Consider the following 72,089-nt stretch of genomic DNA (forward strand, 5'->3'; position numbering starts at 1 on the left):
CAGATTTTACTGGGGCACGTGCCCCAGTATTGATCTGCAGTGCCCCAGTAAAAATTTCACCAGTAAAAAATGAATTTCGGAGTTTTAACTCCACATAGAATACACCAGTGTTGTGCATGAACGCATTCAAATGAACGAATAATCCTTCTCATTTCACCAGCGGGCGGCGCGCATATTTAAAATGCTCGACGAGCCCGGTGCAGTCTTTACGAATGAAGGCTGATTTATGGTTCCGCGTTAGACCAACGCGGAGCCTACGGCGTAGGATACGCGGCGTGCGGACCGTATGGTTCGCGTCGCCGCGTACCTTACGCTGTAGTCCGCGCCGTCGATTTAACGCGGAACCATAAATCAGCCTTGACCAGTGAAGAGAGAGACGTTGCAGACGCAGCGTCAGCGAGCCGTCAGATGATGATCCGCTTGTCATTATCTGCAGTACTCGAGTTGAAGGGGGATGAGGGGGGATGGCATCCCCCCTGAAATAAAAACAGTAAAAATCATCCCCCCTGTAAAACTGCCATCCCCCCTTTCCATCCCTTATGTCATTTCATCAATGAATGTGGTTTTACTGCTATTTCAACATTCAGAGTCATCACCAGAAAAATAACACCATAAAAATAACTTATTTGACAATTTTCACCTGTTTCAAGTAAATTTTCACTTGAAATAAGTAGAAAAATCTGCCAGTGGGACAAGATTTATCTTCTTATTACAAGCAAAAAAAATATTGTTCCCCTGGCAGATTTTTCTACTTATTTCAAATGAAAATCTACTTGAAACAGGTGAAAATTGTTGTTTTTTTCCAGTGATGAGTCCTGTTTTAAGTGTAATAAGATTTTTTACTGAAATGAGAAATTTTAACTAGAAATAGAACAAATCATATTCTTATTTTGAGTTTTTGCAGTGCTCCATTATTACTTATCCTGTGAAGGACAGAGTCATATTGATAAGTTCAGAAAACTGTTTTTTATTTTTGTGTTTTGATGTATTTGATGTAAGCCCAGTGGATATTTAAAGCTTACAGAAGGCTGCATTTAACTGCTGCTATGTCATTCCTGCAGGTGTTTTGGTCAGTGCTATTATTTGTAATATATTATATTATTTGTAATGAGCAAAAATTATCTGTCCCCATATGATAAAATCCACCATCCCCCCTGATTTTTTTTTACAACTCGAGTACTGATTATCTGCGGGAATTTTACACATCGTCTCCCAAAGAGTCTGACGGTAGGAAACTAACCTTTCTGTGAAGATTATGTCTGAGAAAACAAGTCTGAACGTCTGCCTCGTCAACTTCACATTGGAAACGTCATGTGGAATTAAAGCATCAGTCCAGTGGGAGAAAATATCTGCTAGTCCTTGACAATCAAAAAAGTTCCCAGAAAGACCAAGAGGTCTGATTTCCCAGTAACAGGTAGACAAATTGATAATGCACTACAATGTTGGAGATTTACAGCCTCTGAATAAAGTTGAAACGCCACTAGGACAATACATGATTGTATTCAGCAGGGTCTCCAACCCTGTCCTGCATGTTCTACATGTTTCCTGCATCATCACACCTGATTCTAATTAATGGTCCTAATTAGCTCGTCATCAAGGTCTTGACACTTCTGTTGATGATACAGTTACTTGTATCACGGTGTGCTGAAGCAGGGAAACATCTAAAACATGCAGGACAGGGTTGCCTCGAGGACCAGGGTTGGGAAACACTGATTTAAAGCACCATTTCAGCTTTTTTATTATAAATAAGTGCTAAAAAAATTTTTGCTCGTGCGCTCCGCGCACTCGCATGAATTCTCTGTGCCCCAGCTGTGCCCCAGTACAGTCTTAAGTCTAGTGACGCCCCTGTACCAACCTGATCTCACAAAAATCCGTGAAATGCCCACGACCTCTCACCACTATTTTCCGTGGCACCAGCACGGAAAGTGGTAAATTCTGTGTGAGCACCACAGATATTGTACCTATGCGTAGTCAATTGGGATCCGTTGTCGTGATATATACACGTGTTATTACATTATTATGGTAAATGGCTTACACTTATATAGCGCTTTCCAGCTGTACTCCTACAGCCCCAGAGCGCTTTACACTGTAGACATTCACCCACACACGCACACATTCACACACCGGTTGTCGGCGGAGCTGCCCCACAACGGCCCTGGCCTGACAACCGGGAGCAGCTAAGATTATTACATTAATATTATTTATATGGGGAACGTTTGACACGGGGAATTCCCTCTGGGCGTCCCCTCTACGTCATAGTGACGAGCGGGGACCCTGAACACGTGACGAGTGCCCCGATCGGTTGTTAGTATGTAGGGACCCGGATGTCTGGTCATTGGTTACTGTTGCTATGGACGTGGAAGTAAACGGTTAATATTTAAGATAGTTAAGCTTATAGTTAACGTAACAGGTCAGAAGTTGCCATACATTTTATTTTTGTTGGAAAATGCAATATTTTAAGATAATTTAGGCAGAAAATGCATTTTAATAATGTAATATGCATTTTAATAATGTAATAATGTTTCTAGCGAGAAATGTGTATTTTATTTACTCTATCTTGTTATTTTAAGATAGTTAAGCTTATAGTAACGTGACATGGTGTAAGAAGTTGACATACATTTTATTTTTCTTGGAAAATGCAATATTTTAAGATAGTTTCGGCATTAAATGCATTTTAATAATGTTTCTAGCAAGAGTATGCAAGAGCAAGAGAATGTGTATTTTATTTACATACGGTCCGAAATGCCATACTAAACAATATATTCTCAAAAAGTATACTTTAGTTCGGCAAACTTTTGAGTAAATATCAATAGTATGCATTAATTGGGACGTACTACTCAGAGCCACACGGCACTTCCTGCCGTTGGGAGGGGGAGTTGTTACCATGGTAACAACTCCAGTCACAGCAGCAGTAGCCGCACCGCTCTGCTTTTTCCCCTTTATCCTGGCCCAAACAAGATGACATTATATAATATTATTATATATGAATATTATAATATTAATACTATATAATAATATTATTATACTTAAAGGAGCTTGAGGCTGGATTGTGGCAGGATTTATGAAAAAAATCTGTATACATTTTAAGTTTTCTAGTAATAATGTCAGATGAAGCGTTCCAAACCAAAAAGAATGAGCCCTCTAGGGTATTTCTCCGTTGCCTTGAACAGGCTGTGTGCTGCAAAATGTGCTGCAATCCGGTCCCGAATTTCTCGCGCTGGGCTGCGGATGTGACGTCACATGACGCTGCATGCACGTTCTCCCCGTTCTCCCGTGCCGGCTTCACTGTTGGCTGCAGTAGCCCCGACGGCCGTCGTGGTGAAGGGTGGCGCTAGAGAGTCTCATTTCTTAAAAGGAGCCTCAAGCTCCTTTAATATTATACTTATGACATATACGTATCTGCGCAGCACTTAGCAACCAAACACATTGACATTGATTGATGACATTGACATTGATTGAGGGAGTACTCAGATGATTTATTTAAGCAAAAGAACATATTGGAAATTAGGATTTTATAATACATACTACATATATATTGTAATACTATCTACCTAAGTTAATGTACAAAACTACTATCCCAATGTAATTAAAGTATTCAAAGTGTTTCCTTATTTCTTTACATCCAGGGAAATAAATCACTTGTGCTTGATATCTGGTATGACGTAGTCATGTACTGCACATGTGGTGTTTTCACCAAAGTGTGTCTCTGAACTTTGCACAATCTGAAGTGAATTTAGTGTGATGTCCACTCTCTTGCCAGGAAGACTGGCAACTGTCTTCAATATTATCCGCATTTAAATATTCTTAGTCACCACAGAATGATGGATTCCTGACAGTTTGGAAATATAATTTTTCTCTTACTTCTCCAAGGTTAAAACTGTTGTATTTGCTCCTTTTGCTCCACTGTTTTTCTGGTCAGTTAATGTGAGTTTGTAGAGTCAAAAAAAAAATAAGAGCCTACGAGATGTTCTGTATTTGTTCATTGAAAACATTTGACCATTTATGTTTTGGTGTAGTGACCTTTGTGGATTAAAGAAATGACAGTAAACCTACACCTGAATAAATGTATGGAGAAAAACAGTAAATTATGAGAATAAAATAATCCACAAATGTATACAAAGACTTAGGTGTTACAGAAATATTGTTCTTAGGATTTCTATCAACTTAACTTGACCCCAATTAATATAATGTCATACATGATAACTGAAAGATTACCAATAATAATAAAATGTCAAAATAAAATGTTACAACAAAATTGCAAAAAAGAGATTGAATAAAGTTTTTGGAAAACTCCATAGTTTTCATAGAGTGACTGAGATTCTTTTGAGGGATCAAAGAAATAAGAAGAAAAAGGGGGCATAAAGTAGTTATTTTCCTGACCAATATCTAAATCTGTCTAAACTTAAATTTCCCTTCCTGTAAGTTATTTAGCTTTTGCTGGTTGTTCTAAATGTCAATCTTCTTGCAGGTGCCAGTAGGAGGAGGGTCTAAAATCAAAGCAGACCACCATGCTTGTGGTTTTTTTTTTTACTCAGGGCTGTGTAACAAGTATAGCCGTGTTCATTAGACCACTTCGACCGAGTCTACCTTTTCAGCCCTGGATATATCCTTGCTAGTCTGCAGCTATTGCTCCTAATCCGAAACAAGGTGCACAAACTCCTGCATCTGTTAGTTTAGTGAGTTGCTCTAAAATTGCATCAACTGCTGCTGTGACACCAAGCCAAGCTTTCAGCAACATATCCCTGGCAAACTCTCTAATCATCAGAAACCAATCAGAAAACATATTCTTTGCCTTATATTTGATCTCTTCCTCTGGCAAAGATGGTGATGACTGTCGTATGGTATTTTCTACTTGTTGTATTCTTCTCTCCACTTCCTTCAGCATCTCATTGGTGTAACCTTTGCCACCATTTCCAATCACCATCCTGTTTATGGTGTCAAGAATCGCTTTCACCTGGAACTGGTTTGTCCTGTATTCATCTCCTGATTCTTTGTTCCAGTATTTATTATCGATGATGTGGCAGCGGCCGCCGCATTTCTCCACCAGATCATTTACACTCTTATTCTGACTGATAAAATCCTCTATTTTCTTCTCTTCAGGGAGCTGTTCACCATGAGTGAAGACCACTACAGCATATTTCAGTGCTTCATCAGGGAAGCAACTGTGTATTTTATTAATAACATGCTGCTCCTGGTCTGTGAATCTTTCCCATTTAAGCACAATGAGGAAAGCATGAACCCCAGAAGCGCACTCTACGATACACTTAACTATCTGAGACTTCAGATCATCCTCAGGCATGTTTGTGTCAAAGAAACCAGGAGTGTCAATCAAAGAGACGTCATTACCATGAACAAGTTTGGTTTTGGTGTCACATGTTTTGGTTTCTGAGTTAAAACCATCATTTACTTTAAAGAGCGTCTCTCCAAATATTGTATTGGCCAAGCTGCTTTTCCCAGATCCAGTTTTTCCAAGCAGGACAATCTTCTTAGTAGCAGATCCTAGAAGAGAATCATGTTTGTAAATCAGTCATGTATTTGCATCTGTTTCCCCCATTACAGTATGAAAATATCATCCCCTAATATCACTCAGTGGAATAATTACTCAAACATATCAGAGCACGGTTCCATACATGTTTCACATAGTTTACAGAGAAATAAATAAAGATGACATTCAATATGAACATTTTATAAAAATAAATGAAAGATAAACATTAAACATGAATCATCAACATGTTTGTGTTAAATACGTTTCTCTGTATTACAAACAAGTTATTTTGTGCTAGTTTAGCCATTTCATTCAATATCTTTTATCCCTTTTATCTCGATATATAAGTACTTTTTGATTTCATTGATGACAGAGATGTTGAGTCATTTTAACCCTTTATGAGCTTAAGTTAGATCTACTAACACAGGACTGGGGGTCTTTATTTATAGAAAACAATATGGATTCTGCTTATGATACATTTTTAAGAATATTTAAAATATTATACGACAAGAACTGTCCACTAAAACGATATACCATAAGACATAATTACAGAGATAAACCGTGGATCACTAAAGGTCTACATAACGCAAGCAAAAATAAAAATACCTTGTATAGAGAATTCATTAAATGGAAAACTAAAGAAGCAGAAAGCAAATATAAAGAATATAAAAACAAGCTAACAAATATAATGAGGAAATGCAAGAAAGATTATTATAGTAAACTATTAGATAACAATAAAAATAATATCAAAGGAATATGGAATATATTAAATAGTATTATTAGGAATGACTCAGGATATGCAAATTATCCTCAATATTTTAATTATAAGGATATTAAAAATTATAATATGGAGGATGTCGTAAATAGTTTTAACAACTTCTTTGTAAATGCGGGACCTAACTTGGCGGCAAATATCCCTGTGTCAACAGAAGAAGAGAATGATAGTAGAATTAAAAGGAATCCATGCTCAATGTTTCTTACAGCAGTGGAGGAGAGCGGAATTATTGAAATAACTAATACATTTAGTAATAAAATGTCAACTGACTGTAATGATTATGATATGAAATTAGTAAAACAAATAATTGGAGGGATTTCTAAACCACTAACTTTCATCTGTAATTTATCGTTTCAAGCCGGTACTTTTCCAAATAATATGAAAATAGCAAAAGTCATACCAGTGTTTAAATCTGGGGACAAACACAGCTTCACAAATTACAGACCTGTATCTACTCCCACAATTCTCCAAAATCTTAGAAAAACTCTTCAATAGTAGATTAGATGCATTCATAGAAAAACATAGTCTACTCAGATATAGTCAATATGGATTCAGAGCAAATAGATCAACAGCAATGGCATTAATGGAATCAATCGAGGAAATCACTAATGCAATAGATGAATATAAGTATGTTGCAGGTATATTCATTGATCTTAAAAAAGCATTTGATACTATTAATCATGAAATATTAATTGATAAATTGGAGAGATACTGGATAAGGGGAATAGTATTACAATGGGTGAGAAGCTATCTGAGTAACAAGGAACAATTTGTGAGGCTGGATGAGTCTGTCATCATGCTTGAGCATTGCCTGTGGTGTCCCCCAGGGGTCAGTATTGGGTCCCAAACTATTCATCTTATATATAAATGATATGTGTGAGATGTCTGCACAATTAAAGATGGTACTATTTGCTGACGACACAAATATGTTTTGTTCTGGAAAGAACCTTCAGAGACTTTTGGATCTAGTGTCCTCTGAATTATCTAAGTTAAAAAGTTGGTTTGATACAAATAAATTGTCTTTAAATCTAGCTAAAACAAAATTCATGATATTCAGTAATTTCAAAATAGATAATCAAGTAAATATACAGGTAGATGGTGTACCTATAGAAAGAGTTTTTGAGAATACATTTCTTGGAGTAATAATTGATGATAACATTAATTGGAAACCTCATATAAAATATACACAAACTAAACTATCGAGAAGTATTTCTGTTATAAGCAAAGCTAAGCACTTGTTGGACTATGAAACACTCCGCTTGTTATACTGTTCCCTGGTTTTGCCATACCTAAATTATTGTTCAGAGCTGTGGGGGAATACATATAAATCTTCAATTCATGCAGTAACTATGCTTCAAAAAAGAGCTACAAGAATTATTCATAAGGCTGGATATCGAGATCATACTAATATACTTTTTTTGAATTAAAATCTTTTAAAATGTATTGATATTATTGCTTTAAAAACTACCCTTATAATGTTTAAAGCATGGAATAATCAACTCCCTGGAAATATCCAAGTGATGTTCTCAGAGAGGAAGGGGGTTTATAACTTAAGGAGGGAACTAAGTTTGAAAACTCCAAGTGCCTGAACAACTTTGAAATCATTCTGTATTTCAGTATGCGGAGTAAAACTATGGAACAGTATCAATGTGGAGATAAAGCCATGCTCAAGTGTGACTACATTTAAGAAAATATATAAAAAATCCCTTCTTTATGAGGTATAAGGATGAGAAATTACATTAACAATCTATATGGTCAGTATAGTATGTAGCAGTATGTATGTGTATGTGTGTACCGTTACGTAGGTATGCAAGTATGTCAGGATGTAAGTATGTTGTATATGTACAGTATATGTGTATGCGTAGGTGTATGTATGCATGTGTATATGTGTGCATATTATGTACATGTGTATGTATGTGTGTACTTAGGTATGTATATATATATATGTATGTTATTGTGTATGCAATACATATATGCACAAAAGGATGGGTGATATTATAATGATAATATAGAATATATTTATTTACATAAGAATTAATACTGGAAGTACAGCAATAGCTAAATATTTACATAATGTTAGAATACAATATTTTCTTTTCTCGTTAAAGTTATTCCACATTGGGATAAGATTTTGTAAAAGTCAAGTGCTGACGATGATAATATAAATTAAAGCTGCAAGCAGTGATGAATGGGCCCTCCACCCTTGTGCACGTTCAGGCTGCAGTGGAAGCTTGTATGACTTGTATGTAGATTCTTCAGGCCTGGACATTTAGTGGATGAAACCACCCACGACTCTCTGTATCAAACCATTCAAAAGTTATGGCAGAAAATAGGAACTATCAGATATCGACCAATCAGAAGAAGGGGCGGGGCTAATTTGCACCAATTATATTCAAGGACTCAAAACCGAGTACGATGACACCACCCACGAGTCTTTATGTCAAACCATCGTGCCAACATATCTCTATAGTCCTCATTGTCTGCATCAATAGATTCCATTGGTCCGTACTCAATACATTTTGACTGTGATGTCTCCCATTGACATGCAGCAGACATTTGATGTTTTTTGCAAGGCATTTTGTGATGTTTTTTAATTTTTAAGAGTGTTTTTGAAAATCCTGTGCTTTGCCTCGAATCTCATGCTCCACATATGTATTAGTAGTCCAATATTTCAGACACAAGATGGATAATGAGTCATATTGTGATGTTTCGGGACCAGGTTTCTATCAGAACCTTTCTTGGCTGGTCTTTTCACCGTATTCCTGGATATGGTCCAAAGAGTCTAAAAGAATATAACATAATGTGACAGGCCTGAAATGTAGCATTTAGTGGTGGCCCAGACGCTGGTTAAAAATCAAACCTTAGCCCACATTTCCAAACTGATTTTGCAATTAGATAGAGATCTTTCTTTTCAAAATAATTTTTGATAAATCTGTTCCAGTAGTCAAGGCAGAGACATGACATCTTCACTGATATTTGTGAAAATGATTTAAATCTCAGTGCCAGTAATCTGGACAGTTTAATAATAATAATTCTTTATTTCTAAAGTACTTTTCATATATAAAAATGTAGCACAAAGTGTTTTACATATTTAAAAATAATACAAACTAAAAAAACAGGAGAAAAAAAGAAGAAATCAGTGGTTCAACTACAGAGTTCCCTGTAATTTCAGTGTCAGAATTTGAGGAAGTGATCAGCTGAATTATAATATATAAAATCAGTCTGATTACAAATATTTCTAAAATATTACCTTTGTGACTGTTTGCAGCTGATGCAGACTTGCTTTCCATCTGTTGAACATCATGAGGCTCAATCTGGAAAAAAAATGTAATTTTTTTTCCAAGCTACATTTAATGAAATCATAAGTTATTATAGTCGGCTGCATATATGAAAAAAAACCATCATACCCCAAAAAAATTCTAACAAAAGGTTTTTCAGTGGATTATTGTAGTACTAGGTGTACTTAATGACATCCTAAAAGTCTACCAAAATCTGACCACCAGAAAGGTGTATTTTTCAAGATGGCGACCAAGGTGGCCAAGAAATCCCAGGTGAATAGGGTAAAATTTTTAATAAACAGATATCATCATGAAACTTCCCCAGTTAATTACTTACATGAAGACAAAAAAAAATTGCATTGGAAGTTTTTTGAAATTGTATGTGTAACTATGCAAATTAGGTGTATCCCATTGAATATGCGCCAATTCGCATAAAGGAACATATATCTTAACATTGGATAAAGCTAGGTTAAAAATTATTGTTTGACCTTATTCACCTATCAGATACAAATTTACACAGGAGATTTTGGAAAACTCTTATCACTCTGCAGGCGGAGCGCGGTGTGCTTCCGCTCTGCTTCGGCGTCCGGTGGGTTTACGCTACAACTATCATTGTAGCGCACTACAACTATCTAAGATCTGCATATTTCTACATCCAAGAAATGTGCCAACTCGAGACCAGACACCCTGATGTGTATGCCAAATTTTCCAGGGGCTTTCATGTGATCCGCCGCAGCAACCAGTTCTGGGCAGGCCTTAGCTCAGACCTTGTCATTGAGCAGACCTTGATGCGGTCCCTGAAGGGTACTGGAGGCTTGACCCACGGAAGTGGAATGACTGAGGAAATGCGAGCACTGTGGACTATGTCCATTCCCATCACATCTGAGTACAACAACTCCATGCAGGAGTTCAATGACCTCACCTACACAACCAGCAAGCAACACCGAGAATCAACAGAAGTAAGGATGAAAAGAGATTACGTAGATTTGGAAAAGATCAAGGAGAAACTTTCCTCTTGCACGCCATTCTCTCCTGACCCATCTCTGAGGAACATCGTTACTGGTGTTGTTGCCAAAGAGGATGTGAATGTGCATGACTTTGAGAATGTTTGGAACGAGATCCTTAAAAAAATGGTTGGAAAACATGTTTTCGGAATCTCGTTCAAACGGAAGGATCGCATAAAAACCCTTGCAGATGATTCCACCATCAAAAATGCCCAAGGCCGAAGCATTGATCCTGCTCTGTTGTTCCAACGATTTTTGATGATGTCGAAAACTGGGCAATTTTCACTGGAAGATGTAATGAGCTATGAGCTCTGCTCATTCCCTGCAGCCCTGTTTGAAGACAAAGACATCTTCCGTAAAGCCAACAAGCCCCAACTAGCACAGGCAGTCACTGAGTTCTCAAGCAAGGGATCAAACAAAACTGTCCTCGATACTGTCCCACCAACTGAGCATTATGTCCTTGACGGTGGTTCCCTGGTTCACCACCTGGCATGGAAAAGGGGTGACAGTTACGGTACCATTGCACAGTCATACGCAGACTTTACCACACGCCATTATGGTAAAGCAACTGTAGTTTTGGATGGTTATAGTGAACGTCCTTCCATCAATTCCATCATAATACTCATCTGAGACGTGGAGAAAACACCCACCCTATCGTTAGCTTTAATGCAAAGACTGAGTTTGTGGGAAGAAAGGAGGATTTCCTTTCTAGATCTTGCAATAAACAAGGATTTATCAATCTTATGACTGAGGAGCTGGAGAAGAAGGGCTGCAGTGTTATCAATGCATCAGGTGATGCAGATGTTGACATAGTCAAAACTGCAGTCATAGCATCAGAACATCAGACCACAACCTTGATAGGAGAGGATATAGACTTGCTTATTCTTCTGCTCTACTATGCTGAGACAAACAATAGAGACCTCTATTTTCGTTCAGATAAGTCCAAAGCTAGTAAAGTGTACAACATCAGAGAGATGAAACAAATCCTGGGTAGTGAGTTGTGTTCCCAGTTGCTCTTTATTCATGCTTTCACAGGATGTGATACAACTTCCCGCATCTTTAGTGTCGGGAAACAGTCAGCATTCCAGAAACTTGTGAAACGTGAATCAACCATCCAGTCCTGTGCAAATGTGTTTCTGCTCCCAAATCAGGCAAGGAATGTCATCGAGGACCATGGGAATGGCAGTGTTTTTTGGCGGCAAGAGTACTGATTCACTTGCTTCTTTGCGCTACAACCTTTTTAGCAAGAAAATTGTTTCTGCTAAGTTATTTGTTACTCCAGAACGTCTCCCTCCTACAGAGTCCTCGACTAAATACCACTGTCAAAGAGTTTATTTCCAGATCATGGTGTGGATGGAAAAGGAGAGTGACATGAACCCAGTGGATTGGGGGTGGAAACTGGAGGGCAATATCTTCCTGCCAGTTATGAACAATAAGACTGCTGCCCCAGAAAGCCTCCTGCAGATGGTCCACTGTAATTGCAAAACCGCCTGCCGAACACAACGGTGCAGTTGCAGAGCATATGGACTACCATGCATGCCTGCTTGTGGACCATGTCAAGTTGAAAACTGTGAGAATCTACAGAATCAGCCTTTATGGGAGGAGGGGTGTGACGACGAACTGTGAAAGGAAAAAACAAAACAAAAATAAAAAAACATACAAGATAAACAAGAAACAACTGCAGCGAACTTAAAAACATAAAAACAATGAAAAAATAAATAAAAAAATAAATAAATAAAAAGAAAAAAAAAAAAAACAACTATCGGGGTTAGCGGTACTGAGCCTTCACGTGACGACCCTGTTTTGACTAAGTACCACACTGTAGTAGTCAATGGATTTTTTAGACTACAGGTATAAAGAAAGCTCCTGAATACAGGATTAGAAATAGAAGTGAAACTGGAAATTTCATAACCGTTTTATTAAATGTTAAATGTGCATGGCTAATAATGTCACTATAATTTAAATATTCTAATTAGATGCTTTTATCAAAAAACATGGGGTTTGGCACCAAAAATGCTTGCCTCTGTTAAAGAATAAGGAGCAATGGTTATTTTATACGAATTGGCGCATATTCAATGAGATACGCCTAATTTGCATAGTTACACATACAATTTCAAAAAACTTCCAATGCAATTTTTTTTTGTCTTCATGTAAGTAATTAACTGGGGAAGTTTCATGATGATATCTGTTTGTTAAAAATCTTACCCTATTCACCTGGGATTTCTTGAAAAATACACCTTTCTGGTGGTCAGATTTTGGTAGACTTTTAGGATGTCATTAAGTACACCTAGCACTACAATAATCCACTGAAAAACCTTTTGTTAGAATTTTTTTGGGGTCAAGTCATAAATGCAGCCGACTATTAACTGTTTGAGCTAATGTTGAGTGTTGAGCTAATTAAGAGTATGATTCATGAAATAAGAGCTGAAGATGAAACAAGAAATGATCACAGAAAAAGAAAAATATCTTAGATTAAAAAGGTCTGAGTTATAGATAGGTTCTCAACAAAAGTATTGGTATCCTCAGAGCTCTGTGAGGAGATTTAATAGACAAGAGAAACTCCTGTTCTCACCTCAGTGTCAGCTGCACGCTCCTCCGTCTGGTCTGTGAGAAAACAGAACACACATACGATCAGCTATGAAGCTGCACAGCAAAATCGGGATTGTTAATTCAACTCCCAGTCTGTTAATTTTAACACTTCTTCTGAGTTTATATAATTCGCATTGCTTTGCTGCACGGCTTTGAGTTAAATGTACACGTTGCAAAGTGTTTATATTTTAACTCTAATAGTGTTAACATTTGGATAAACCTGGTGTTGTTTTGTGTTGTGTTATTCCCTTTCTGTGTTAATTTTAAACATGCAGTGTTATTTTATGATGCATTAAAGCGACACTACGTAACTTTTCCACCTTAATATCATATTTCCAGAGTCATTGTGACGGTACATCAACTTCCAACAGGTTTAATGAACCTCTGTCATGGTCTGAGGGGTCTGTATCACCTTCACTGGCACTATGTAACTTTGAGGAGCATGGTAGGAACCCTGCCACACTAAAAAACTAAAAATCTTTACGGCTTTGACTGCTTTACGGCATACGTCACTTCCCCCTCCTTCCCGATTCGCAGTCGAGACGAAAATGGGCGGGGCTTGGAGCGCAGCTCCGCAGAAGCTGGTAACCCGTTGCTGCGTTGTGGCTGCAGCAGCTCCACACAACAGACGGGGGGAAAAGATCGCTAATGGTTTAACTTTTCACCGGTTTCCTGCTCGGAGGCAGAACCACGCCTACGGCATACCCTACGCCGTAGGCTCTGCGTCGATTTAACGCAGGACCATAAATCAGCCTTAAACCACAAACACTCACACAGACCGGGTCGGATCAAAACACGGGTTTTATTCCCCACTTCGTCAGCTAAACGCAGTTGCTGGCCAGCTCTCTGCTGTGAAATTAACCCCAATCTTCAGATAAAACTAGTTTGTTGAGGAAAAAATATTAACTCTTATTTGTAGCTGCAGAGGAAAAAAATAATCTCACGAGGAAAACTAAAATATTGCTCACGCCTCGGAGTCTCTTCAACATTCAACATTATATAGCAGTCAAAAAAAAAGAAAAGCGAAGTAAGAGGGATACAAAACATGTACTGTATGTTGTACTATTACACAAATTTATTGAAACTCATGGCGAGTCAAACATTTACCAAAGCAGCTGCCAAACACTCCTAAACAAGGTAACCTAAGACGTGGGTTGTGCAGAACTGCGGCAGTAAATCCTTACTAAAGAGTGGAGCTCCGACGAGGAGCTCCATTCTTCAGTGGGGATTTCATATGGATCCAGACCGTTAATAATCATTATTTTCTCCATATACCGCTCCCTGGCTTCCTTCTTTAAGGTATCCCGGTAAATTCCAGTTCCTTAGGTGTTCCCGTAGTGTTCTTTCTGGTAAAGCACTACCGCTTTTGTCCAAAAGATGCTGCCATACTCAGAAAAGCTGAAAGTTACATTGTGCTGCTTTAAAGTGTATTTTTGACCCTATAATTGTGTTGTTAATCATGTTGTTTAACAGTACATTAATAGTGCATTCTGTGTTTACTACACTAACGTACATCACAAAATCTGAAAATTATTGTTGTCACTTCCAAGGCTACAGAAAGTTATCATGAGTTCAAATGTGTTGAACAGCAACAGTGATAAAGTAAAATCATACATGAATCTCTTTTTTTTCTTCTTAATTCAAAAAGAAATAAGTAACTTCCCAGCACTACATGATTTAGCACATTAAGATCAGGCACAAGTTAAACAATTACAAAGAAGATAATATATACAGTATTGACTCTCATCTCCACCATAAGTGTTTTTGAAAATCCTGTGCTTTCCCTCGAATCTCATGCTCCACATATGTATTAGTAGTCCAATATTTTAGATACAAGATGGATAATGAGTCATATTGTGATGTTTCGGGACCAGGTTTCTATCAGGACCTTTCTCGGCTGGTCTTTTCACCGTATTCCTGGATATGGTTTTGGTATCCCTGAGGGAGGTTGATGTTGAATGATCTAAAGGAGAGGAGTCTAAAAGAATATAACATAATGTGACAGGCCTGAAATGTAGCATTTAGTGGTGGCCCAGACGCTAGTTAAAAATCAAACCCGAGCCCACATTTCCAAACTGTTTTTGCAATTAGATAGAGATTTTTCTTTAAAAAAATCTGTTCCAATAGTCAAGGCAGAAACCCTGAACATTCATTGCAACTGACCTGGGTAGTTAATAAATATAATATGATCAGAATCAGGTTACAAAAAATAGCAGCACTTGTATAATATGGAGAAAGCAATACAGTAAGATTATAAAGCATTAAACACTACTTTTAAAAACACAGCTATTGTCAAGAGATTAAATATTATAATTATTGCCTTATGCCAGATGTTTTTTTTCATAGCCAATTCTAAAATGATGATTATATTCCAATGAATATCAAAGTAAGTCACTCCACACTTTTCATTGGTGTCTTAACCAATATTAATGATTTAGCTCAGGGATGTCAAAGTCAAATACACAGAGGGCCAAAAAAACAAATAGTCTATAAGCCGAGGGCCGGACTGGTTCGAAGTTTATTAAAACATATTGAAATGATTGCACATAGCTTATTGAACCAAGACCTAATATAGTGTATTATTTAATGATTAAATGAATAATCGGGAAAACAATTTCAGCAGGCACACAGACAAGAACAAACTGCCTTCAAAGAAAAATCACATGTCCTGTACATTAAATGAATAAAGAGCAAACATTTTCAACAGGCAAACAGCAAAAATGCAATTTTATTTCAAAAACAAAATATGTTCCTTATATCAAGATAAATGCATAAATGAAACGTGTAAAATGCATGCATTATAAACTGAAAATGCAATATTATGCTGCTCTATTATCCAACCAATTACTGCTTCAAATAGTAAAATGAGAAAATAAAGAATAAATCAAATCAGTTGCATTCTTTCTCATGGCTCTTATCTGCAATTTCCCCTGAGTCTATTAACTGAAAAATAAATATAAATAAATAAATAAAATATAATAAAATAAATAAAATGCAAAACTATATGGCACACAGACAGAACAATACTTCCTTCAAAGAAAATCACATGTCTTGTAGAAACAAATGTAAAAATTTAACTGAATTAAAAACAAAAAATGTTAATGCTCTGTGATGCTCACTTGTCTGAGGATGAGCCTGACACTTGGTGGTGTCTCATCTTTTGTACAAGTTCATCAATGTTTGGGGTAAGGCTCTGAGCTGAGGAAATACTCAGGATTGAGTGAAGGTGCTGATCAGTAAGACGGCTCCTGTGTGCTGTTTTGTTTAGCTTCATCAAAGAGAACAGTTGTTCGCACAGGTATGTGCTGCCAAACATAGAGAGCGTCCGAGCAGCTTGGATGCGCAGCTCGGCCATTCTGTCGGGGATGAAACGTGCAAACTCAGCAGCACCCACTCCCTCATACTTTTCCATCAGTGTGTCATTGCACTGAAGCTCAATCAACTCCATCTGTAGGTTTGGTGATGCGCTTTCCACGTCAACTGCAAAAGGATTGCCGAGCAGTTGAAACCTGCATTTTTGGGCTTCAAAGTCAGCAAATCGGCGTCGGAAGTCGGTGGCAAATATGCTGAGTTTGTCAGCAAACCGTGCACTCGGAAACACAGCATAGCTGGGAGGGAATATGTCAAAAATCATAAAGATTGTGCACTTGGTGACAAGTTTTTGATATTTGGCATGGTGTTAGGTATGGACATAAGGTTTTCAAAAACCACCGCAAACAAATTGGGATGGCCCCCTAGTGGCTGGTTTGCAGAAAATTCAAAATGGCTCCCGCTGAAAAGACCAAAGGTCATATCTCAGCTTCTCTTAGTCCTAGATTATTGTTTATTGTCACTTTCTCTACTTGTTTTGGTGCTAGCAATTCAATTCTGAGATAGATTTCCTATTACAAGGTCATGTTAAAGGTCAAATTTAATTTTCAAGGTCATTTTTTGCACAAAAAACTCCATATCTCTAGAATTAAGTCACATAGAAAGATTATATAGGGCTCTAGACCCCTATTTTCCCCCCCAATGAATGCAATTTTCTGTTTATTGGACAGGTCACTATCACTGTGTCAATCTCATTGGGTGAGTGCAGTGGCATTCATTCAGGCTTAAAGCTAGGGTCTACGATTTCACATATTGTATATTTTTATCAAAATCATTTATAAGGTTGTTATTGCCCAATAATGTTACCTATGAAATATGATTAGCAAAAAGAACCAAAAGAAAATATTTCTTCTATCTGCTGTAATCCTGCAAAGACCCGAACGGCGCCTATTGGTCAATCTGCTTGAATGTCAGTGATTGGACAGTCCTCACCTACTCCCTGCCTCCCAAAGTACGGCAACACGAAGGACATTTGAGAGAGAATTTTTGCCGAAGCGGCGCTTGTTTTTGGTCCTGCTGGCTCCCGTACCAGAGGGCGTGTGTCGGAGGCGGGAGCTTCATGTGAGGCAGAGCACGGGGAAGGGAGTTTGTGTGGGGAGTAGGTGTCTTTTTTTTTTTTTTAAACTCAAGATCATAGACCCTAGCTTTATGATGAACATAACCTCAGAACTAAGTCACAATGAAAGAATAGGATTTTATTAAAATAACACACACAAAAAACATCAGCTGTGCATATTTAAACTCACTTAAAATCTACAATGCCTGCCTCTATGGCCTTGTTTATTGGGCCCAGAGTATGAAATCAGAGCTACTTCACTCTTCATTATTAGTGTAGCCTCCCTCACACTTACAAAAGGTGGTACAGCGGAGTCCAGCTCTGTAGCATTTACAGTTTCCCTTACAGGAAACCACACAGCCACAGTGAAGGAGAAGTGCGCATCCCTTGCTGACATCTTCCAGATCTGTCCAATATGGCACCCACACTTTGGTTCTGGCATTCCATTCCCAACCCCAATCACATGGGTCTGGAATCTTAGGAGTTTTGGAGAGGGATTGCTTCCAGCTTGCCATGCTGGAATAAGGCGTGCTGGGTCGGGGGGATTGAATCCAGGGACTTGAGGCTATGGGTGAAAACAAGCTTCCTGGCTTTATTGACTGACTCTACACTGCAGTCCTTGCTATACATTAGAACAGTCCAGCGTTCGAGATGTCGCATATGCACTGATTCCAGTGTGACGCTGGTTGGGTCTTGGGTGATTTCAATGAGGGTGTTGGTGACTTAAGGAAAAGCTGTCCATGCATTCCATGTGTTTTTTTTTTGCCAACTCAAAACATTGCTGATACAACGTTACACCCGGTGAATGCGTGGAAGAAGGGCAGTGCTTGGCATTTTTGAGGTCCCAGCATTTCTGAGATGTGGTGAATTGGAATATCTTTATATGCTTTTCCTGATCCAAAGCCAATCCACAGTTCTGAGAGGCCCGGCTCCTTGAACAGGTTGATGGCCAGCACCACTACATCACTATCTACTGTCTTTAGGTAAGCCTTGGAGCATGGATTCAATGTGCTCAAATACATAAACAAACAAACAAAAAGGCTTGTAGGTTCGTTGGTTTGTTGCTCAGGACAAGGTCAGCCTTTGTTGTGAGAAGGTGGTAGTCTGACCCAGCTGTGATCTCTTGAAGGTTCTGACTAAGGTACTGAAACAGCTGGTCTTTATTTTGACTGTCCTTGAGGAACTTCTGCCATTGAGCTCCCTTTGGCAGAGGCATCTTAGCAGACACTCATGTTCGACACCCTGCAGTCCCACCCCGCTTGACACGAGTTTGAGATTTGAGACTTGCCTCTATATATTTATTCCAGACCGCATCCACTCTTGTCGTTCTGTCAGTCATCAGGCTGCGCAAGTAGGGTAGCAAGTGCATTTGAGTGTACTCTCCAAACACTCTGGCACGCTGGGTCTTGATGATATGTATTACTGCTGCCATATCAAGCAACTACAGAAGCCTCTTTGGCTGATGGAGAGGGGCCAGGACCAGGCATTCCTGGTAGGCATCCACGAATATCTGACTTGGTTCCTGACCGGAGCTTGCCTTGATCAGACAAGGATGGAGGCTCACGCTGATTCTCGTGCTCAAAGAATTCATCGATGTCTAGATCAGGACGGGCTTGTAGGGACAAGAAGACCTTGGTGATTAGAGCTGCATTTGCCTTGGCAGAGCCCAGCTTGCTTGCAGGCCACCTCAAACTCATCAATGGCCCGTAGGAAACTAGGTTTCAAGAACTCGATGATCTCCTTCTCCTCTTGCTGACCATAGAGGCCTTTTATCCACTATCTTCCTTTAGAAATTTGATGCTGTGCTTCTGACTTTGATCAAGTGCCATTAATGTGAACTTCTTTTCACCACGTTGTACGACAAACTTGCCCTCCATGAAAGCCTCATGTACTGATGGGTGGGTATCTGGTAGACGTGCCATCTTTCAAGAAGACTGGCATCCAGCGGGCATAGTTTGTATGTCCAAAGGCCAATAACCATGGCCACAGATCCTCACAAGCTTTCAGGGTTAGTGGCCAATTGCCCACTCGCTGACCCGGATGAGGCGGCAGTTGATCATCAGGTAGTCTCTCACTGTCAGCCAGTAAGAGATTGTTGGAGCATTACTCATAAGTCGATTCTCCCACATCTCCATGGTTTCATGAGGCCCATAGCCCTCTTGGCAGTATTCATCATATGCCTGTATTTTGAGTACATGTAGCCAGGCAAGAGTAAGCTGGTATGCATACCGTGTACGTTTGACATGCTTGCCACTTAGAAGAGATGCTGCAACACCAGTGTTGAAAATTTTGCGAGGGAAAACACCCGGTCCCAGCCAGACCCAGCCAACAGCTTACGCCCAGACTCTTGGGACATCATCTTGATGTGAAGGAAGCCCATGAAGCACACCATCTTTGATTCACCAACCTGATTAGGGAACTTCCACTTACATTTTCTCTGTTGGGCATACAGAGGACAGTCATCCGCTATGTCTGGAATCTGGCCAGGATTCACAAACTCTGTTGCCTTCATGACCACAAGCATTGAGGGTTTCTGCGCCCAATGCTTGACATCTTCATGGCTTTGGCCATGTGAGATGAACCCAGAGTAGATCACTGGTGTATCTTGAAGTGTTCCATCATTTTCTATCAGGACCTTGTGGACATGGTCTAGCCATGCTTTGTCAGGCACCCCTGCTCGGTTGTTTTAAGAAAAAGTTGGTCTGGGTGTTCCAACTAGAATTGATGAAAGCTTGATTTCCCCAGCATAGGAAGCTTGATAGTGGTGCCTTCAGAAGCTGAAGGCACCACTATCCCCCCCATGTTGTCACATGTCAGATGGTTAGTCAGGGATATAGCGGTGCCATGGAGCTCAAATCGACCACACTCGTCAATATTATAAACTCCACCAGTACTTGCTTTCGTTGTGGCTTTGTTCTGAAGTTGAGTTCATTTTAAGCCTGAACGATGGCCATAATGCTCACCCAATTAGATTATTGACACTACAGCGATAGTGACCTGTCCAATAAACAGAAAATGACATTTCTTGGGGTTGAAAATAGGGGTCTAGATCCCTATATAAGCTTTCTATGTGACCTAATTCTAGAGATATGGAGTTTTTATGTACAAAAAATGACCTTGAAAATTAAATTTGACCTTCAACATGACCTTGAAATAGGAAATCTATCTCAGAATTGAATTCCTATTACCAAAACAACTAGAGAAAGTGACAAGATACAACAATCTAGGACTAAGAGAAGCTGAGATATGACCTTTGGTCTTTTCAGCGGGAGCCATTTTGAATTTTCTGCAAACCGGCCACTAGGGGGCCGTCCTAATTTGTTTGCGGTGGTTTTTGAAAACCTTATGTCCATACCTAACACCATGCCAAATATCAAAAACTTGTCACCAAGTGCACGATTTTCATGAATTCCCTCCCAGCTATCAGTAGAGAGCTTCTCTTTCATGGTCTGGCAACTGGGAAAGTGGCTCAAGTTTTCTTTCCGCATCTGCATCGTGTTTAGTAAACCTCTAGCTGGTGTTGGTAAATCTCTAGGTAGTGTAAACTTTAGTGTGTCAGAGTCACTCCTGTAGTTTCTTGTGCTGGCCCCCCCTTCTCCTCCCTTTTCTCTTTTTTGTCCATGTTGCAGCATCCTTTGCCGGACACCGGACACCAGAACCTGCAGTGTGGGAGTGAGGGGGGCAGGGTAACGGCCCCTTTTGGGCGGGGGAGAAGGTTCGTCCCTCAAGACTCCTCTCCCTGGCCCTGCCCCTTTTCAACCCTTTCCCTGACCCTGCACCCCAACCTGGGACTTGATGATTGGGCCGGAGCTTCGGGAGCTGCGTGCTGGCCTGCGATCCCCACCCCTGGTCATCCCGTTGCTGCTTTCACCTGCCTGCTGTGCTGTTGCCGTCCCTGACCCACCAGTCTGGCCCTCGGCAGGAGGGTCCCCCCTTACGAGCCTGGTCCTGCTCAAGGTTTCTTCCCTCCTAAAGGGGAGTTTTCCTTGCCACTGTTTGGCTTAAGGTTTTTCTCCCACTAGGGGAGTTTTTACCTGCCATTGTTTATGTAATAACTGCTCGGGGGTCATGTTCTGGGTATGGGTCTCTGGAAAGCGTCTAGAGACAACTCTGTTGTATTAGACGCTATATAAATAAAATTGAATTGAATTGAATCTGCGTCTCCCACAGACTCAGCTTGGTTTTAAACATTTGCACTGTACGGTACATATCAGAGATGACACGCCCCCGTCCCAGCAGCTGCAGGTTCACCACATTCAGATGGCTCGTGATGTCGCACAGAAACGCCATTTCACATAGGAACGTTCATCTCGGAGCTCTGTTGTGTCTTTCCCTTTGCTTTCCATGAACAGACAGATCTCCTCACGCAGCTTGAAACACCTTTCCAGCACCTTTCCCTGGCTTAGCCATCGCACCTCTGTGTGATAGGGCAAGTCACCATAATCTGCATCTAACTCGACCAGAAATGCCTTGAACTTGCGGTGATTTAAACCTCTTGCTCTGATGAAGTTAACTGCCCACGTTATGGTGCTCATTACATGTTCCATTTTCAAGGCTTTGCCACACAAAGACTCCTGGTGTATTATGCAGTGATAAGCTGTCAGCTCACCTGTGACGTTTTCCTCCCGCATCCTCTCACGCATCCTTGCCACCAATCCACTCCTGTGCCCACACATCGCGGGTGCTCCGTCTGTTGTCAATCCCACGAGTTTTTCCCAAGGCAGGCCCATCTCATCTACACATCTGGATACCTCTTCATACAGATCTTGTCCTGTAGTTGTGCCATGCATAGGACTTAATGCCAAAAGCTCTTCGTTTATGCTCAGGCTGGAGTCCACTCCACGAATGAAAATTGACAGCTGGGCAATGTCAGATGTGTCGGAGCTCTCATCCACAGCAAGAGAATATGCGATGAAATCTTTTACCTTTCCCACAAGCTGTTCTTTTATATTGGTGGAAAGCTGGTCTATACGTTCAGCAACAGTGTTTCTGCTCAGGCTCACGTTTGAAAATAGTTGCCTTTTGTCTGGACACACTGCATCACAAACTTTAAGCATACAGTTTTTTATAAACTCTCCCTCTGTAAATGGCCGCGCGGATTTTGCGACCTCTTCTGCCACAATAAAACTCGCCTTGACTGCAGCTTCGCTTTGTGATTTTGCTTTTGTGAACAGAGCCTGCTGGGACTTAAGACCTCGTTTTAATTCTTCCACCTTCTGTAGCCTTTGTTCCGTGTCCATATTCTTGTCTTTGTCTGTGTGTTTCTTAGACGTTTCATGGAACCTTCTTAGATTGAATTCTTTCATTACGGCTACACTTTCTCCGCACAGAAGACACACAGGTTTGCCATGTACCTCAGTGAACATGTACTCTGCCTCCCACCTACCTTGAAACCCCCTGTTCTCAGCATCCACCTTCCATTTAGCCATTTTTTAGGGAGGAGGTAGCTGAAAGTTTAAATCTGCTCTGACTGCTAATGAATGATGAAGCCGCTTGCTGCAGTGATTTCGCGGGTTATCGATACATTGTTGCGCTGCAGTGATTTTGTTACATTGTTGCGCTGCAGTGAGTTCGCAGGTTACTGTTGCATTGTGGGAAATGTAGTATTGGTGCATGCACAACACCAGCGGGCAGCTACAGCCAGCGGGCCGGTTCTAATACTAATCAAATATCATCCCGGGGGCCATAGAGAATCCGGCCCGCGGGCTTGACTTTGACATATGCGATTTAGCTTATGAATAACAGAGAAATGTACCTACCTGCATGAGGAATTCTGTCACGTACTGTCAGGCATAAATCTGGACTGGCCTCTATCAGTTCAGAAAAGATGTCTTCCTCAACTACTGTGTTAGTTTCATCAAAAGCATCAAGTTCGGTAGCAGCAGGAAGTCCAAACTTGCATTTCACTGTAAGATAACCATGTAAACAGACGTAAAATCGATGCCCAAAATGAATCTGAAATACATAAATCCTTGTGTTTATTTGTTGTTAAGGAAATTAAGATGCCTACTCACCTTGAGCAATGAAATCCAAATATGTGAACCCTGACACTAATTGGATGTCATTCTTGGTATTCTGGTACTTCACCTTGAGCAACATTGTCACATCTTTAGACTGCACCTTGTAGAATAAGTGGAGAAATGGGGCAGTTAATGTAAACAGAATTGATCAGGGACAAGGGATTTATTTCTGAGACTGAGATGGACCCATTGTGCCCGCTGAGGGAAATTGATGCAATTATAGATGCTTGAGTCGTTTTCTGAGTTAATCACACCGCAGACAGGTGTCTTATCAACCATCCTGCCAAATTTCAAAGCTAGAAAATGTGGTTTAGTGGGTGAAATTAGGTTTTAAAACCATGATAAAATTAAGCAGTCCACTTGCTGAGCTGGCTTCATCAACTTTCGGCTGTCAATCAAACAACACAGAGGGGAAAAAAACAACAATATAAAATAACCACAAACAGGCCCAGACTGGCCATAGGGAGAACCGGGAGTATTCCCGATGCGTCGGTCTAGGATTGGCCTGCTGGCCTGTCGCCTGCGTCTCTCTCTCTTTTTTAAAGGCTGCTGGTTTCGCCGCAGCGCCGGCTATCTGACTTTTTTTCTAGAGTCTGGTCAGGCCAATCAGACGCCGCTCAGACCAGTAGCATGTGAGGAGGGCAAGATGATTGGTTTGTTTCGATTAATACCCGCCCCAACAGTCCGTATCACCAAACAGACAGCGTGTGGAGGAAAGTGTGTAAGTGTGTGTGTGCGTGTGTGCGTGCGTGCGTGCGTGCGTGCGTGCGTATGAAGTTCCATGCGAGTCATAATGCGTGCGCAGCTATCGACTGAGCGTGTCACTCGCGCGTGCTTTGACGCCTGTGCAGCAAAGCAACGGGTAACATGTAATGTAGTTTCCCCATTGATTTATAACAGTCACGCGTGTACGCGCACGTTCATGCGTAATGACTGCTGCACACGCGTGATCACAGTACGCGTAGTGACTACATGTAACATTTACACGTTTTTTGCGAACGCACGCATGAACGCACGCATGAAGATGATAGAACATTTTTGTGACACGTGCGTGTGTGCGTGCATTGTTACGTACGCAGACTACATCACGCGTAACAAGGAAGCTGCGTACTACACTAACAGCGTGTGCATGTCTGTCTGTCACTGTTAGAAGTTTTCTTTTACGCGATCACACACGTGCGTTCGCATTCCCTGACTGTTCGCAACCGGAAGTACATTTCCTCGGTGTGCAGCAGACGCATCACTTAAGCGTGTCGTGTAGTTTCTCTGTGTTCCATTTTCATCCAGTAGATGGTGCTATCGAGTCAATAATAGGCACAACTATCCTTAAATGAATAAAGAAAGAAAGTAAGACAGCTTCCTTTGTTGGGCCAGAGAAGCTTAGGTAGCGTGCAGTAGCACATGGCTACTTAATATGCAGAACGACATCATTCTGCATTTTAAGTAGCCATGTGCTACTGCACGCTACGCTATCTTGTATTTTATCATAATTGTGGCATTACAGCCGTAGTTATATGTCTCTGTGTAGGTATGTCTGTTTGTTTCTCTGTCGGTCTGTCAGTTTGTCTTTCTAGTTAGTTTGCTAACTTAGTTAGCTTGAGTTCGCTAAGTGTAGTTAGCTTTAGTTAGCACAGTCGCTAGTTGTAAAGAGTCCTGCAGAGGGTGGATTCGCCACTCGAGGAGATACTTTCCTCGCTGCATTGCCAGAGATGATATTCGCTGTGATGAAGATGAAAATATGTGTCCAGACAGAGAGGAATTAATGACTTACAGTACTGTGTATGTTGTATGTACAGTTCCAATATGTACTGCAGTATTGTTTACAGTTGTACACAGCTCTACAAAGGGAGTTTATGTTTGTTGTAAATAAGGGTGTATATTTTCTTTTGCACAATGCTGTGAACAAATTAGAACTGCAAAGAGCATATGCAGTAAAAATGTGAAACATACATATTCAGCGTCTTGTACTCAGTTACCTCACTAAATACAGTAATGTGTAACTTTACTGTACTTTTCAAATGGCTGTGTAAATAGTATATAGTGCTGTCTTGAGCATTTTCAGATAGTGTCATCAAGATCTGACTTTTTTGCATTGGAAACCATTTACAGAGTAAACTGTCATAATGAAAACATGACAAAGTTATTTGACGATCTTGTTCATAAACGATGGTGTCAGGACTTTACTTTACATCTTGATGACAGTGACACTGACACTTTCATTGACATGAATACTTGCTTTTGAGAAATGAACTATCCATTTTGAGAAAGTGACTCGCTTTTGCAGGTTATCAACTAGATTTTGCAGTTTGTACTAATTGTTTTGAGAAATGCATTAACTGCTGTGCAAATGTAAATAGTGATGTGAGAAATGCACCAAAGCGACTGAGAAAAACTGTAATAAGAGCGATACTCAAAACGGTCAACAGAGGGCGCCTAGAGTTTGTGAGGAAAATGGCTGAAATTAATTTTATTCTTGGAAAATTTTAAGATATTATATTTTATTATTTTATATTATATTGTATTTTAAGATAGTTTCGGCATTAAAATGCATTTTGATAACATTTTTAGCGAGATATATGTATTTTATCTTCATAATCTTGATTCAGTGAGTGTATATTATGTTTAGTTTGTCAGCTATTACGGAGATTTTTCCAGGCTTCCTGTGCTGAGCTGTTATGTTATTTGTATTATTTTATGTAACTGTTTGCTGATGTTCTTTCAATAAAAAACGTAGATTTTAAAGTGATGAATTGAATTTGGAAATCCGCAATTTTAAGCCTTGCGATTGGCTGTCCGGAGGACCAGCTGCCCGGAAGTATCTTCCTCACTGTCACCATCTATTTTAATGACATCTTTGACATTTCTCAACACAGAAACACTAAAGTGTAACCCAGCAGTACGATAGATTAATGCTAAGGCTATCAATTTGAAATATTTCTTCTTAGATTCTGAGAAATACATTATTCTTTTGTCAGTTTTTGACTCGATAGCACCATATACTGGATGAAAATGGAACACAGAGAAACTACACGACACGCTTAAGTGATGCGTCTGCTGCGCACGGAGGAAATGTACTTCCGGTTGCGAACAGTCAGGGAATGCGAACGCACGTGTGTGTGATCGCGTAAAAGAAAACTTCTAACAGTGACAGACAGACGTGTCGGGGGGGAGGATTCATTTTTCCAGGGGGCATTACATTTTTCCACGGGGGCAAACCTATTTAAACCTGTATTTTATCAGATTCCGGCTTAACAGCAGCTCCTTAGCAACTCCCAGTGTTCTCTCACTAACAAGAGGCAGTTCCTCTTTAAATATGTAGAAATAAAACAAAATAGAATAAATAAATAAAATCTAAATAAATCTAACTAAATACAGTGATGACTGTTGTGCTTTGTTCATTTATTGGAGTAAATGTACACAGAGGGCAGCTGCAGCGAGGCAAAGCTCTTCTTCTAGCTCCACTTCCTGCTTGCTGAGTTGCAAGCATGAATGTTTTTTCCCGTGTGACTGTTTGCTTCGGTGCAGGTTCCTAGAAGTGGCTGCGCGGCGCTGCCGCTGCTTTCTGCTCTCTCTCATCACTCGTCCTTTTTTGGTGTACAAAAAACACTTGTATACATTATTTTAATCGCCGCCTCCGTTTTCCGACACTCATTCATCCAAAGCTGTTTTTCTGTTTTTTTTCACACCTTTTTGCTCTCTCTCTCACTTGTTCTCACGCGTACACAAACGCCCCCGTCCCCCAATTCACTTGCACGTATGCTCCATTCACTGGACAAGCACACAGTAGGAAACCAGAACATCATAACATTGTCCCACACAGCCGCTAACAGCGGGGTTGCTACAATATAAAACTTGCAGACCACACTAATATTACCTTTCATATTAAGGTGGGGGGCCACAAGATACCATCCCGCCGGCCGCAATTGGCCCACGGGCCGCGAGTTTGAGACCCCTGGGCTACACAGTGTAAATATGTAGCCTATAAGCCCTGGCCATGTCTCCATGTTCCTGCATGGTTAAATAGAGCGGGCGACGCCACCACCAACTACACCGTTGACCAGTTTTAAGTTTGTCAAACACCATAATTAGACCTAAAAAAAAGTTAGCTAAGCCTCAGGTAACTGTAATGCATTTAAAAACATTTTAGCTTAACTTGGTATTTGACAAGATTCCAGTGCCGCTGGCCAACTTCGTTTTAGGTAACCACTTCTTGCTAGCAAAGAGGAATTTAATGAACAGCTGTCCTCATTTCCTCCATCCCCTCCTACTGATGTGTTTTCTTCGCCCTCCTCCAGCTCATGTCTTCATCTTTACAGTAACGTACCCAGTTACCACAATATTTCAACACTGCAGATACACATGAAACCATTTTACGCATCAAAGCCCACAAATAGATTGTAATAATGGGAAAACACAACCCCAAAAATAATTGTGTGTGTGTGCGCATGTGTGTGTGTGTGTGTGTGTGTGTGTGTGTGTGTGTGTGTGTGTGTGTGTGTGTGCGTGTGTGCATGTGTGGATGGGTTGGTGTGTGTCGCTGTATCCTGCTTCATTCTGTCAGGATGCATCAGCTTGTCTCATCTTGTTATTTGAGTTTCACCAATGTGATCTTTTCCATATCAAAATTCATCCTCTCTTTTTTTAATCTGTTTTGTACATTACAAACTTTTCCAGTGTTTTTTTTGCATCGCTACATTTTTCTGCATTCCTACATTTTCCTCAATAAATAAATAAAAAGATGATGACTGGAACGCTTACGTTTATCTTGGTTTCAGCTGCAGCCTCCATCTTTCCATCTGCAGGATGATCTGAGAAAAAAGAGGATTGAACAGTTCAATACATGAGAATTTGATACAACAAAGCATCCCAGATACTTCATATCTGCTTTTGTTCTTTCTCATATTTCTTAACATCAACCTCATCCCTCTTCAGTATATCTGCCCAGGTCTCATGACGACTCATCACCTGGGGCCTCATTTATAAAGCTTGCTTACGCACAAAACAGGGCTTGTGCAAGCCACCTTCTACGCAAAGGTTGGGATTTAAAAAGAAAAAACTAACCGAAAAATGTGCGTATCTCTACGCCAACCCTGACCCTCCCGTAGGAACAGTCTTAAGATATGGGGAACTGGCGACGCAGGCGGTGAGGTGGTGAAATGAAATCAGATTCATGTCATACTCTTAATAATGTCATCACAATATCAGACTTATAATATAATAGCGCTGATCGTGTCCCTCTGTGTTTGAAGCTCAGCATCAGTCAGGACTCTCTGGTGCTGCTGCTGCTGCTGCTACTGCTGCTGCTGCAGCCGCGGTGCAGGACACGCCGGGAACCTCCTTCACCCACCGCGACAACTGGAGAGTGACTGAGGACAGAACAAATGAGTGCCAGGCCACTCTACGGAGCCCCTAAAGGGACACAGATTTTTTTTATATATATAATGAGTTTTACGCGCACGTGAAACCTTTACGCGCGCGCGTAAGCCTAAATTATCGTTCCGCGTTAAAACGACGCAGAGCCTACGCCGTAGGGTACGCAGCGACGCGCACCTACGCCGTAGGCTCTGTGTTGGTGTAACGCGGAACCATAAATCAGCCTTAAAGGTTTCACACGCGCACGTAAACCTCATTATAAATATATAAAAAAAATCTGTGTCCCTTTAGGGGCTCCGTACCTCTTGGCCTCCACCTTCAAATCACATGACTTCTTTTTTTTTCTGCACCATCTGTCCGTGACACTCACGGCGTTTAGCGCAGCAATGATGTGCTGCCACTCACTTGCTTTATTTTATACTATTTATATACTTTTTCTACTTTTACTGTGACCACCAAATAATATCATTTTCCTGCCTCCACCTCATCCACAACATCTCCATCTCAGTCTCCGTGAAATTTAGTGGCACGGTGGCTTGACACGTCTCATTCATCCTGACGCGCAGCAGAAACAGGCTGCAGGAAAACGCTGCGCATGCTCAGCAGGCTCATTTATATGCAAATACAGTCATGAACTACTTTGCATTGCCCATTTATGGTATGAAGTGGGTGTGTATGAGGCGAATTCACCTGCGCAACCTTCCAGGTGGACTGTGATTTATAAAGCGAACATTGTGTGCAACTTTCAAATACTTTGTAAGCATGAAAATGTTCATTGAAATAGATAACACCATTAACAACAATTATTTTTTCTATTCTGCAAAACGCAGGTATGTTATGTTCAATGTCACTGCACATTATCAGTCCTGCCCTGTACTCTGTCCCACTGTTTGTAACCCAGTTAGTTGCATGGATGTCTAGCGATACAGACTCAACATGCAAAGCTCGTGCCAACATATCTCCATAGTCCTCATTGTCCACATTAATAGATTCCATTGGTCCATACTGAATACATTTTGACTGTGATGTCTCCCACTGACATGCAAAAGACATTTGATGTTTTTTGCAAGACATTTTGTGATGTTTTTGAAGTTTTTAAGAGTGTTTTTGAAAGTCCTGTGCTTTGCCTCGAATCTCATGCTCCACATATGTATTAGTAGTCCAATATTTCAGATACAAGATGGATAATGCGTCATATTGTGATGTTTCGGGACCAGGTTTCTATCAGGACCTTTCTTGGCTGGTCTTTTCACCGTATTCCTGGATATGGTTTTGGTATCCATGAGGGAGGTTGATGTTGAATGATCTAAAGGAGAGGAGTCTAAAAGAATATAACATAATGTGACAGGCCTGAAATGTAACATTTAGTGGTGGCCCAGACGCTAGTTAAAAATCAAACCTGAGCCCACATTTCCAAACTGTTTTTGCAATTAAATAGAGATCTTTCGTTTTCTTTTACTAAAAGCCTAACTAGGGACAGGAGATGGAAACTAGCAATAGCTATAATCTCTGTATGCAGAACATCAGTCACAATGGCTTGTTTGTAATAAGTGAATGTGATCACATGTAAACCTGCATTGTCCCTATTAAATAAAATAAATTAAATTAAAATCTTTCTTCTCCAAATAATTTTTGGTAAATCTGTTCCAATAGTCAAGGCAGAGACATGACATCATCACTGATATTTGTGAAAAGGAAAAACCCTGAACATTCATTGCAACTGACCTGGTTAGTTAATAAATATAATATAATCAGGTTACAAAAAATAGCAGCACTTGTGGAGAAAGCAATACAGTAAGATTATAAAGCATTAAAAACTACTCTCAAAAACACAGCTATTGTCAAGAGATTAAATATTATAATTATTGCCTTATGCCAGATGTTTTTTTTCAAAGCCAATTCTAAAATGATTTTTATGTTCCAATGAATATCAAAGTAAGTCACTCCACACTTTTCATTGGTGTCTTAACCAATATTAATGATTTAGCCTATGAATAACAGAGAAATGTACCTACCTGCATTAGGAATTCTGTCACGTACTGTCAGGCATAAATCTCGACTGTCCTCTATCAGTTCAGAAAAGATGTTTTCCTCAACTACTTTGTTAGTTTCATCAAAAGCATCAAGTTCGGTAGCAGCAGGAAGTCCAAACTTGCATTTCACTGTAAGATAACCATGTAAACAGACGTAAAATCGATGCCCAAAATGAATCTGAAATACATTAATCCTTGGTGTTTATTTGTCCAAATCAAATCAGGCTTCATTTATAAAGCACCTTTCATACATAAAATGCAACACAAAATGCAACACAAAGTGCTTTACATAAAACAAATAAACATAAGACGTAATGCCCTGCCCCCCTCCCCGCACACACAGAAGCCCCTTTCACACAGAGATTCCGCAATATTGGTGTAAAGAAGTCCTGCCAATACGCCGCCTTTGTTGGTTCACACAGAACCATACAACGCCGGCATAACGCCGCTCCCGTCTGTAAATTCACACAGCATGCCGGCGTTCCGCAATCAGAGGCGTGACGACAGCGTCAGCGCTGGCCCCGGCTGGCCCCGGCATGCCGGCTGTGTCATTCACACAGACCCCGTTTCGGCTCTGTGACTACCTCCGCTGCCGGCTTATTGGTGGGGCCACTTGGCCCCCCCATTCCGCCTCCGTGACTTTCACACAGAACAGCAAGGCGGCTTAAAGGCGCAACGTTCCCGCCTCGAACTGGCTGTGTGAAAGGGGCTAGAGACAGACACAAGCACACCACAATTCACCCAAGTTACACACACAGACACACATGCAGACACACGGTGTAGACATGGCATGTTGTTAAGGAAATATTAAGATGCCTACTCACCTTGAGCAATGAAATCCAAATATGTGAACCCTGACACTAATCGGATGTACTTCTTGGTATCCTGGTACTTCACCTTGAGCAACATTGTCACATCTTTAGACTGCACCTTGTAGAATAAGTGGAGAAATGGGGCAGTTAATGTAAACAGAATTGATCAGGGACAAGGGGTTCATTTCTGAGATGGACCCGTTGTGCCCGCTGAGGGAAATTGATGCAATTATAGATGCTTGAGTCGTTTTCTGAGTTAATCACACCACAGACAGGTGTCTTATCAACCATCCTGCCAAATTTCAAAGCTAGAAAATGTGGTTTAGTGGGTGAAATTAGGTTTTAAAACCATGATAAAATTAAGCAGTCCACTTGCTGAGCTGGCTTCGTCAACTTTCGGCTGTCAATCAAACAACACAAAGGGGAAAAAACAACAATAAATATTAAAGCTACAAGCAGCGATGAACGGGCCCTCGCACCCTTGTGCACGTTCAGGCGTGCTGCAGTGGAAGCTTGTATGACTTGCATGTAGATTCTTCGGGGGGGGGGGGGGCGTCAGCAGCACACAGCAGTCATGTGGAAGCAGCAGCGGGATGAACGTCTCTGGTTGCGACATGATACAGGTGTGTACCAATTTTCGTGCATGTACGTCAAACCGTATTGTGGGGCTTGAGGCACAAAGTTTTCTAGGGGGCGCTGTTGAGCCACTTTGCCACGCCCATTAATGCAAACCATAAAATATCACATTTTTCGCCAGGCCTGGCTTGCGTGCAAAATTTGGTGACTTTTGGGGCACGTTTAGGTGGGCAAAAAGGCCCTCCTTTCATTAGAAGAAAGAATAAAAATTAAAAAAAATTAAGGCTGCCAGCAGCGATGAACGTGCCCTCGCGCGTGCAATTTGCACCAATCAAGGTCAAGGACTCAAAATTAAGAATCAGAAGAAGGGGCGGGGCTAATTGAGGCCAATGAAGGTCAAGGACTCAATACCAAGTCCGATGACACTACCCACGACTCTCTATGGGGTGTGGCAGCCTAGTGGTTACAGAGGAGGGCTGACCACCTGAGCAAGGCCCTTAACCCTTACTGCTCCCCGGGCGCCGTGCCATTGCATGGCAGACCACTGCTACTAGTTCAACTAGAAAATGGGTTAAATGCAGAGAAAGAATTTCCCCATTGTGGGAGTAGTAAGGGAAGCTTTCTTTCTCTTTTCTTCTTTCTATGTCAAACCATTCAAAAGTTATAGCAGAAAATAGGGACAACCAATCGGAAGAATGGGCGGGACTAATTCAGACCAATGAAGGTCAAGGACTCAATACTAGGGGCGCTGTTGAGCCATTTTTGCCCCGCCCATAATGCAAATCATGAAATATCAAATTTATCACCAGGCCTGGCTTGCGTGCAAAATTTGGTGACTTTTGGGGAACTATCAAATATGGACCAATCAGATGAAAAAGGGGCGCGCTTTTTGGCGTCTAGCATCGCCACGGTAACGCTTTTGAAAGAGAAAAGTAATGCGCAAGGTCGCAGGATGGAGACGCACATTTTGATGTATAACACACCTGGGTGCACGTTAAGGTTCGGGCTCTGAAGCGGCTGAAGAAATAGCATAAATTTCGCCAAAATGACGATTAATTCAAAATGTTCAAAATGGCCGACTTCCTGTTTGGTTTCGGTCATGGCGCCAAGAGACTTTTCTTTAAGTTACGACATGATACAGGCGTGTACTGATTTTCGTGCATGTACGTCAAACCGTATTATGGGGCTTGAGGCACAAAGTTTTTTCTGTCTGAACCAATCAGATGAAGGGTGGGCGTGCTTTTTAGCGTCTATCGTCGCTAAGGTAACGCTTTTGAAAGAGAAAAGTAATGTGCGTTGTTGCAGGATGGAGACGCACATTTTGATTTATAACACACCTGGGTGCACGTTACGGTTCGGGCTCTGAAGCAGCTGAAGAAATGGCATAAATTGCGACAAAATGACACGATTAATTCAAAATGGCCGACTTCCTGTTTGGTTTCGGCCATGGTGCCAAGAGACTTTTCTTTAAGTTGTGACATGATACAGGTGTGTACCAATTTTTGTGCATGTACGTCAAACCGTATTGTGGGGCTTGAGGCACAAAGTTTTCTAGGGGGCGCTGTTGAGCCATTTTGCCACGCCCATTAATGCAAACCATTAAATATCACATTTTTCGCCAGGCCTGGTTTGCATGCAAAATTTGGTGACTTTTGGGGCACGTTTAGGGGGGCAAAAGGCCCTCATTTCATCGGAAGAAGGAAAGAAAGAAGAAAAATTCCTACAGATACAATAGTGCCTTCGCACTGTAAGTGCTCGGGCCCTAATAAGGGTTAGGATTACATAAATCTACGACTTCCTCCTAATCCTTTTGAACATGTTTGGTTGCCTGTGAGGATTGTTGATTTGCTTTTGTTTTGTATTTATAAATATTTGTTTTTACTTGTTTATATATATATTTTTTTTTTTTTAACCATGTTCAAATAAAGGATTCAGAATCAAAAGAATCAAAAACCCACCGTCCATGTTTTAGAAGTCAGAGTAAAAACGCCCTGAAACTGAGAGTCTTCTCCTGCTCTTCTCCGGTTGTAACTCGTCTGATCAAATCACTGCATCAAGATACAATAACAAGGACAAAAAAAGGTCATTAACTTCAGCTCGGACTTCTGGTTCCAAGAGGTCTGCACCCTGCTTCAAAGATGTCACATATCCAGTTAGAATTCTGTTTCTCGCAGATATGCATTTGTTAAATCAGGTCTTGAGGGGTGGAAACATTCTCAACACCCACTTTAGTATAAAAACACATCATGTTGCATAAAAGATAGTGTTTATTTCAGTCATTAGATTTTACTTACAGAAACTGATGGGGACCGCAGTGAAGTTAGTTTTCAGTGGGATATTCGACAGACATTCGCTCTGGGTAAACCTCTCATTCTCTTAGAGTCCAGCGAGCTGAGCGAGCGTCTCCGCGGCTCTGAGTGAGCTGCTCCAACATTTCAAATGCACACGTATTACGGACTTTACAGTAAACACAGGCACACAGAAAAGGGCTGAAGCTGTCCTGACTTGTGTTTTCCTGACTTCATGTTTTCAAAATGAAATGTGAGATATAAGCATAGATCTGTGTTTAAAGTTGATTAGGAGCTAACAAGATATATATATATATTAAATATCAAAATGTATAAAAAATTATGAAACAATTTTAAATATAAAATAAAGAGGCAGAGTAGTACTATGATCCAACACTGATTTTAAGTCAATTAACCAAATAACCTGGAAGCTATTGAGCTAAAATGCTAATATTTCCATATAAAAATTTATAAAACATGTGAAAAGATTTGAAATAAAAAATAAAAAGGCGTATCTCATGCAACCAGAGTAGTACTATGATCCAACACTGAGGGTGCTTTCACACCTGTGGCCCGTTTGTTTTGTTCCGATTCAGGGGCTAAATCGATAAAGTTGTTTCGTTTCTCGTTTGTGGAGTTTGTGTTCACAAGGCAACCGTCTGTAGCGGTTCAAAGCTGTTAACAAATGCCATACGTGAACCAACTGTTCTCTTGGTCAGAAATGAATGACGACATGCATTTAACACAACGACCGAGCAACACGGCGGTGAGGGGAGGGGTACACATTTAACGAACAGCCGGTTCTTTATCGCCGCAAACCTTTCAATCACTCGATTGAGAGCAAGGTGGGGTTTGAGGCCTCATCCATGCAGCCCGGAGATAGTTTTTAATCATTTCAGCCTGCTGAAACTTGATTTGATTTGATTTGTTTATTTGCACAACATGAAAACGGTACAAAAGTTAAAATGAATATAAAAGCATGAAAATATGTGCAGGTGAGAAAGGAAGCCCTAAATGGGCTTATTCAAAGTTCTCACCAAGATAATACATTACATTATAATAACAGCAAGTACAAAAACAGCGTTCAAATAAGATGGATATTTACAAACAATTTCTCGGTTGAATGAGTGTGTGTGCTTGCGTGTGAGCATGCACAAGTGTGTTTGTATGTGTGTGTGTGTGTGCGTGTGTATGTGCACGTGCAGAAGTGAGTCCACTTTAAGTGGAAGCACTTCTATACGCTTGATCCATAAGGCTGGTCTTCAATTTCTGTTTAAAATTACTAATAGACAGTGAAGATTTAGCAATAAGTATATGAGAGTTCCAGAGTGAGGCACCTCTGTCTTTCATGGAGAACTGACTGCTATTGGTACGACTGAATGAAGAATGGAGATCCTCAAATTTTCTAGTATTATAGTTATGAATTTGTGAATTGGTCTTAAAGAAATCTTTGAAAGTATTTGGAAGCATATTTGCAAGATATGTGCATTTGTAAATGAAAGCACATGATTGGAGTATGTTAATATCATAGATGGATAATAAATTTAATTTTTTAAACAAAGGGGCAGATGGGGCCAAATAGGAAGCAGAAGTAGCTATTCTTACAAATTTCTTTTGAGTAATGAGTAATTTGTGTAAATTTGATGAATATGTACTTGCCCAAACAATGTTGCCATAAATGAGATAACGATAAATTAAACTGTAATAAAGAGTAACGAGACAAGCCTGATGGACCAAACCTCTGATTCTTCTGGTGATACCAAGGGATCTAGAGATTTTGTTAGTTACAGAATGTATATGCTCTTTCCAGGACAAATTCTCATCCACAAAGACACCTAGAAATTTGGTGGATGAAACCTGATTGATTTCAATACCACCAATAGAAATCTTAGCTTTTTGCGGACAATATTTTTTGTTTTTACTTGCAAATACAATGAAATTAGATTTGTTAACATTTAACGACAACTTATTTGCAAGGAACCATTTTGAAAGCATTGCTATACCAGAATTAGCTTGCTCAATAAGTGAATCAAAATTTCTGTGAGTTAGTATCAAATTGGTATCATCAGCAAATAAGATTGGTGTAAAGGATGAAGATACAGTAGCCAGGTCATTTAGATAAATGAGAAATAAAAGGGGTCCTAGTATTGATCCCTGAGGGACTCCACATGACATCTTAACATTGGAAGAAAAACAACCGTTGGCATGCACATGTTGTTCACGGTTATGAACATAACTAGACAACCATTTCAAAGTAATATCATGGAAACCATAATGATGTAATTTGTCAAGTAATATAGTATAATCTACAGTATCAAAGGCTTTGGAAAGATCTATGAAAATGCCAAGAGCAAATTCTTTATTATTAATGGAAGTATAGATTCTTTCCACCAGTTGTAATAGGGCCATATCTGTGGAGTGATTTTTTCTAAAACCATATTGATGCTCGTATAAGATATTGTGTTTGTTTAGATGGTGCAACATTCTGTTATAAACCAGTTTTTCCAATATTTTTGAGAAACATGGTAAAATTGATATGGGGCGATAATTATTAAAAATTCTTGGATCTCCAGATTTGTGCAGGGGAATAACTTTGGCTATTTTTAAATCTTGTGGAACCTCCCCAAATTGCAGAGATAAATTGAAAATATGAGTAAGGGGTTTACTAATTGAGGAAGACACTGATTTAACCAATGAAGCACCAATATCATCGTGATACCTCTGTTTCGTTAGTATCTTCAAACTGTAAAATAGTAGGGAAATTGCCCTTAATGTAATCTAAATGATTACTACTTGGAACTCCCATATCCTTTGAGAGAGAAGAACCCACATTTGCAAAGAAACTGTTAAATTCATTTGCTATATCGGTAGGGTTATCATGTATCTTTTTACCATTCTTAAACTGAGATGGGAGAGGGGCAGTACACTTTTTTTTGTTGAGAAGTTCGTTGACAACCTTCCAGGTGGACCTAATGTCTGACGATTCTCTGAATTTATTTGAAAAGTACAGTTTCTTTGACATCCGCAATAGATGGATGTATTTATTTTTATATTTTTTATAGATTGCAGAATTCAGTGGAGTAGGATTAGTAAGAAACTTTTCATACAATTTGTTTTTTATCATAGAGGATCTTTTGAGACCTGTTGTAAACCAGGGCTTCCAAAGACCTTCACCAGTTTTCTTCCTGGGTTTAACCAGGGGAAAACAATGATTAAAGGCAGAATTAAAATAATTCATAAATGACTGATAAGCAAGTTGGACAGAAGAATGTTCATAAACATCGTCCCAGGTAATGTTGTCTACCAACCTCTGAAACTTCTCTGTATTTCTTTTGTTAAAGATTCTAAATTTAAAGTTGTAGTTATTTTCCACATGTTCTTTTAATTGGCAAAGAAATATGGAATACAGGAAAGTGATCCGATATATCTGTTATCAGAATACCTGAATGGGCAACATTATTCAAAGAATTTGTGAAGATATTGTCAATAAGAGTGGCAGAATAAGTGGTCACTCTTGTTGGTCTATAAATCACAGGAAAAAAACAGTTAGAGTACATGGTATTAAGGAATTCAGCAATTGCTGCATTTTTCTTAAATAAGTCAATGTTCCAGTCCACTAATAAGAAATATAATTTGTTTTCTTTATTGATTATGTCTAATGTTAATGCAATATTATCACAGAAAATGTTTATATCTGAATCCGGGGGTCGATAGACACATCCCACTATAATATTTTTGCCATCAAAAAGTGAACATGAAGGTATTTCGACAAAGAGAGACTCCATCTCAGCTGTTTGATGCTTGAAAGCAAGATCATCCCTAATAAAAAATTGAAACTTGTTGTCAATGTAAATTGACACACCACCTCCCACTCTCTCTGATCTGTAGGAGTGAACAGCGTTATATAATGACAAATCATACTGAGATTTAGTAGCTTCTGAGAGCCACGTTTCTGAGAGAGCAATGATAGAAAATTCATGATTCAGTGAGGATAGATAATTAACAAAATTGTCATACTTATCAAGGCTATTAAGGCTTTGTACATTTAGGTGAAAAGTAGAAAACATAGAGTGGGAGTTGATACTCTCTTTTAATTTATTAAATGTTTCAATATTATAATATTCACTTGTAATAGATCTGTTTGCATATTTAAGACAATTCAGATCAGGATCAATGTTGATGTTATATTTATTATTAATATCTACTTCAACAAGATTGAAAATCTTATCCTTATGAAAGTTACAAAGATCTTGAGTGTCATCCTCTGTTGTTAGAGCTACAGCTTCAGCAGAAGATGGCAGCTCAGATTCTGTGTTGTTTATACCTAGGGGGTCAGGAGGGATATTACCCAAGAGTGTATTAGCCATAACAATTGAAAGAAAAAGAAAACATTAACAGGTAAAATCACATTTATACACCATTGACTCAGTCAGCCTCACTTGCAGCAGAGGCCGATGTGCGGGAAGGGGGGTGAGAGATCAGCCGATCATATTTGAGATATGCAATGTTCCCTTTTTTGCGTTCTTCCAGGAGAAGGGGAAATAACTCTTTCCGTTTCAGGCGGACTTTTTCAGAAAAATCCTCATTAATGAAGATCTTTGAACCTTTAAGGTGTTTTGCTCTTTTCAAGATCTCCTCCTTGTCCTTGTATGGATTGCTCCCCCGCCTGATGTGGCCTCTAACAGTGTACGAGATCCCCATGACCAAAATCGAGAAGCTGGAGAGAACAGTCAGTTCTTACATCAAGAAGTGGCTTGGCCTCCCGCGTTGCCTCAGCAACATTGGCTTGTATGGACATGGTGCTCTGGAACTGCCCATCTCTAGCCTCACAGAGGAGTTTAAATGCACCAAGGTGAGGCTGAACATGACCTTGACTGAGTCTCAAGATGAAGTGATCCAAGCGGCTGCTCCCAGACTGGCAACTGGGAGGAAATGGATCCCATCGGAGGCTGTAGAGCAAGCTAAATCTGCTCTCAGGCATGGAGACATTGTGGGACAGGTGCAGCATGGAAGAGGTGGGTTTGGACTTGGGACAGGCCGACCCACATGGCACAAGGCAACTTCAACCCAGAGGAGAAAGCTGGTGGTTGCTCAGATTCGGCAACAAGAGGAGGCAAAGAGATGCGCGACAGCAGTGGCACAGTCCAAACAGGGACAGTGGACATGCTGGGAAAACCTGGAGCATCGTAAGCTCACATGGAAGGACCTTTGGGAAATGGAAGGAAGCCAAATTAGCTTCATCATCAAAGCCACCTACGATGTTCTTCCCACACCCAAGAATCTACACCAATGGTTTGGAGAAGATCCTTCTTGTGCACTCTGTCAAACCCCTGCAACACTGAGTCACATCCTCACCGGCTGCAAAACCAGTTTGTCCCAAGGCCGCTACACCTGGAGACACAACCAGGTCCTAAGACAACTGGCCATCATTCTGGAAGGAAGGAGGACCACCAACAATGCCCTCCCTCCCCCAATGCCTAGACGCTCAAACACCACCCCGTTTGTAAGAGCAGGACAACTCCCAGCAAAACCACCTGCAAGATTGGAGAAAACCCTGTTGGACTCGGCCCGGGACTGGAGGATGCAGGTTGACCTAGACCAGAAACTCATCTTCCCGCCTGAGATCATTACAACTAGCCTCAGGCCGGACCTGGTCTTGTGGTCAACCTCCCAGAAGGCTGTGTTCATTGTTGAGCTAACTGTACCATGGGAGGCAGCAGTTGGTGAAGCATATGAGCGCAAACGACTGAGGTATGCGGACATAGCAGCTGAGGCAGAGCAACACGGCTGGCGTGCCCGGGTGCTTCCGGTTGAGGTCGGGTGTAGAGGCTTCGTTGCCACGTCCACAACCAAGCTTCTGAAGGGAATGGGAGTGCGAGGGCAGGCCTTCCGACGAGCCGTCAAATTGCTGTCAGAGGCTGCCGAACGAAGCAGCAGATGGATATGGATCAAGAGAAAGGACCCCACCTGGGCTGCAAAATGTCCCTAGGGGTAAAAGCAGAGGGGGGCACACCTGGGACGCCAGGTGTTGCCGTTGAGCCCTCCTGAGGTGTCGTGGGCTTATCAACGAAACACCGGTGAAGGGGGGTGCCCACCTGAAGACCCCAATGAAGCGTTTACCCCCTTTACCCCTTTACCCTTACCCCCCCACCCACTCACTACCAAGTGCTGATTGATCTAAGGGATTGTACTATCTAGTCCTATGAGCTCAACTTAGCAACTTGGCAACTACAGCTCTGGGTCTCCCATCTGGCAGGAAGGTGCCAACTCTGTGTGCCCTTTCAACTTCAATCAGTTTAGAATCCAAATCAAGTTTATCAGACATCATCTTCTTTAATTTAATCTCGGTGTCTTGCCAAGATTCGGATTTAGAATCCTCGATACCATCCACCAGGATGTTGTTTCTCCTGGATTGATTTTCCAAATAGTCTCCTTTGGAGGAGAGCTTGTCTAAGTCTGCCTGTAGTTGGCCAAGCAGCAGAGTACTCGACTGAGCTGCTGCCTGGTTCAACACATTTGCAGCCTTTATACTCTCTGTCTCTGCTTGAGTGAACTCCAGACTATGGTCGTTTTCGAATTCAGACACTACCGCACTATATGCTACATACTGCAAAGTATGCACTGAATACTGCCTACTGAATGAAGGATTCAGTGCGCTGCTCCAGCAGACCGTTCACACAGCAGTGTGCTACAGTGTATCCCAGAATGCATCTCGCACCAAAACGTCAGCGAAAAATGAGATTTAAAAGCAGACTAGAGTGTTTCTCAATCCTGGTCCTCGTGGACCCCTGTCCTGCATGTTTTAGATGTTTCCCTGCACCAACACACCTGATTCTAATTAAAGGTCCTAATTAGCTGTCATCAAGGTCTGCACAACTGTGTTGATGACACACGTACTTTTATCACGGTGCGCTGAAGCAGGGAAACATCTAAAACATGCAGGAGGACCAGGATTGAGAAACACTGGACTAGAAGCTGTTGTAATTCCAGCTGTAGCGCTGTTAATATGCCACTTTATTACGTTTTAACTTCTTTTAACATTCAGGCGCAAAAGTAAGGCGTAGAAATTTGATCCGATGTTTCGGGGATCAAAAGAGCCGCCGGTCCGGCCGCATCAGCAGCTCACGGCCGGAGAACAGACGCGATCGCCGGGTCAACCCACGGCCTCGTCCCGGGGAGAAACCTGCAGGCCTGTGGAGAATTGTCACCGGCTGAAATAAATCATTTAGGAAATAAATGTTGGTTTAATAGATTAAATCTAACAGTTGTAGCTGTCACGTTAGTTTGTCTGAATATAAAGTGAAGCTTCGTGTTGTTACTAGATGGATATATATATACCACAGACAGATCAGAGGTGTATATCTTATAGCTCAATGGGTTGATTAGCGACTTGCGTACAGCGAACGGGGGTTCGATTCCAGTTGGGTTATATTTTGCAAATTTTCCCGATGCGGGACTAATAAAGGATTATCTTATCTTAAATGTTGAAATAGCAGTAAAACCACATTCATTGATGAAATGACATAAGGGATGGAAATGGATTTTAATAAATGTATTGAAATGAACATATCAGTCTATTGAATTTCATTTTATTTTATTATTAACAAGTTCTCCTCTCTGTCGAGTCGCTCGCTCTGCATCTATTTATTTCAGCTCCCGGACAAATTCTCTGTCAAAACACAGCAATGAAAAGTAGTTATTTCATGAAAAGACAACGAACTACCGATATATAACGTTGTCATAACACTTAGTTCACTTTTATTTACGGATAACTTAGCTAAGATAACTAACAAAAACCTAACATAGCCTACTATTAAAAACCCACAATTTTTAATCGTTGTCCTTACACTAAATTGAATTAAAAAGGTTATATATTAAAGTTACTTACATTTATATTCCTCCTTCTCCCTCTCCACGGTGTAACTAGTCCTTTCTGCCTTCACATCACATCACTGTCCGGTTGCAGCTGTTTTCTCAATAAAGCTTTGAGAAAAAAAAGAAAAAAATCGCTGCCCGGCCGAGGCCGCATTGCATTCTGGGATATTGTAAGCGAGGTAGGCTGTTTGAAGCATGCTGCGGATTTTTTTCCAGATCAGTACAACATCCGGGTATTTTTCGCACACTGCAGATTTCCTTCTGTTCACATACAGCATACTACTTACTACACTTTGGCCAAATCAGTGTATACTTGTAGTACAGTATGCCAATTCGAAAACGGCCTAAGTTTCAGCTCACATACTGTTTTCACCAGATCATCAACTCTTTTTGAGGTAGAGTCCATGATGAGACCTATAAAAGTTTTAAAGTTCTTTTCTTGGAGCTCCATCAGTTCTTTGAAAAACAGCTTTTGCTGTTCTAGCATATCATTAAGAACAGTGACGGTCACCACCTCATCCTCCTGATGGGCAGGGGTCTTTTTAGGACCCATAATTAATTATTTCAATCGATAGTAGTGTGAATTTAAATGACAAGGAAACCAAAATGAACTCACCAACGCAGATAGCAAAGTCTCACCAAACACACACGATGATTATTTGTGAAGACAGATCTACTGTAGGCTAAATACGAGCCACTCCGTCTTCAGGCTACTGCTCGAGGCACAGCCTTGTGTTTGATGTGGCTGGTGTAGCCTGCTGGTGCTGTGTGCTCCTGGCCTGGTGGCTGAGGCTGCCTGGTGGTGGTGGCTGCTACACAGACTGCTGGTGCCGCTGGTCGGAGCCGCTGGTGGTCGGGGCCGCCGCTGGTCGGAGCCGCCGCTGGTCGGGGCCGCCGCTGGTCGGAGCCGCCGGTGGTCGGGACCGCCGCTGGTCGGAACCGCCGGTGGTCGGAACCGCCGGTGGTCGGAACCGCCGGTGGTCGGGACCGCCGCTGGTCGGAGCCGCCGCTGGTCGGGACCGCCGCTGGTCGGAGCCGCTGGTGGTCGGGACCGCCGCTGGTCGGAACCGCCGGTGGTCGGAACCGCCGGTGGTCGGAACCGCCGGTGGTCGGAACGCCGGTGGTCGGAACCGCTGGTGGTGGCTGGGGCTGTCGCCGCTGGCGCAATGGAGAAAATCGCCCCCACGTGCGCTCACACGTGCGCTGCTGCTGCTGTGTGTTCTGACAGGAAGCAGGAAGCCAAACTCAGCATGACTTTCCTGCTTTAAGGCTACTTCTGATGCGACAACTGGCTAAAGGCTGATTTATGGTTCCACGTTACACCAACGCAGAGCTTACGGCGTAGGGTACGCGGCGACGCACACCGTACGCTGTACCCTACGCCGTAGGCTCTGCGTTGGTGTAACGCAGAACCATAAATCAGGCTTAAAAGTAAACAGACAACATGCGCGCACGTACCCGTGCATGACAGGCAGACACACAAGGGGAGAAGGGACTATTTCTTTCATTTTTATTTTAACAACTTTATCCTTATGAACGCAATTGTTATATAGTCCAACTTTCCTTATTTTATTCAGAACACTTTTTTTTTTCCTCTTCGGCCTGGGCCCCCACGCAGGAGTGGGCCCGGGGCGGCCGCCCCCTCTGCCCCCCTGCCTGCTCCACTAGTGCAGTAAGTCCTTACTAAAGAGTGGAGCTCCGACAAGGAGCTCCACTCTTTAGAAGGGATTTCATATGGTTCCAAACCGTTGATAGTCATTATTTTCTCCATATTCCGGTCCTTGGCTTCCTTGTTTAAGGTATCCCGGTAAATTCCAGTTCCTTTCCGGCATTTTAACATCTTTTTTTTGCGTACCGTCGGTTCATTTGGTGCTACTACACCGCTACTACACTGCTGTTTGTTTAGACTCACGAGGCATCCAACACGGCCGCCATGTCCCAGAATGCACCTTGGTGACCAAGCCCTATAGAAGAGAAGGTGGTGGAGGCTGCGCCGACTCTTCTCCTTGCGCCGTGGTCGCACATACACATGAATGGAGTTGTGTCGGTTGCTGTGTCGATTATGTTCTCATTCCAAATAAAAAAAACAAACCGCTTCAGGTCTCGAATGGAATCGGGCCGAGACCACCTCTCCTAGGAGATCTTAGCTCGGTGCAGCATACTTAATTCTCAAGTATGCTGCAGCTATCACCACAGGAGTTTTGCTGGGAGATCTGCTCTGTGTGCCTGAAATGATTGTTAAAGTTCTCAAAGTACTGAGAGAAAGAGAACCATTAGATATAGCAGCTCACGTTGCTGCTGGAGTTGCAGCAGGTCCTGCCACTGTTAGGCTACGTTCACACTGCAGTTCCCATGTGACCCAAATCCGATTTTTTGCTCATCTGTGACTCAGATCCGATTTGTTTATGACAGTGTGAACAGCACAAGTCACATGGAATCTGATCTTTTCAAATCAGATTCAGGTCGCTTCCATATGTGGTTCTAAATCGGATACAGGTCTGATGTTTTGCAATGCGACCTCAGTTTGAACAGCCAGGTCGGAATTAATGCGACTTTGACGTCACACGCAGAGCCCCGAGCCGCGGGGGAGACACGGGAGACGGCGGGGGTCCCTCCGGGCCGCCCCCGCCTCTCCTCCCCACCGCTCACCTCAGATCAGACGAGACAACCCGCTGATTTTAAGCATATTACTAAATAAAGAAGCTAAGGATTCAAATCAGCGAAGTGGTCGTGGTCGCATAACCTGCCCGTTTTACAACGAACTGGACCGTGTGTTAGGTGATAAACCCAGCTGTCAGCCGCTAGAGCTGCTTGATAGCTCTTTCGACACCGGAGAGCAGAGCTGACACTCCGGGAGCGGAGCTGCCTTTAGCCCAACATACAGCGTGCTGCGTGTGACGTCTTTGTTATTGTTCCTCTGCACACCTCGAGTCGGATTTAGGACACATTTTAAAAGATAATGTGAACAGCCACACAAAAAAATCGGATATGGGAAAAAAATCGGAATTGAGCATTAAGGCCTGCAGTGTGAACGTAGTCTTATAGGAGGTGCAGTGGTTACAGCAGTGGTTTTCAAATTTTTTCAGTCAGGCCCCCCTTGGGGAATTCGAAATATTTTCGAGCACCCACCCCCCTCCCGCCCCAACCTAACACGGTTCCCACCTAGATTGGTAGAATTAATTGTATATAATCATACAAACATGACTCTACTAATAATAAGACACAACTATAATTATATATTGTATTATTAATTGTACATGAACAAAATTGCTTGTATTGGCAAATGATTCGGTGACACTGTGAAATAATTAGAATAATATAATAATAATAATAATAATAATAATAATAATGTAACTTTATTTGTATAGCACTTTTCAATAAAAATACCAACCAACAATTATGATACTAACAATAATAACTAGTAATTGAAACTAGGCCTTCTTCCCTGAGTATCATAGTAATTTTTTTTAGAACTTATTTTATGAACATATATTAATAGACATGAACATGAAGTTGTACTGCAGGTTGCAAATAATCACATCACTATTCCATTCCTATTCCACACTCTATCAGTGACATGTGTGTGCTTGCTTTCCCTCGCAGATCTCGTGGACAGTTGTTGTGGACCCCTCTGCTTTTCCTCCTGCCGGCTTTGTCAAAAACTGCTCCATTTTGTCTGTTTCCAGGGGGGTACTGGCTAAACTGGGTATGTTAACCCAGGGTAAATGGTAAACCTGGGTTTTCCGTTCCAAAATGGTCAGGTTAAGTAAGTCACCGTGGTAACATAGGCTCTGAACATAACCTGGTAGGGGGTAGGTTTTATGCCGCTTTTGTTCAGATAACCCAGTTATGTTCGGGTATTTAACCGCAAGTTCAGGAGGGCTGCTGCGTAACTTGTTACACATAGAAGCCCAAATTGTCCGTGCAATTCACCGTCAGAGGGTTATAAGACCACGATATGACATTTTGGCTTTCCCCGATGAGTATTTGCGAGAGCAGTTTTTCAGCAGAATCCCTGATTTATTTGAGTAACCTTCTCCATCCATACACTATAAACCCTAATAAGTTCACAGAACTCAAAGTTTTTTTGTAACTGATTATCCAAAAATATTTTAGTGATATTTTTAAATGTTTTACTTTATATAAAATAAAAATTACACTTACAATTGCCTTAAATTATCTTAATATTATCTTTAAAAAAGTAATATTCCACAACTTATAGTTTGGGAGAAATACACTCACAGTTTTCAATATTCCTCAACTCATAGTCTGTGAGACAAACACTCAAAATTCATTCTAAAATCAAATACTGATGCCAGCCCATATAATCAGCTAATAATGTTAGAAAAAATGAAAGCGACACCACTGTTACAATTCAACCATTTTTAACGTTTAACTCGTCTCGTCTCATCTCGTCTCGTCTCAACCACATCTGTACCCCCCTTTTCAAAATAAAATACATCAATCAACATGTGTGTTTCCTTCTGTACCTTCAACATCAGCCAAACGCCCCAACAACATCCACAATCATGAAATAAATAACATAACAAATGCACCTTTTAGAACACAAATAACATTTATTAACCATGAACTTTTTTTTTATCTTACCCATCTCAATGGTTATTTATTTTGAAATGAATTTATCCACCCTAACTAATGCCTTTTTAATCCTCAAATTTCCACAGGGCTACACAGCCTAACTTTTTAACCATGATGTTTGTGTCAGACTATAAAACACCTCTTGTAAACCATCCTCTGTCGTGTGGCCTTTTCTTCTTCTTGTATTCTTCTCTCCAATTCCTTCAGCATCTCATTAGTGTAACCTTTTCCACCATTTCCAATCACCATCCTGTTTATGGTGTCAAGAATCGCTTCCACCTGGAACTGGTTGGTCCTGTATTCTTCTCCTGATTCTTTGTTCCAGTATTTATTATCGATGATGTGGCAGCGGCCGCCGCATTTCTCCACCAGATCATTTACAGCGTTATTCTGACTGATAAAATCCTCTATTTTCTTCCCTTCAGGGAGCTGGTCACCATGAGTGAAGACCACTACAGCATATTTCAGTGCTTCATCAGGGAAGTAACTGCGTATTTTATTAATAACATCCTGCCCCTGGTCTGTGAATCTTTCCCATTTAAGCACAATGAGGAAAGCATGAACCCCAGAAGCGCACTCTACGATACACTTAACTATCTCAGACTTCAGATCATCCTCAGGCATGTTTGTGTCAAAGAAACCAGGAGTGTCAATCAAAGAGAAGTCATGACCATGAACAAGTTTGGTTTTGGTTTCACATGTTTTGGTTTCTGAGCTAACACTAAGATTTACTGGAAAGAGCGTCTCTCCACATATTGTATTGGCCAAGCTGCTTTTCCCAGATCCAGTTTTTCCAAGCAGGACAATCTTCTTAGTAGCAGATCCTAGAAGAGAAACATGTTTGTAAATCAGTCAAGTACAAGTACTTCGTTATTGTACTTACAGTAAGTAAGATTTTTGAGAATTTGTACTTTTATTGATACTTTCATTTTTCTGTACTTTTACTTTGTTACATTTTCAAGGAAAAAAATCGTACTTTTAATCCGCTATATTTAAAATTGGACACATCGTTACTCGCTACAAATTAAAGTTTTACATTAAATGAAAATGTAGGCTATTGCCGCGAGAACAGCACAGCGGGGGCTGATTTATGGTTCCGCGTTACACCGGCGCAGAGCTACGGCGATCTAACGCGGAACGGGAAGGAAGGGGGGCGCGTGAATATACCGAGAAGGAGCTGCAGCTCCCGGGAGAGTTGCGCCGCAGAGGCGGGCCGGAAGGCCGGAGGAACCGCCGGTGCGTCGAGTACCGATGAGGACTGAAGCCTGAATTATGGTTCCGTGTTAAATCGACGCAGAGCCTCGCCGTAGGGTACGGGCCCTGCGTCGGTGTAACGCAGAACCATAAATCAGCCTTGAGCGGCAGCCGACGCGTGTCCATGCGCACCATTCTTTGATTCCACCCCTTCTAAGGTGGTTTTGGCATTTAAAAGTTCAAAAGTCTCATCCTTTATCAGCTGGGGTTGCTTAATGTTGTCACTGCATACTACAGGCTGGGGGTGGACCTGTCAGCGGGGCCACTGGGGTACAGCAGCAGTGATGAGCATAGGGAGAAATTATGGAAACAAACGCTAAAGGGGTCAGAATAATATCACCATTATTTAGAGTTGTAAGCAAATTCTTGGATTCTTCATTTCTTTGCAATCCTTTTGAAAATAATTTTGTGATAGACTTCCGGTGAGCGGCGAAGAAGAATGGCGGCGTAAAGCGAGACTCTTACCAGTCGAAGGCAATTAAAACCCCTCAAATGACAATAGAGCGGATCCAAAGTTAAACCAAGAGAGGAATGAAAGGGGGAACTCGAAGGAGTAGCCGAAGAAATCAGAAAATCCAGGAAAAAAAGAAAGATACCGTGATGAATACCGAAGGCGAGGAGAGCGGTGGTGAGGCCGCGGCCCGCGAAGAAACCCCGTCGCTGCACAAATATCTGGAGGACATCACCAAAGACATACGTGAGCTCCGAGGAGAAATGAAGAACGACATAAAGGCTCTCAACGCAAGCTTCACACAAGAGTTCGCAAAATTCAAAGAAGATATAAACAACAAACTTCAGGCGAACTGTGTCGAACTACAGGAACAGAAAAAAAGTCTCAGCGAAGCCCAAACACGTATCGATGAACTCGAGACATTTAACATGGAGGTGAAAGAGGCGCTGCTGACAACGCTCCGCGAGCAGAGCCAGCTGCGGGAAAAGTTAACCGACCTCGAGGGAAGGTCCAGGAGGAACAACGTGCGGATATTCGGGGTACCTGAGGCGGCAGAAGGGGACTCGGTCCCCCGCTTCGTGGAGGATCTAATACGGAGGGAGCTGACGCTGCCCGAGGACACCAACCTGCGGATCCAGAGGGCGCACCGAGTGGGTGCGCGGAGACCCGGCTCCGGAGAAACGCCACGGGCCATAATCATTAATTTCCTCCAGTTTGATATCAAGGAAATGATATTGAAGAAGGCGTGGCAGAAGCGGATTAAATTAAACAACACACCGCTCTATTTTGATCACGATTATGCTGCGGAGGTGGTGCAGAAACGCAAAACCTACACGGAAATAAAAAAGGTTTTAAAGGGTCGAGGCATCAGGTTCCAGACTCCTTTAACAAAGATCAAGATCCACTGGACGGATGGACCCCGGCTCTATAACAGCGCACACGAAGCAGCAAAGGAGATGAGGAGACGGGGGATGGAGGTCCAGGTGAGGGAGGCTGAAGAAAGGCCGGCGCTGGCGGAGCGCATACAGGCGGCATCCCGGTGGCAACGTGTCGGAGATCCGGGAGCGCAGGGAGAATTAACCGGGCGCGTGAGAGGAAAACTGCGTGAGTTTCGGAGATCTGGAGAACAGGGGAACCTCTACGCTGTATATTAGAGACAGATGGATAAAAGAAAGTAAAATAGAACTGACTGAAGAGGAATGGTTTAACATCTGTGACAACCAGCGAACCACCACCAGCTCCAGAATGTGGAAAGAATTCTGCTGGAAAAATATAACCAGGTTTTTTATTACACCTAAGACAAAAAGCAAATTTACAGCTGAACAACAAACATGCTGGAGAAGGTGTGGGGAGCTGAATGTAGGGCATACGCATATTTTCTGGGAATGTGTGAGAATAAGAAGGTACTGGAATGACGTATGGATGGAAATGAAAAATATGCTGGGGTATGAACTACCAATATCATGTAAGGTTCTGTATCTGTGTGCTTTCACGAGTGAAGTTGTTTTATTTGAAGACAGATATCTGGTGAAAATTGTGTTAGCTGCAGCAAAAAAAGCAATAACTAGGAAGTGGTGCAAAGAGGAACCTCCCACACTGAGGAACTGGTTGGACATTATAGAGGAGATATACAATATGGAGAAACTCACACACATACTGAGACTCCAGCAAGGTCAATTTAACAAGAAATGGGACAAATGGACATCATACAAGGCTCGCAACAGGGACACCAATACAGAGTCTGAATGAAACCGGAAAAGCATGGATGATGTATCATGTGAATGTATATACCACTGACACTGACAATGTTCTTTGTGTGTTTTCTTGTCTGCAAAAAATCAATAAAATTTGAGTGTTAAAAAAAAAAGAAAATAATTTTGTACTTTGAATTTTGTACTTTGTACTTTGTACTTTTTACTTTTGTACTTGAGTACATTTTACACCATGTACTTTTGGCACTTTATTATATTTAATTTGAGGTACTTTTATACTTTTACTTAAGTAATGTTCTTATTGGGTACTTTTTACTTTTACTTAAGTAATTTTCAAGCAGAAAATTTGTACTTTTACTTAAGTACAATATTTTGTACTTTTTCCACCTTTGACGACAAGAACTGTCCACTAAAACGATATACCATAAGACATAATTACAGAGATAAACCGTGGATCACAAAAGGTCAAGCAAGGCAAGCAAAAATAAAAATACCTTGTATAGAGAATTAATTAAATGGAAAACTAAGAAGAAGAAAGCAAATATAAAGAATATAAAAACAAGCTAACAAATATAATGAGGAAATGCAAGAAAGATTATTATAGTAAACTATTAGATAACAATAATAATAATATCAAAGGAATATGGAATATATTAAATAGTATTATTAGGAATGACTCAGGATATGCAAATTATCCTCAATATTTTAATGATAAGGATATTAAAAATTATAATATGGAGGATGTCGTAAATAGTTTTGACAACTTCTTTGTAAATGCGGGACCTAACTTGGCGGCAAATATCCCTGTGTCAACAGAAGAGAATGATAATAGAATTAAAAGGAGTCCATGCTCAATGTTTCTTACAGCAGTAGAGGAGAGCGGAATTATTGAAATAACTATTTAGTAATAAAATGTCAACTGACTGTAATGATTATGATATGAAATTAGTAAAACAAATAATTGGAGGGATTTCTAAACCACTAACTTTCATCTGATATGCACAAAAGGATGGGTGATATTATAATGATAATATAGAATATATTTATTCAAATAACAATTAATACTGGAAGTACAGCAATAGCAAAATATTTACATTAATGTTAAAATACAATATTTTCTTTTCTTATTAAAATTATTCCACATTGGGATAAGATTTTGTAAAAGTCAAGTGCTGACGATGATAATATAAATAAGGGTTAGGATTACATAAGTCTACGACTTCCTCCTAATCCTTTTGAACATGTTTGGTTGCCTGTGAGGCTTGTTGATTTGCTTTTTATTTATAAATATTTGTTTTTACTTGTCTATATATATATATATATATATATATATATATATATATATATATATATATATATATAATTTTTTTTAACCATGTTCAAATAAAGGATTCAGAATCAAAAGAATCAAAAACCCACCGGCCATGATTTTAGAAGTCAGAGTAAAAACGCCCGGAAACTGAGAGTCTTCTCCTGCTCTTCTCCGGTTGTAACTCGTCTGATCAAATCACTGCATCAAGATACAATAACAAGGACAAAAAAAGGTCATTAACTTCAGCTCGGACTTCTGGTTCCAAGAGGTCTGCAACCTGCTTCAAAGATGTCAGATATCCAGTTCCTGTTTCTCGCAGATATGCATTTGTTAAATCAGGTCTTGAGGGGTGGAAACATTCTCAACACAGCATGTACTGCTTAAACAGCCTTAACTTGCTCAATTCTCAACAGATTTTCAAACAGTTTGGTTTGTTATGAACGTCAGAGATGTAGTTATGACACTGCATACTTGTGAATAATTATAAACATTGAAAAACGTACTTTTATATGAAAATAACCAGAAACAGATAGCCATGACATGGTTTTCATATTTAATCAATATTTCTATAGTATTCTTAGTAATATTTATAGTTACATTATAACATATATATATATATTATTACCATATAACATATATATATATATACATATTATTACCATATAACATGTATTCATATGACATAACATATTAATATATTATTACATTATGATGTATTTACATCATGACATTACATATGTGTGTCTATATATATATATATATATATATATATATATATATATATATATATATATATATATATATATATATATACACACCTCTATCCATCCATCCATCCACCCATCCACCCCCCCTTTCCATCCCTTATGTCATTTCATCAATGAATGTGGTTTTACTGCTATTTCAACATTTAGAGTCATCACCAGAAAAATAAGACCAGAAAAATAACTTATTTGACAATTTTCACCAGTTTCAAGTAAATTTTCACTTGAAATAAGTAGGGAAATCTGCCAGTGAGACAAGATTTATCTTCTTATTACTTCTTATAAGCAAGAAAATCTTGTTCCACTGGCAGATTTTTCTACTTATTTCAAGTGAAAATCTACTTGAAACAAGTGAAAATTGTTGTTTTTTCCAGTGATGAGTCTTGTTTTAAGTGTAATGAGATTTTTTTTTTACTAAAATGAGACATTTTAACTAGAAATAAGACAAATATTCTTGTTAAGATTGTGAGTTTTTGCAGTGATCCATTTTCCTTATCCTGTGAAGGACAGAGTCATATTGATAAGTTCAGAAAAGTGTTTTTTATTGTTGTGTTTTGATGTATTTGATGTAAGCCCAGTGGATATTTAAAGCTTACAGAAGGCTGCATTTAACTGCTGCTATGTCATTCCTGCAGTATTTCTGCAGCTGTTTTGGTCACTGCTATTATTTGTAATATATTATATTATTTGTAATCAGCACAAATTATCTGTCCCCATATGATCAAATCCACCATCCCCCCTGATTTTTTTACAACTTGAGTACTGGTGGTCACCCTTGATAACTTGGGCAGGTAACGTTAACGTTAGTTAGTGGTGATACACAACTATTGTATATGCTGCATGATTAAGTCGTTTTTCGCAACGAAGAGATACAATTTCAACCTGTCCAAGCATCCCGAATCATACCCACGTTAATGACGTTTATGATGAACCAATCCGTTTGTAAATCCGTCAAGATTTCAGCAAGTTATGAGTATTTTTGTCTGTACAGACCACTCACCCTCCAACAGCAACAACTATAGCGCACGCATGCGCACCAGAGAGTCTCCTGTGGCAAGATGGCCGCGGGTGAACGACGCTGGAGACTCCGCCGTGAGTCATCTAGCCTTTATATATGTCTATGGGAGGAGCAGCCACTCAGCTGATTGGGCACACCTGTGCCCAATCAACCTCTCCACCCTGCCTGGCTACATAAAAAGCGGTTGCACACCAGCAATGGGTCTGCTGGGAGGAAGGACAGAGCTACTGAGGGTGCTGTCACACTTGTGTCTGGGTGAATAAAACGTTTCCTGCAAGAAACCCTGTGTCCTCTGTCCTGTCAGGTGACCCCAATTAGCGAGCCGTGCTATAACATCAATATGCATAAGAGCCTAATCCATGTTTCACATAACTTATACAATAAACCCAATAAATCACACTGCTTCACATAACAGACATATTTTTGTTACAGGTCTTTCAATCACATTTGTCGGTTTGGAGACGAACCACACGTATCAGACCTTTTTTTTTTTTATTATTTTATGCTTCCGTGGATGGTTGTTTTGGGAGAAATCTCAATTAGGTCATAGGAGTGGTCGGCTGTACCAAAATGAATCAGACACACACTCGCTTTTGCTATAAGATATGAATACATTTATTAGCAAAAAGCAAGCATTTACATAGAAGACATCCACAAAACCAGCAGTTTGCTAGGATAACTCTGCGTCACGTTACCCCCCGCAAATGGCAGAACAACATACAATATCACTCGTTTGCTAGGATTACGCTACAAGCTATCCCCCGCAAAACAGCAGCAATCATCACAAGGGGCCTGGCCTAAAACTCTTACCTCGACACAGAACTGGGAGAGCCGGACAGTCCAAGCAAAGAGCAGCCATCATCAACCCGCCGGGCGTCCTGCACTTCAGCCCACGGCAGACTCTCGCTGGACTTCCGGTTTTACCCCGTCTTTATACTTTTCTCGCGGAAGGGGTTGCCCCTTCAACCCCCGCCTGCCAGTTCTCACGCTAAGTTTCGGCTCCCACGGGACCAAAATCCCGTGCAAACCAGGCTCTTTCTCACAGAAAAACAGGCATTTGCTATGATAACAGCAGGTGCGTGGCTGACTAAAAACTAAAGCTGTGTTTTGGGAACCCAGGGCATCTTCAGGACACAAAACTTATTTTTTCTCACTTCAATGGTATACTCCATGATGCGGTATATACCACACTTTACCCTTTGTCACCTCCAACTGGTGCTGCGGCACTTGCTCAGCATAGCCATTTTGAATGACTTCAGCCATAACGTTGGTGTACTCCTCATGAAAGCTTGCATCTTTTTTAAGTTCCCCTTTTAGACCACAAACACGTTGCAGAGCAACGGAAAGGTTGTTTGGCATTGAGACGTCTTCACTTTTGAAAGACAGATGGAATTTGTAGTGTCCTTTCTCGAGCTGAGCAAAACTTTCCATTATTTCTCACTCACTCACTCATCTTCTCCCGCTTTATCCGTTACCGGGTCGCGGGGGCAGCAGCCTCAGCAGGGATGCCCAGACTTCCCTCACCCCAGACACCTCCTCCAGCTCTTCCGGGGGGAGTCCGAGGCGTTCCCAGGCCAGCCGAGAGACATAGTCTCTCCAGCGTGTCCTGGGTCTTCCCCGGGGTCTCCTCCCGGTGGGACATGCCTGGAACACCTCCCTAGGGAGGCGTCCAGGAGGCATCCGGTACAGATGCCCAAGCCACCTCAGCTGACTCCTCTCAATGTGGAGGAGTAGCGGCTCGACTCCGAGCTCCTCCCAGGTAACCGAACTCCTCACCCTATCTCTAAGGGAGCGTCCAGCCACCCTGCGGAGGAAACTCATCTCGGCCGCTTGCGATCTTGTCCTTTCGGTCACTACCCAAAGTTCATGACCATAGGTGAGGGTAGGGGCGTAGATTGACCGGTAAATCGAGAGCTTCGCCTTTCGACTCAGCTCCCTCTTTACCATGACGGTCCAGTACATCGACCGCATTACTGCGGACGCTGCACCGATCCGCCTGTCAATCTCACGCTCCATTGTTCCCTCACTAGTGAACAAGATCCCGAGATACTTGAACTCCTCCACCTGAGGCAGGACTTCTCCACCCACCCGGAGAAGGCATGCCACCCTTTTCCGGTCGAGAACCATGGCCTCGGTCTTGGAGGTCTCCATTATTTCTACAAACCTCTTTTCCTCTCTTGACATTTCCTCTTGTTCTGTGGAGGACTTTTCAATGAAGTTATAGTTGTATTGGCTGTTTAACAGTTCCTCAATTCTGTCAGCTGCAATTCTGTTGGCATGAACTAGAGGGTAGCCACTCTCACTGTTGCCATATTCTTGCGTTGAACCGTTTATTACCCACCCCAGTAAGGTTCTGATCGCATAGGGTCCTTCACCCTTGACTGTTGATCGAGGGGTTCCATCAGCTGGGATGCATTGGTACCAACTAACAAGTCAACATCAGCATTTATGTGAGGAATTTTAAGATCTTTTAGATAAGGCAATTAGCCAGCTGCTCATCACTGATGATGTTGTCGGTAGAGACAGCCATGTTTTTCTGGGTAAACACATTAGGAAGCCGATAGAAATGTTTGCCAGATAATTCTGAAATCTCCAAGCCATTAATAATGGAACTTGTCACTGTTTTATTATGACTCATGGTGCGGAGGTGAATCTTGGCCTTTCGTCCTTGAGTGTTCAACCTATGAAGGAGTTTTTCAGAGCAAAAAGTACCTGTGCTCCCTGGGTCCAGAAATGCATATGTTTCAACAACCTTAGTTCCCTTTGAACTCTTCACTTGAACAGGCAAGATGGGAAGAATACCCTTACGGTGGCCAGCCCCTGTATGGCCACAAGTTGAGGAAGTTGTGCAGCTTTCAAAGGACTTCTTTAGCTACTCTGTATCCTTCCGGTTGGCTCTTTCCTTTTGTCCAATGTGCAAAATATTGGAATGCATTTGGCTGCACTGTTTGCAAGTGATGCGCCTATCACAACTCTTACTTAAGTGTCCTGTGTTCAAGCAGCCAAAACATAAACTTTTCTCCTTTAGAAAGTAAAATTTTTCCCGGTGTGACCTTTTCCCAGTTATTGACATTTTTCCAGTACATGACCATCATGTGCACAATACAAGCAAAAAGAAGGGCTTGTGTTGGCGAGGGAAATATCTTTGGTCTGAACCGCTCCAGTTTTGTAAGCAATTGGTTTACATTTATCCTTAATAGAAACGTGAGTTGCAAAGCTGTTTCTTTTCAATTTTGATTTAATTTGTGGCTTACCGTATTTTTGCGACCATTAGGCGCATATAAACGTCTTTTTTTTTTTTTTTAAATGACGCAATGCGGCCATTGTATTATTGTAAAGGCTGATTTATGGTTCCGCGTTACACCGACGCAGAGCCTACGGTGTAGGGCTGCGTAAACTTAACGCAGATCCATAAGCCGGACGTAATTGAGGCCACCATGAGAAGTTAAAGGGGGAAGGGGGGGCGTGAATTGCCCGTGATTGCCTGGCGGCGGCTCCGTGGAGGGACTCCTGGAGCGGACGGGGCAACTCGGCCTCCCTACCGAGAACTAGACGCGGCTCCCGTGTCTAGTCTAGTCTGAGCTGCGCCGCAGAGGAATGCCGGAATGCTGGAGGAACATGTCTGCGTCGATCGTCACACCATATGAGGAACCGACAATTAAAAGCTGTTTTAATTCCTGCTGTAGCGCTGTTAAAATGGCACTTTATTAAGTTTTAATATTTTTTTCAGGTAAAGTAACCCTTTAACATCCCCAACCTGGGCTCAGTTTATCCAAATAACGCCTGTTAAGAAATTTGACTCGAGAGCCCTCTCCTCCTACGTAACATACGCCGTAGGCTCTGCGTTGGTGTAACGCGGCGGAACCAGAACCGCGGGCTGGGAGGCGTCCCCGTGGGCCAGGAATTTTTATTAAATAAATGGATCAAGCTGCGCTGCATCGGCGGGCCCCGCAACCTCGCGTCCAAGCGTCCCAGGGCTGGAACGCTCCCCCGCGGGCTCAGACGCGAGGCTGCCGCTGCATCAGCGGGCACGGAGCCCGCAGACGTTACTGTTGATGGATTGTACCGTAGACCACTGCTGCTTCTGTTTTACATCCATTATTAAATAAATGGATGTAATAATAAAAGAGTCTGCTAACTTAACCGCCGTCTTCAACGCTACGTTGTTTAAAAATGGCGCTCTTCCGTGTTTATTCTGCTTTGGTTGTTCAGTAACACCGTCCCCAGCCCCGCCCCCAGCCCCCGACGTAACTGGTTCTTTGAGATGGCCCAGCAGCTCAAAGGGGCTGGCGTAGCACCAGTTTTGAGAGCCAGGAGCCGGTGCTTAGGCTGTGTAAAACCAAAGAACTGGTTAAATACCGCAACTCCTCCATAGCATTGCAGCATTCACGAAGGAAGAGTCCATAAGCTTTCAGCACCTTAGTATCCTCAGACTTGACGCTTGGCCAGCAAGTTACTTTTTCCATGTAGGCTGCTGTTATATTTAATCCATTGGGGTTTCAAGGGTGTCTAGCCACACACACATAATACACATTTCACAGATCCAATATGTAGCACATTTCTACAGAAAGCTATGCATTGATTAACTTGGCAGACTGTTTATAAGTGATGGCATTATGATGATTCTCTTCTCTTGCTGTTGTAACCTAACACTGTGTGAGGTACAGTGGTCTAATACAATCATTAAAAAAAAAAAAAACTCAGGTGTCTTTGCATACTGTTTGATAATAATGTTAAATATTAACATATTTCTTCTATTTGTTTCTCTGTAGACATTTCGAAGTCCAGCGCAGACGGTCTAGTCCAACCGGTCCTCAAGATGTTCCCCAAGACAGAGCAGGGAAACCGGAAGAGAGGGTTCAATGAAGCGTGGTACAAAGACTCTGCATGGCTGGAGACTCTGTTTTTCGCTACCCTTGCCTCCACTTCTCTCTTCCAAGTGCTCCAAATTCTGTGTAGAAAAGTCTATTGCTGGATATGAATAATATGCTGACCACCCAAAAGTTTATAGTTCATAAAGGAGAGGACATTGAAAAGGTATCCATTTTACTTCATTTATTTTCCCAGAACCATGGTATTTAGGTCAGAGACGCATGGTTTGTCCTGGGATGTTGAAGGGCTGATGGTGTGTGTGTGTGGGGATTGAGTCCATGTTTGTATGTGAGCACACCTGGGCTGATTAGGGCGGGGGTGATGGCAAGCACCTGCAGAAGGTCGGAGTGATTGGGGATTGTGGTGAAGTTGTGGTTGTGGCTGTTGTCCACCAGAGGCTGCCATCCTGTCAGGCTGAGGAAATTCTGAACAGCCGCCCCCACGGCAGCCCGGCTGCTGTGATTATCCAGAGAATTTGAAGGCGGTCAGGGTGGCAGCGGTGGTAGCGGAATGAGGCGTGCTACTGGGCGAGTGTAGGTCCGTTCCTGGATAATGACATCTGCCGATCTGACCCTTCCGTCCGGGCTGGGATGGACCTTTGTGATTTTTCTGATTGGCCATTGTGCTCGAGACGCTTGGGGATCCATGACAAGGACTATTGTGTCCTCTTTGAGGTTATCAGTTGCTGTGAGCAATGTTTAAGTCCAACTCTGGATTTTGCAATTGGAAGAAAGCACTGTGCAGAAGTGGTGGCTTTAAAGATCACTGTAAATCTTCACATCATAGAAGTGCCATGTTTGCATGGACACAGCACAAACTAGCCATTGAAAAGAAAACATCTATGATCACATCAATGAACAAAGAAAGGGAAAAAAAATAGATGAGAACCAAATGTATATAAAATCCATTGCTGAGGTACTGCTCCTAACTGCTGTTCAAAATGTCTCTCAGCGTGGGCACAGGGAGTCTGAAGGCTCAGATAATCCAGGCAACTTCCTAGCCATCCTCAATACAATTGCAAAACATGACCCACTGATTGAAAAGCGCCTGAAGGCACATGGCAATGCGAAATACACCAACAAAACGAAATTCTGGAGACTTGCAGAGATGGTCCAACAGGAAATAATTAATGAAGTAAAGCAAAGTGAGGTATTCAGTGTTATTGCAGATGAAACGAAAGACCTGCAGAAGAAAGAGCAAATGTCTTTTGTTGTAAGATATTTCTATAACGGTGCCATTCATGAGAGTTTTCTGGATTTTGTGAAGGCTGATCAGCTTGATCTTAGTAGTTTGATCATTAAATGTTTCGAAAAGCATGGGCTGGAGTATCGCAACAACCTAATTGGTCAGGGCTACAACGGAGCTGCTGTTATGAGTGGGAAGCAATCTGGCGTTTGCACACGGATCCAGCAGGTGGCAAAATATGTGTTTTATGTTCACTGTAAGGCTCACGAAAGCAAAAAAGACCTCATGGAACTACTGACCCACGTACAACATCTGAGCGAAGAAAAAGGGCTACTCCTGAACACGAAGAAGACTAAGATCATGGTGCTGGACAAGAACCGGACAGATTTCAGCAATTTCACGCTCAATGGAAAAGAGCTGGAAGCAGGGCCGGTTCTAGGCATGCATATATGAGGGGGCAGTCAGAAATGTGAAGGGGGCATCATTTGTACACATCATGCTCCACCACTTTTTTTTCTGTGCTTATAGTAACGATGCTTTCTTCATTGAAATGGGTCTTTTGCTATGTGTCCAACCCCAACCTGGAGAAGCGGATTTCACTTTGTCAGGCCTCTACCTTCAGACCTGTCCAACTTGGGTGTCCCACCTGAAGACTAAGCTCCTGCTGGTATAGCTCTTAAGGTCACTGAGGCACGCAAACCCCCTGACCACAATAAGGTGGCAATCCCTAAGTTTTTCTTTGGGATTTTTCAGTTGGCGGTGAATGGGCCTCAGAAATACTTGATTTATTAGAAGAGGGAGGACTTGAAGAACATTATTTTCAAATGAAAAAGGTAGTGATAGAGGAATTTCATGACCATATTCAGTCTAAATATACACAACTATAGGTAAAAGAAATCCTGCAGAAGCCAAAACTGCGAACTTATTGTTTATTTAAGAAAAAGTACGAATGTGAAAAATATGTTAATTATAATCTGGCTAAAAGTAAGAGATCACTCTGTGCACAGTTAAGGTGTGGTATATTACCCCTGCATATTGAAACAGGAAATATAGAGGTGAACCTGAAGAAAATAGAATATGTCAGTACTGTGAATTAAATGTGGTGGAGAGTGAAATTCATTTTCTTTTATATTGTCCTTTATATCATGATTTACGTCACATTTTGTTTGAAAGAATTTATAATCCTGATTTAGATCTGTTAAGTATGGAGGAAGGCGTTTTAATTGAATATCTTTTTAAAAATATTTTTGTTTTTTCTGAATTTTTATTTAAAGCCTGGGATAGAAGGAGAAAACTTATATGGGATAAAATCCTCAATGTGTGTGTGTTTCTCTGTGACATGGACTGCATATTATTATTGTATGGATGGGTTAATTGTCTGTAAGGGTTGGTATTGGCTGTTGTGGAGTGAGTTATATGATCTAATTATGGACTTGGGTATGGGGGGGCTGTGTGCGTGTGGGTCGGTATTTCTGTGGGTGTATTCTTTTTGTATTTTTTTTTTAAATGTAATTAATGTGTCTGTGTAATCCTATGAGGGATGGGTCATTTAAATGTCCGGACACGAAAATAAAATAATAATTCATTCATTCATTCCCTCAGGGGGGGAAACTGAAAAGTAAAAATAAAATAAATGAATAAAATAAAATAAAATAAAACATCCTTCATCCAGATTTTATCAACCAACAACATTTATCTTAACTGGATGGCCTAATTCTCAAATATATGTTAACCTAAAGTAGGACTTCACAGACTATAGTCAATATTTACAAAACTGAAAGGTAGTCTTATGAATAATAATAAAAAATCTTCTCAAACAAATTTATAAAACACAACAGATATACAGTAGAACATTTTTTTGTTTTTGTTTTTTTGTTGGCAGCTTAACAGCTCAAAAAACTCCTTTCTCTCCACTCCTCTCTCATTTCTCTCATTCCTCTCCACTCTTCTTTTTTCTCTCCACTCCACTCTACAACAGCAGTCTCCTGTTTCCCTTTGCAAAAAACTCTCACAAACTCATCCATGTCCAAGTTATTTGTGATAGACTTCTCAATAACGATGCTGTTTCTTCGAAGTCTAACCCACTCCGTGGCCGTGCTGAAACCTGACACTACACTGTCAGGCTACGTCTGGGCTCATTTGCATACTGCAACAGTGATTGGATGTTGGTGTGTGCGTGTGTGCGTCTGTGCTGCGGAGACACGGCAGAGCGGAGGGACAGAGAGATGAGAGGGGAAGCCGAGACTGTGTCGTGTGTGCCCCTTTTTCGGCGGATTTTTCCGCAACTGCAGATAATTTTGTCAACTTGTAATGTATATGAATTTTGTGAGTATATTAAAATGTGCTTTCTCAACTTCTAAAATTTTGATTTGAGGGGGCAACACATTTATTTAAGGGGGCTCTGCCCCCTCTTGCCCCTGCGTAGAGCCGGCCTCGGCTGGAAGAGGTGAAGAGCTTCGTCTATTTAGGATCCACCATCACAACGGAAGCTAGAAATCAGTAGAAGACTGTGCATGGCCCGGAGCACAGTGGAGAAGCTTACACCAATATGGAAGAGCCAAGAAGTCAGCAAAAGCCTAAAACTGCGCATAGTCAGGGCCACAGCTTTCGCAGTTGCCACTTATGGCAGTGAATCTTGGTCTTTCTCAAAGAAAGCAACACAGAAAATCGAAGCCTTTTGAAATGTGGACATACCGACGCCTGCTGCGTGTGTCATGGAGGGAGCACAAGACCAACGACTGAGTTCTAGAACAACTAAGAACAAACCCAATGCTGATGAAGCAGATAAGGAGGAGAAAGATGAAGCACTTCGGCCACACCATCAGACATGACAGCCTGGAGAAAACCATCATGCAGGGCATCACGGCAGGGAAGAGAACCAGAGGGAGACCGGCAAGAACCTGGGAAGTTGACCTTACCAAATGGACGGGAGAGAGCCTAGGGGCAGTTACAAGAATGGCCGAAAATCGGGATCTGTGGAATGCTACCGTCGTTGTCACAGCAGCTCAACCAAGAGCCACCTGACCCAGAGAGAGAGTAAGGCTCACTGCTTAAATCTTGTTATTGTGGATAGTGTGAAATCAGTGGCTGAGGCAGGTTGCTTTTTTTCACTGATGCAAAAACTGCACAATTTCTTGTCAGGATCTTATGTACGCACAAAATGGCAGGATGTGCAAAGGGAGATGTATGGTGGCCAGCCTCGTGAAATGCCGTCACTAAGTGACACCAGGTGGGCTTGCAGGTACACAGCTTGCGTAATGTCCTGGATCGACTTCCTGCTGTGTACCGGGTATTTCAAGAGATTGGGCAGGAGAAGGATGGTGATCGGGCAACCGATGCTCGTGGTATATTGGCACAACTTGACAGTGTTGGGCAAGCTACTTGGAAAGTGTAGTGAGCTAAGATACTTGTTACTCTAACATTAAATGAAGCTTAACTACATCAAAGCTATTACCTTCAGAAATGTAGCAAGCTAAGCTACAGCAAAATGAAAGTAACTAGTGCAACTACATCCAAGCATTTTACTAAATTGAACCAACTTCGTGACAAATCAGTGTTAGTGTTGACCTGTATGTCATTCAATGTTATATGAGTTTAAAAAAGGTCTCCAATGTAAACAGCGAAATCTAATGGATGGTCACCCCAAGGAAGCTCCTGTTGTTTGAGGACCATGCATCTGTTGTGGTACATACATGCTTCTGTTTGGACAAAGTCTCGGACAGTTTACTTTTCATCGACACATGTTCATCCTCTAGCATTCTTCCCAATGTTCTCCTTGAGATCAACTGCCTGGAGGGTAAAACTTCTCTGAATAACTCCCTGTACTCTGGTCTCTCCACAGTGTGTAGTGGATGCAGTCCTTGGATGATGAAGTTGAGTATCAGCCTGTCAAATCGCGCTTGGGTTACGGTGGAGGTACAGCCCCTAAATATGTGTGGTACACTGCTTTGAACGGTGTGATCCTCCTCATTTGAGCGCAATCTCCTCTTTTTGGCGTGCTGCTCACGAGCCGCTTCCATGGAGGCCCATGTATTTGGGTGCATCCTCTACAAAACAAAAGTAAAAATCCACGATTTTAAATGCCATTTTATTCAAGTATCAATGCACACTTAATTTTAATATCCAACGACAATTATGCACCTTACTAACATAACATAACTTTTTACTTTTACTCCTTACATTTTCACGCAATTATCTGTACTTTTTACTCCTTACATTTTAAAAACAGCCTTGTTACTTTATTTCATTTCGGCCTTTAAAAAAAAACTATCCAGTTAAATTGCTCCATCCGGATAGAGTGAATTTGGTTGTGGTTGTTTCAGATGTTCTTGTCCAGTTTTGTTCTTACATCCGTTCCCTCAGATTCCTGCAACTAAACTTGGATGTACATTCCAATAAAGGTTAGGATAAATGATAACATGCCTCTGAAGTTTGACTTTTTGCACCATTACAATACTTATAGGCAACTAGTCATCATATCTTCTGCTCTCTGAAACACATGTTAATGCTCAATAGTACAAATATATGGTTCTTTAATATATTTGCATTATACTAAGATGCATTCATTTTCAAAGGCTTTTGTCCTTAATGGCTTTTTCTCTCTTACATTATTTTACTTTTATACTTTAAAGGTATTGTGACATAATTTTTAACATGCTTTTAACACTATTAAAAGTCTTGGCCAATATCCCTCAAATGTGTCTAAAAGGGTGTAACAAGAAAAACTTCACTCCAGTACTCCATGCCTGGCTTTTTTTATGACGGTGTTTTTTGCCTGTGAAAAACGCGTCCTTTTCCCCCTTTCCTGTCAATCATTGCCCCGCTCCTCCTCCCCATAGACATATATAAAGGCTAGATGACTCGTCCGCGCTGCTGCGACGTCTTCACACGGCGGCCATCTTGCCACAGGAGACTCGCTCACTCATAACATTGTGTTTAATGGTGCATGTACTGCTTAAACAACCTTAACTTGCTTATGACACGGCATACTTGTGAATCATTATAAACATTGAAAAACGTACTTTTATATGAAAATAACCAGAAACAGATAGCTATGACATGGTATTTATATGAAATCAATATTTTTATAGTATTCTTAGTAATATTTATATCTACATTATAACATATATACATATATATATTATTACCATATAACATGTGTGTGTGTATATATATATATATATATATATATATATATACACATGTTATAATGTCATAATATAAATACATCATAATGTAATAATATATAAACATGTTATAATGTCATATAAATACACACGTTATAATATATATATACACACATGTTATAATGTCATGATATAAATACATCATAATGTAATAATATAAACATGTTATAATGTCATATAAAAACAAATTATAATAATATATATATGTATATATGTTATAATGTAAAAATAAATATTACAAAGAATACTATAGAAATATTGATTTAATATAAATACCATGTCATAGCTATCTGTTTCTGGTTATTTTCATATAAAAGTACGTTTTTAGATGTTCATAATAATTCACAAGTATGCAGTGTCATAACTACATCTCTGACGTTCATAAAAAAACAAACTGTTTGAAAATCTGTTGAGAATTGAGCAAGTTACGGTTGTTTAAGCAGTACAGGCACCATTAAACACAATGTTATGAGTGAGCGAGCTCTCCTGTGGCAAGATGGCCGCCGTGTGAAGACGTCGCAGCAGCGCGGACGAGTCATCTAGCCTTTATATATGTCTATGCTCCTCCCAACCCCCCTCGGCTCAGCGCTGATGGGCAGGGAGCTGGGTGGAGGGGGCGGTGATTTAGCGGGCCGTGACGTCACGGCCCGCCACCAAACCAGACGCGCCGTTTTTGCATAATTATGCGGGAAATCCCAGAAAGCACACAATACACTGAATGTTAAAAGTTCAGTTTTTTTTGGGTGTAATTGATGTCAAGACACCCAACAAAACACAAAAAATCAAGAAAAATGTGTTTTTCATGTCACAATACCTTTAAGTAGTTTTGAAACCAGTACTTTTATACTTTTACTTGAGTAAAAAACTTGAGTTGATAATTCAACTTCTACAGGAGTATTTTTAAACTCTAGTATCTATACTTCTAAATGTGTAATGAATGTGAATACTTTCATTAGTAGGTTCGTGTTAGCACACTGCACATGTGATGGTTAGCTTTGTTGGCAATAATTGTGTTAGCTTGAGTTACCTGAATGTGCGTTCTTAGGTTCGTGTTCGACGTCTTGGAAGTTGAGAGCAGCTTCTTCTTTGGGTTGCACAGTAAGCACCTGAACACGTAATTTTTGTCTGTAGTTTCAGTTATAGTCATATAGTTGTCGAGATATGGCCACGGCGACGCCGCAATTAAATCTCCCCCGTCAGCTGAATCCACTCCAACTCCCCCCTCTGCCATCTCTCATCAAGTGGTGGCGTGTGCCGTCTGCAGGTAGCATAGCACCGTTACATGTACCAGCGTGGTTACGTCAGCGTCATGCGGACGTGCCTCTCGTTACGTCAGCATCATGCAGACGTGCCTCTGTGTGGTAGCAGTGACAGTTTTATTTCAGTCCGTAACAGAAATCTCCGGCTCGTTTGAGCTTCAGAAATGATTGATTTAGGAAATGTAGCTTGTGTGGACGCTACCGCGCTAAGTGATCAATAAAAGAGCTTAACTACTGAGAAGTTATTGGATTCAGAAAACAGCGACGCTACCACCAAGCTACTGAGAAATGTAGTTAAACTACAAACGTCCGTTACTGTAGTGACGCTACTGCCCATCACTGCAACTTGATGTGGGATTCATTGGTGTTTTGGTGACTTTCCATAAAGTGTTAGAGCAGTCCAAATTTCTGTCAGACATGTTGCAGTCTCCCTCACTGGATCTAGCAGCAGCAGTCACCCTTGTGGAATCACTGCTTCTCACTTTACAACAATACAGGAGTGAGGCTTGTTTTAAAGGAGCTTGAGGCCGGATTGTGGCAGGATTTATGAAAAAAATCTGTATACATTTTAAGTTTTCTAGTAATAATGTCAGATGAAGCGTTCCAAACCCAAAAGAATGAGTCCTCTAGTGTATCTCTCCGTTGCCTTGAACAGGCTGTGTGCTGCAAAATGTGCTGCAATTCGGTCCCGAATTTCCCGCGCTGGGCTGCGGATGTGACGTCACATGACGCTGCATGCGCGTTCTCCCCGTTCTCCTGTGCCGGCTTCACTGTTGGCTGCAGTACCCCCGACGGCCGTCGTGGTGAAGGGTGGCGCTAGAGTCTCATTTCTTAAAAGGAGCCTCAAGCTCCTTTAAGGATCTTTGGAAAGTAGTTGAGGAAACTGCTGTAAAATGTGACCTTAGTTTAGAAAAAACTGAGAAGAGGCTACCAAAGATGAATGCCACATTTTCTGATTATATTTTAATGGCAAGGGGGTTTTAAATCGAAAACAACTAAGGAAGGTGAGCCAAATGAAAAGGTTTGGACCGTCTCTGGGTCTTCATCAGGCTTGAAACAGTAAAACTGTGAACAGGTTGCTGAGAGATGTTGCTCTGAATGCCAGAAGCAGAATGAGCCTCCTGGTGGCTCCGCCTTTCATACCCTCTGTTTTTAACCGTCTTTACCGGCTGTTTTACCAGGAACTTTACACATAAATGATTTAGTGTCTTAACCCCTTCAATACTGAATGGAATATATTAGTTATTCTATTATTTTAAACCTTTTAACCTTGTATTTAATAAAATGTATGTAATGTTTTATTTTTAATTATTTCAAAATAAATAACTTTTATAAGGACTAAAAAAAAATTAATGCCATACTTATTTTAAGATTAAAATCTTTTTAACCCTGTTTTTAAATTAAATAAATCTAAGACTTGAATTTTAGACGAATGGGATTAAGGTTAGGGTTAGGAAAAGGAACCTGTCCCCCATAGACAGGAGGTGTCCGGTCTGTCCGGGCAGCTCCGAATGACGGTTGTCCAGTCCAATTAGGATTTTTTTTATATAATGAAAAGATAATTAGGAAAATGAAAAATGTGATTAAAAATCAATAAGACAAATGTGTGCCAGCTCAAGTAAATGTGTGCCTCGACGCAACGTTTCAACTCTTTTAAGAGTCTTCTTCAGGCAAAGGCACAAAGAAACACTGGCTCAAAGCTGTGAAGCACGTCTGCACTGTCCGAGGAGCGAGAGCAGAATTAATATAATATATATTAATATAATATATTAATGTAAGCTCTTCCTGCTCTATAATACCCTCCTGCTGCTCTGTTTTAGTTTTTAGTTTTTTTAGTTTATTTATTTAGCAATATAAGACAAATATGAACAAAAAATGAAAAACAATGAAATAACATGCAAGGAAAGGAAGAAGCCTGGTGGCTTATATAGAATCCTTTCCATATATGAATAAAAAACAAAACAAAGCTACACAAGGGAGAGTAAAAAAAACAAAAAAACAACTCTGTCACCGGATCTTGGGTGACTGATAATTGGTTTTAAATACTAGTCAAGTAAAATAAAATAAAAAATTCTATTTTAAGGTTTTCTAAAAGGTGATTTTGTAATGTCAATGAGTACTGAGATTCAATGTAAAATATATATATATATATTTTTTTGTTTTAGTTTATTTGCACATAAAAATATACAACAGTTTTAAAAAGTACAGACAAACAGTATGTAGAGAAAAAGAAATACAAAAATAAATACAATATATCAGAAAATGTGCGGAGGAACCAAAAAAACCTATAAGGGCTTGTCGTGTGGTCCTCCTATAGTGAAATAAACAATATCTACGGAAATATGTAAGACAAAAGTCACGGAGAGGCTGACGTCACTCCTTGTGTTCTTTTTTTTTTTTCCCTTGTCTGCACACATATTAATGATTGATACCATGACGGTAGAAACCAAAAGCATACACATGTGCATTATTACTATATGTAATATATATACATATATATACGCATACATATGCGTACACATACATAAATATACACATACAAACCCAGTGATTTTTTTATTTTTTTGGGGGGGGGGGGGTGACGACATCCACTGCCAATCCAGGAAGCAGGAACACACGGAAACACACGCACTGGAAATCTGCAACAAAAAACCACAAACAAAACACGAAACCGGCACGGAGCCAACCAAAACAACAACAGCAATCGACCTAAATCTTGAGATCTGATCGCAGTCTGAGCTAAGCTACCGCTACCTAACCCCAAAAACTAGAGAGTCAGCATGCAGGTGAACAAGCCAGTGTGTATGTCTATGTGCGTGTGTGTGTGTATGTATATGATCATGTGTGTGTGTGTGTGTGTGTGTGTGTGTGTGTGTGTGTGTGTGTGTGTGTGTGTGTATGTGTGTGTGTGTGTGTGTATGTATATGTTTGTGTGGCTGTGTATGTTTGTGTATATGCATGTGACTAAGTGGCTATATGTGTGTGTGTGTGTGTGTGTGTGTGTGTGTGTGTGTGTGTGTGTGTGTGTGTGTGTGTGTGTGTGTGTGTGTGTGTGTGTGTAATAAACCAAACAAAGCTCCACCTGAAGTGTATCTATAGTGGGGGAGGGGGGGAGCAACCCCGCCACCCGCGAGACCAGAGGCCGACACGGAAGAGCCCGGAACCCAGGCCACTGGCAACCCCACAGAGGGGAGAAGCAGGAGGGAGGCAACCCACCGCCTGCGAGGCCCCCCCACCCCCGGCGGCGGCCGAGGGGGTCCGCGGGCGGGGCCCCCACGGCGCGGGAAGAAGCAGCCAGGGATCCCGCGGCGGCGGCCCGCGACCCAGGCAATCCCCGGCCACCCGGTCCGGGCTGGACACGCGGCCAGGAGGCCCTCACCCTTCAGGCCAACGACCCCCACCCGGCAGGGGGCCAGCCTGCCCGGAGAGACAGAGCCGCCCCGGCCGCCGACGCGGGCAGGCGCACCCGCCCCCCACGAAAGTGGCCCTCCAAGACCAGAGGGTCGCCCCGCCGCAGAGGCAGCGGGGGGGACCGGAGACGGGCCCGGAGAGAGGGAACCCCCCAACAAGGCGACACACGTGCAGGCCCGACAACGGAGGGCCCCAGACCCAGGCATCCCATTCATTCATCCATTCAACTATCCGATATCTATACTAATAATAATATGATATACTATACATAATAATAATACTAATACTACTACTAATAATAATAATAATAATAATAATAATAATAACCATCTTTGTATAATATAATATTGATAAATTATTAAGTTTTGATGTCCGTCCAATGGAGGCTCAAATCCTCCATGGCAGGACCCTTCCATACCACATTCTCACCGACACAGACACACAATCACGCACCGTTTCCCCCTCCCCGGGGGGGTCCAGCACCGCCAGAAGGCACCCCAGGCTGCACGGCGAGCCCCGCCGGGCCCGGGTACCCCGACCCACCTATCCCAGGCCGGTGAGGGAACGCGGGTGATGTGGGACCCCCTCCCGCCCCTGGTGTTGAGTGCATGTGATTAATGCCATAAAAACAGGGAGGGGGAGCCGGAGCCCCCAGACGGAGGGGGAAACGGTCCAACATCCTCCCATTCATACTGACAACATAAGACATAGACACCTGGGAATGGTGCCGCCCCGCCGCCGCGTCCGCCCGTGCACACCCCGGTCAGGGGAGGCCCGATCCCCGGACCCGGCCCCCCCCCCCCGAGGCCACCCCGGCGGACACCCCGAGGGTCACGGAGTCCCCACATCCGCAGGGGCACTCGGCCCCCGCCCAGCGACGGAGGACCAAGGCAGCAATGCCCCCCCAGCGCAGACACTCCTTGTGTTCTTAAGGAAAATTAGATTGTCAAAACATCCCATCTGTCTATATAATCAACTTACATTATGTTCTGACACACATACTTATAAAACAAGACATGCCACGAGAGGTTGTTACCAACAAAAAAGGACGCTATGCAAAGTACTGTGTTGTATCGAGCCAGGTCATCATGGAATGCACTGCCAGAAACCATCACCAAAGAAAAAACAAAACTGGGTTTCAAGAGGCTACTGAAATGTCATCTGACAGCCCATAGTAATATATAGTAATATATAGTAATAGGTAGAAGGCACACGACGAGGGCACGTGCAGAAACACATACACATACACACTCACAGATGATGATGATTAAGATTGTTGTTACTGTTTTATTTTTTTTTTATTCCTTAAGTTGATGTATGAGATAATTATTTCTGTTTCATTTTATTTATTTATTATTGGGTAATATTTTTTTTCTTGTTGTTTCTGTTTTTTTTGTTTTGTAATTTTACTTAATTGTTATGATAGTTTTAATTATTGCTGCAATGGTTGCTGTCATCATTAGTGTAAGTTTTTCCTTATCATTATAATTTGTATTTTAGTTGAACTTTTTCATTACTCTATGTGAACTTACGGGTGGACCCCAAGAAGATTAGTAGCTGCTGTGCAGCTGCTAATGGGGATCCAATCAAATAAACAAATAAACATAGGACAACTAAGGAAAATCAGCTAAATTGCTAGAAAACAAAAAACAGGAATCTAATGAGGGTGTGCAGAGAAGTGCTGGAAATGAATGGTTAAGCTTTGCTAACTTGGGCTAGTAAAAATGTTGCACAGAGATGATGTTCTGACAGTTATCAATGGTAAAACTGGGGAGGTCAGGAAGGATGGGCAGATTTACAGGAATACCTCACGGATACCATAGAAAATCTCCACAAGAAATTCCTCAGAGAGAACCTTAGCCTAAATGTCTCCCACTCCCAGTTTTTTAAGCTTAGGCCCTTCTGGATTGTGAAACCGAGAGTGACAAACCGAGAAACATGTGCCTGTAAAATACACGAAAAATTCAGCAGCAAAGTAAAATAATTGCACCAACTCGGGGTAACAAACACAATGTCCACAACTGATCTGGTGGCTTCGTCTGTTTGTGACAAGGAAAGTATTGAGTGCATGTATGGCAGGTGTGAATCCTGCAAGGATCTTACATTCTCTGTGGTCATGGATACTACCACAAAAAATAACACTGTCATGGAGTGAATGGGTCACTAGGTCGACATCTACGGCGAAAAAACAGCAGGATGCCACTACCACTGAGTTTGAGATGAAAAGAACAACCGTGGAAAAGGAAGTTGCAACCATTGAGAAGCTTATCGAGCTAACAAAGACAGACCTGCCCTGTTTCTGTACATATTTGTACAACATTGGGCACCAGTTCATATGTATTAAACAAGTGAAAGAGAGCTTGACTGAGAATGACGTTGTGGTCCATGTCGACTACAGCGAAAACTACACTTGCAAATGGAACAAAGAAATCAAGGACACTCACTTTGGGGGATCCCACCAGCAAGTCACACTGCACACAGGGGTGATGTACTTCAGTGGTGGACAAGTTGAATCATTTGCAACTGTATCCG

General features: G+C 41.4%; 3 protein-coding genes across 3 annotated transcripts; all 3 read right to left on the reverse strand.

Annotated features, from left to right (window-relative positions):
• Nucleotides 1–4,275: 4,275 nt before the first annotated feature.
• LOC133457523 (GTPase IMAP family member 7-like) lies at nt 4,276–9,570 on the reverse strand. The gene is made up of 2 exons (XM_061736878.1): nt 9,511–9,570; nt 4,276–5,499 (listed from the first exon to the last, which is right to left on the reverse strand). Exons 1-2 carry the CDS (start codon nt 9,548–9,550, stop codon nt 4,613–4,615), a joined length of 927 nt encoding a protein of 308 aa, XP_061592862.1. The 5' UTR covers nt 9,551–9,570; the 3' UTR covers nt 4,276–4,612.
• Nucleotides 9,571–10,953: 1,383 nt separating this feature from the next.
• Nucleotides 10,954–52,061, reverse strand: LOC133419025 (uncharacterized). The gene is made up of 9 exons (XM_061708017.1): nt 51,970–52,061; nt 31,808–31,913; nt 30,966–31,112; nt 28,336–28,385; nt 23,572–23,677; nt 23,317–23,463; nt 22,167–22,328; nt 13,115–13,146; nt 10,954–11,028 (listed from the first exon to the last, which is right to left on the reverse strand). Exons 2-9 carry the CDS (start codon nt 31,890–31,892, stop codon nt 10,954–10,956), a joined length of 804 nt encoding a protein of 267 aa, XP_061564001.1. The 5' UTR covers nt 31,893–31,913; nt 51,970–52,061.
• Nucleotides 47,031–49,115, reverse strand: LOC133419035 (GTPase IMAP family member 7-like). The gene is made up of 2 exons (XM_061708029.1): nt 49,085–49,115; nt 47,031–47,957 (listed from the first exon to the last, which is right to left on the reverse strand). The coding sequence occupies exons 1-2, from the start codon at nt 49,113–49,115 to the stop codon at nt 47,257–47,259; spliced, it is 732 nt and encodes a 243-aa protein (XP_061564013.1). The 3' UTR covers nt 47,031–47,256.
• Nucleotides 52,062–72,089: the final 20,028 nt, after the last annotated feature.

Source organism: Cololabis saira, chromosome 2 (genome assembly GCF_033807715.1).
Source record: "Cololabis saira isolate AMF1-May2022 chromosome 2, fColSai1.1, whole genome shotgun sequence".
In the NCBI taxonomy this organism is placed as follows: Eukaryota; Metazoa; Chordata; class Actinopteri; order Beloniformes; family Belonidae; genus Cololabis; species Cololabis saira.

Excerpts from the sequence above, each read along its gene's own strand:
- LOC133457523 (XM_061736878.1), bottom strand. The coding sequence starts at position 9,550 with ATGGAAAGCAAGTCTGCATCAGCTGCAAACAGTCACAAAG. Across the intron at positions 5,500-9,510 it reads AGCTGCAAACAGTCACAAAG|GATCTGCTACTAAGAAGATT; the intron begins GTAATATTTTAG and ends ATTCTCTTCTAG.
- LOC133419025 (XM_061708017.1), bottom strand. The coding sequence starts at position 31,892 with ATGTTGCTCAAGGTGAAGTACCAGGATACCAAGAAGTACATCCGATTA. Across the intron at positions 23,678-28,335 it reads CAGCTGAAACCAAGATAAAC|GTGCAGTCTAAAGATGTGAC; the intron begins GTAAGCGTTCCA and ends TTATTCTACAAG. Across the intron at positions 11,029-13,114 it reads AGCGTGCAGCTGACACTGAG|GTGGTGAACCAGGGAACCAC; the intron begins GTGAGAACAGGA and ends TTTCCATGCCAG.
- LOC133419035 (XM_061708029.1), bottom strand. The coding sequence starts at position 49,115 with ATGTCGTTCTTCATTTCTCCTCGGAGCTCAC. Across the intron at positions 47,958-49,084 it reads CATTTCTCCTCGGAGCTCAC|GATCTGCTACTAAGAAGATT; the intron begins GTATGTCTTTGG and ends TTTCTCTTCTAG.